General features: G+C 39.6%; 1 protein-coding gene across 5 annotated transcripts; it reads right to left on the reverse strand.

Annotated features, from left to right (window-relative positions):
• Positions 1–1,819: 1,819 nt before the first annotated feature.
• Positions 1,820–43,816, reverse strand: YPEL1 (yippee like 1). Of its 5 annotated transcripts, none has more exons than XM_039504756.1 (5): positions 43,281–43,816; positions 35,905–36,187; positions 9,327–9,370; positions 7,639–7,747; positions 1,820–6,312 (listed from the first exon to the last, which is right to left on the reverse strand). In XM_039504756.1, exons 2-5 carry the CDS (start codon positions 36,019–36,021, stop codon positions 6,223–6,225), a joined length of 360 nt encoding a protein of 119 aa, XP_039360690.1. In that variant the 5' UTR covers positions 36,022–36,187; positions 43,281–43,816; the 3' UTR covers positions 1,820–6,222. The 5 variants fall into 5 exon arrangements, with proteins under 5 accessions (XP_039360690.1, XP_039360692.1, XP_039360689.1 ...); XM_039504758.1 differs by lacking the exon at positions 43,281–43,816 and adding an exon at positions 42,479–43,216; XM_039504755.1 differs by lacking the exon at positions 43,281–43,816 and adding an exon at positions 42,354–43,216.
• Positions 43,817–59,285: the final 15,469 nt, after the last annotated feature.

Here is a 59,285-nt window from a genome sequence, read left to right on the forward strand (position 1 = left end):
TTGTTCCTGCGACACTTTTTCAATAGCCCCATGTCAGGTTTCCCACAAGAGACCTCCCCACAATTTACCACTTACCCAGGCCTCCCTGCATGTGATTCCTTCCCCTGCTTTGGGAAGGACCTCTTGTTCTGGGCTCCCGTTCCCACAGTCCTCCTCTCAGGCCTGCTGCAAGGAGATTTGCTGCAGTGTTCCACTCATTCAGGCCTTCCTGTTTGTTTTGTCCTATGCAGTTCCTAGGATTCACCCTCCAGCTCCCCTGTCTTGTTTCAGGCTTGGCAGTTTCTAACCAGGTGGGGTCAGTTTAATTATGAGGGGATAAGAAGCTGTACACTTTCTGTTGGCATCCTCAGATAATTAATTTGTTTCCTTAACAGTTTGCCAAAACCTAAACCTCAGCTGACCCCCAGACCATGCTGCAGGTCCTATTTAATCTCTTAAAACTTTCCTGTGAAGGATGTTTGATTTGATGGGAGTTCTATTAGGAGAGATAGGGGTTTGATGAGTGTCAGATTATAATCTACATCTACACATCCAAACATGGCATTCTAATCAACTATTAAAATAACCTCTGAATACTTCTCCCATAAAACCCATAAGCGATGATTGATGGGAGACTCTGAGTGATGTTTGAGGTCAAACTCCTATAAATCCCTAAGAAGCTCAGATACCGCCAGGGTATATTCTCAAAAGAGAAGCCAGGAACTATCTAGGCACTGGTATAGCCCCATTACATAGCATAGGAGTGCCTCAGATATATTAATTGAATTTATGCTGACAGCCCACCATGAGGTCTCATTTTATAGAAGAGAAACTGAGATACTGAAAGAGTGACTTATCCAAATTACAAAGGCAGCCTGTGGATAAAGCAGGAGCTGAATCCAGATCACCTGAGTTCTAAATGAATTCCTTTAATCACAAGACTATATCTTCCTCTCCAGTTGTATGGTGAAAACTTTCTCTTTGCTCCAACACATTTTCAGCTGGAACTCCTGAAAAAGTAATTATCAACCATCTCAGGCACCCCAGAAGAGATGGTGGAGGGTGTCCTAGCAGCACCTATGGAGGTCTAGGGAATGAGATTAGCAGTTAATGGCATTAATGCTGCAGAGTCCTTCATTACTAGGAGATGCAGCATACTTTCCAAGGTCCTTGTACATACATGCTAGCTTAGATATATACTTTCGGCAAAGTCTATGATGGCATAAGCCCTCAAATGGAGAAGACTGAGTTGCATTTCACAGAACTCCATCATACCCATTACTGACTCAGAGTTGAGACTTTGCGTAATGTATATATTAAAAAGTGACTCCAAATATCTCTGCACTTAATCACTCCAGAGGTGTTTTCAGCTGCTGTCTAAATTAATGTTTACTATTTTAAAACTTTTCTGATTAAAGAGGAATCACAAAAGCTCCTCCTGACCAAAGAAGAAATATAAAAGAAAGTGTCTGTGTTTATTGTGCTTTCCTGAAATTCATGCCTGCTGTGTCAGGCTGGCCAAGTTTACTAAATAAAATAAAGAGGCATCATTCAATCTGTTTAGATCCCCAAATTATCTTCCTTCAAAAAGAAGGCAATTCCTATGCAGAATCTTTTGAAAATAAGTTTGTTATGCTTTTAGGTTCTGAAAGTGGCATTAAACATTCTTCACAGTTGTGAGCAAGAGGTTTGAGACACACTGACCAGGGACATATCCTAACTTCTTATCTTTAGAAAATATATTTTTATTAAGAAAAAGCAAATATTTAGCTTGACATTATAACTCAAATATGTATTCACATAGCGTACCATGATTCCCATGACCACAAATGGCACAAAGTTAAAAAGTAATTCAACAAAACCATTGAAACTTTTATTGTGATACCTCAGATACAATATAGTGAAACAACAAATGATATACAGTATTGCTAGGACAAAACAGCAAAGCAGCCATGTCATCTTTAAAAGAAAGCATTTTAAAGTGTTTAAGAAACAATATGAGGCACAACTCAGTTGCCATTTATGACTCATGCTTTAGGCCTTAAATGATTTGTAACAGTCCTTTTCAAAATTACCTCTGAAATTCCTGTTCCTTTACAATAGATACTGCTGATTGGCTTACACGAGTGCTAAATGAAGTACAATACAATATCCTACAAGTTTAACAATAATTTGACAGCTTCCTTCCACTCTTGTCCCATTATCATACAAGTGGGATGTTAAAATTTGTCTCTCTTTGTGGCGCTGTGGTATCTCAATCTAGATACAGGTCTTGCAATCTGACTATATGATCCTCTTATCTGAACTTTTTTTTTGAGAGAGCAATATATAAAGGAAAATTTTCAAGTCCATTGGAAATGGTACCGAGCACCCTATGTTAGCACAAATGTAGTTTACATTAGGGAGCAATACGGATATATTACTATTTCCATAATCAAAGGATTAATTGCTTCTGTTTGTTACTTTGAGGTATCGTTCCCTTGAAATCAAATTAATTTCAAATCATGTCTTCCACAAGCTGCTATAAGTTTAGATGCATGAAAATTAAGCCAGTTACAGAGAGGCTGCTGATTATTTTTAAATTTGCCAAATATTTAGTTTGCAGTAGGGCATCAGGACTTTATTTGTACTCTGCTACATTAGTACTGTTACAATTCAACCTACATCACTATATAGTTTGTAGATAATGAAAAAGTTCACATATTCCAGCCCCTTTTAGCAACAGGCAGAAACTAGTCAGAAGAGGTTATGGATGGTTAAGAGGGTAATAAAATACTGTATATTAAAATGGCAACACGGTGAAAGAAAGAAATAAAATCCAAAACAGCAAAAGTGGTAAGGCTGATGTATCAGCAAGCCCTCCCAAATTCTGTCAGAGTTGACAGGAAATTTTGCAATTTAATATTTTGTAAATGCCAGTATTGCCTTTCATTGGTTAAAAGGATGTCCGTAGTTATAAACCCAGGAAAGAATATTGGCATTTGAAGCAGACTCTCAATATTGTAACACCAGTGTTACAGTCACTCTTTAGGGCCTAGACAATGAAGAATGTGTCACCAGATTCCAAAATAATGTCAAATTATGATGCTTAATTATATTAAGACAGCCATAGCTTTTATGGGTTCAAAAGAAAATCCTTTCAATACATGTATATTTTTCGCTAGCATATTCTTATGTATCCCAATGAACATTCTTTCCAAGAAGCCAGCTCGTAGTTGGTTCATTTGGTCCAAGAAAGAGCTAGCGTGAAACAAGAGTTCACAAAAGCTTTTTGTTACAGTTTATAAAAAAAAACAAACAACAAAATAAATGTTAAGACCAACAATAAAAATAACCAGTACAAGTAACAAAAGTGCTCAAGTGGGAGAGGAAGTAAACTTGCCCAGAATGAACACACAAAACCTTTAAATATAATCTTAATATATTACGCACACACACACACAAAAAAAAGTTAGAGGGAAAATGCTTTGTAGAATTCTCTTCAAGTAAGTTTTTCTTTTTAATGTACTGCTGGAAGGTTCAGTGACCAGACTGACCTCTTCACATCAACCAGCAGCCACTAATACCTGGAACCAACTTTCACCAAAACCATTAGGCATAACTCTCCACTTCTTTACCATGGGAGAACTGTTTCAAAGAATCACTGCTCAAGTCAAGCAATAAGAAAAAAAGGTTCACATACTCCCAGCTATCATAGCAAGCATAAAGAATTATTACATAGTAGTGTGGAGTAGGAATTTTGTATTAGTTACAGCTCCTTCTCTACTCCCTCTTACTCCTCCTCAAAAGACTAATAAGAATATTGCTTTATTTGGTTCTCTTAAAAGCCATAACATTATACATAACTCACATTAACTCCTTATGCCAGTAGTTGAAGTTTTAGGTGCTAAGCACTTAATGAAATCCCAACCTTTGGCATCAAAGGTAATTAAGGTTTTGGTGAAAATGTCCAGTTTGAAATACAAATAAATAATGCACTGAAAAAAGAGGTTGAGTATGTAAATAAAAATATCTTTTCTAGTTTTTTCTTTTGTTTTTTTTTTAAAAGCTCATTAATAGGAAACATCCAAATCCACTATTTAAAATATGACTACAGATTGTTCTGTCTCGTAAAAAGAAAAAAATTAGCCTTAAATTTGTACTCTCATTTTTATAGTGAAGGGTCATGGTATTTTTCTCTTCAACTCAGTGTAATTCTTCTTGAATCTGTAGCCAGACAAAGAAAATATAAATTTCCTATAGACATCTTCATGGGTGTTGCATTTAGTCTTTGAAGCCAACACAAACTCCTTGTTGATAGCTGTTTCGGTGCTTTCATTGTTGGCAATGGACATTATACTAGAGGAAAACTGAAAAATAGCCCAAACAAAACAGAATTCCAGGTTCTTTCAGACTGAACAGATGGCAGCACCAGATGACCATCTTGTGCCAGTGACATTCAGATAAAGGGGACTCCTGGGTTCAATCTAATTCTTGATTATAGAGGAGCAGTATAAGCCACCCCACAAAATCCACATTGGACCCAGTTGTACTAGAGCAGTTCTTTGGACTTAAGCCCAAGGGTTTTTACTATTTCTACTTTTTAAAATTTAAGTTCTGTAGGTTCATTATCACAGCTCCTGATGTAGAGCTTCTGTATTGCTCCTAGTCATTGGCATGCTTGTAAATGAATGATGTCTGGTAATAAAGTGCAGTAGAGTTTTGAAAACCTGTCAGAGAGTTATCTAAAATGTAACAGCAGCAGCAATGGCACACATTGCAACCTTCACAAATGTCATGTTAAAATAGTTATTAAAAGGAAACTAACTTCTATTCTATTGTAAGGCTTTCATATTGTTCATTCCATCAAGACACAAGATTAATTTTTTTTAAACCTCTCTGAAAGTGCATGCACAAAACCCAATAGTAAATTTTGTGGATACACATCCACAGAAGGCTTTCTTACTAAGTCACTCCAGTTAAGAAGCAGCTGGAAAAAAGCAAAAAACAGAAAGGATATGAGCTTTATATAAATTTTATTATGAAAATGTCTTTGGGGATGATTTATCCAGCAAACCAACAAACCCCTTTTTATTTTTTTTTTTATTTTAAAAATTATCTTGCTATTCTATTTTATGAAGAAATGAAGTCAACGTCACACTTTCCTGCCCATCCACCAACCCCCACTCTTCTTCAGATACTGTTACTAACTTCCATCTCATAAGCTCTGGCCTGTTGTCACACAAAAATAAGTATATTTTTGTTAAAGTGTAGCAAAAGCAGAATACTTCAATGAATTTTCTTTATAACAACCTCTTTGTCCAGTGCATTAGACTACACAGCTACATGGAACCTGCCATAAAACTTCACTGATGCACAAGTCCCTGTTACTGTTAAAAGGTACAGTACCAAAAACTTGTTTACTGACTAATTTTTATAAATACAAGATGCATATATTTTTGTGCCCTTTGATCTTGCAGGCTGTAATTTTATCAACTTCTCCCTTCAAGACACAAGTTTGCTGGATAAGGAATGCAATTATGTTGATTAAATATATTCTACAGTATCACTGCCTTAGTATTCTTGAAAATTAGTTGCACTAAAAATACTGAATCATTAATGTATTCTTTTTTGCAAAACTTAAGATCTACTTATATGAGTCAGTGCAACCAAAAGATTTCTAAATGAGCACTGTACCTTTAACTTACTTGCCTGCAAGATGTACATAGATTATGGTACTCCCAAATTTTAAAAAGCAATTAATGAATACTCTAATACTGCATCCCTTTCACTGCCAGAGATATCAGAAATTGCTACATATAAAAAGACACCCCCAGCCCATACATTCTTCAGGACTACTCATATCAGTCTTCTGCTAGATTTGGTGTAGGTGTTTAGGCAAGAAGCATGCACAGCAAAAGGTAGCATTAAAGGCATAGGTCAAATAAAAATGCTAACCAGTAAAATTCATTTGCAGTTAGTGAACTGTTTCTCTAGAACTTGAGAGTTTAGAAAAAGGTCATCCAAAATGTTCCAAAACAACTGTTCACACAAGAATACATATACAAAAGAGGGAACTTACACAAGGAGAAAAAGGCAAACGTGGCCTGAAAGAGCCACATAAACTACACTACTCATTTGTGAGGTTGCAAAGTTCAGTGATATTCTCAGAGCTACCTCAGCCAAAATCCTCCTTTCATTTGCATTAGTCTTTATAAAGCATGTTCCACAGAATATTGTCCAGAGTGAAAAAATGCTTTTAATTTACTCCCAGCCATTGTCTTTGATCATATGGGCAAGTTCAATGATAAATTTTCCTTCTTTGTATTTTTGACTGCTCTCAAAAGCATGTTCCTAGAAACAAGAAAATAAAAATATTTAAAATACTGAATTAGAGTTAGTTTTTCACATTATTTCATTACCAGTTTTGACATACAAATAAAAATGAATAGATAATTAACATTTGTAATATTTATTAAGGCTTTCTGGTGATATTTTATTTGTATGGATGTTTTCTCTTTCCTGATTGAAGTATCTAATTTTTAGCACATATGGTGTCCTTTACATAAAATCCACACTAAAATGTTAATATAAAATTGCACATGCCTATGCATAAAACTATAATTCAACATTTATAGTACATACATATATCTATTTACCTAGATATTACTATGACCTCATCAGTATAATTTCTTGAGCAGCTCTCAAGGTACATTAGACATTTAACGCAACTGTCATTTCTATGGAATGCCAGGATTATCATGTTGTTACTTTATTTCAGAGCCAAGATTGTGTGTGTCTGTTCTTTTACATATTGTCAACTACAGGTCTGCTAAGGCCAATCTTTCCTCAAACTAGCCCTGGGATTGCTGGATTCAGGCTGTGATTTTTGCCATTTTTTAAAATTTTGTTAAGCCACAGCTTAATTGTAGGTGATTTCCTAGCAGCAACTTAAAATTTTGGACAGGTGTTGTTTTTCATTACTTTAAAGAGTGAGTTTATCAGAATATTATAGGTTCTGAGTTCCAAACCAGTCTTGCATGCTAAGAGAAGGGATGACAGAAACCAAAGTTAGTATATGGAAATGGAACCTTCTAACATAGCTGTTCAGTTTCCTTCATTTCATGACTGGACAAAAAAAACCCAGTCCTTTTACAACCTCAGCTCTGGATGTTCATTATTACTATGAGAGGAAACACATGCAGCTGTTTTCCAGAAGATTCTGAAATTCAGCTGAATCGAGTACATCCTACAAGTGGAAATATGCAAAGGTCACCTCAAAGAAGAATTTAACATTTTCACAGTGTGAAAACTGTAGCATGTTAGCAGTCTGGATTACTTTTCAGCCACAAAATTGAGTTAATTATTGTCATTATTTGTAGCATAGTGTACAATATACTCACCATTTAACAACCTAGTTCATGCTTTGACTACATCACTGTGTTTTCTTAAAATGCCAGATAATTAAAGAAAAAAATAAAGAAATCTGAAAACTTGACATCCAAAGTTTTAATACCAAAATGTGTGTGGCACTTAAATTCCAAGGTTAATAGGATACAATGGATTAAGAGTCACTCATAACAATAACGAATGGTGCCTCAGTAGATTAAAGACAACTTCTGTGGACTGCTATATATATGAATGTTTGATCAAGAAAAAATTATTATATACATTACTTACATATTTCCATCCAAGAGTGGTTTTACAGTTTTCACAATAGATATCTGCTACAGCATGTAAACCTGTCAAAAGAACTCTCTCCTCTGCTGGACCACAACCCACATTTACCCTGTAACAAAGAACAGAAATAGTAGTATCTTAAGCTGCAAGACAGATCTTGCTTTTTTTTTTTTTTTTGGACAACATCCTACTTTTCTCCTGGAGATGAAATAATTCAAGCAAAATCTGAGACCAAGTCTCCAGGATATATATGCCACTATTTTTAGTCAAACATTTGTGAAATTAAGTTCTAGGGCTATACTTAAAGAGGCAAAAAGAAAAAAGTGTAATCATTTTGTTTTTCATTTTCTACTGTGAAATGGTGTCATTTGTAGCATGAGTTAACTATCACTCACATTATCAAGTAACATAAAACGAAGCACGATAAATGGGAAACTATTTAACAGTACTGAAAACAATATATTAATAAGTGACAGATGGCTTATAACTTAGGCCTTGCCTATGCTGGGAATCAGCTGCTTTCAAAACAGGGGTAAGCTCCACCAGTGCCAATTACAGTTTTCCTGTTCTATGGTAGGCATTTGTAACAATGCGACTACACTAATGTAGGAAAGGCTTTGGCAATATTTCTATGCTATAGACCATAGGTTAAATTACAATAATCACAGACAGTGAATATTAAAAACCAATGGAATGCCTCTTGCACATCTAGCTATGGAGTACTGCTCCAAAACAAAACTTTCCCTATCAAAAACATATACCTAAAATACTAGTCAAATAGTCATTCCAGGAAAATCAGGCAACACTTGGTTAAACCTGTTATACTACCCAGATCTGTAGTACTCTTGACTATGCTTGGCATTTCAATTCTACATGAAGTAACTACAGATAAAAAAAATAAAGAAAGATATTTGTAAAAGGTAGAGTCACATCTTTCAGTCTTCACCGTAATTACCTGGTCTATAAAAATAAAACAGACACATCTGACTTGCATTCTATTTAGGAATTGCTTTGAGCAATTCAGCTAGTTAAAAATAGAGATGCAATCCAATGACAGCATATTATAAATCTGAATTAGTTCACGATCTATAAAAGCAAGGTAACAAGCATGTATGTAGACTGCAATGTTAAGGGGCTACAGCAAACATTGGACCCTCTTGATATATGTCTGGCTTTTTGCTTCTGACAAATCTGCAATTTTCAAGGCCAATATTCAAGCATTCTGAAGGTTAACCTGAAAAAATAATGGCTTTGCTTTGGGCTATAGTGATGATGTCCACCAGAGTAAAGTTACAGTAACGTAATTTACTTGAATTTCAAGACTTACCTAGTTTTCTGGAATAAAACAGTTTAGTGTCACTTGCCTCAATTCAGTTAGAATCAGATGCAGTTGAAAGTTTTATTTCTAATTAAGAGTTAAATGTGACTAATGATAGGATTTCCTAAATAACTGTAAGGAAGACTCAGACTACAAGTTGCACAATAGTAACATTCTCCTGAGAAAGGCCAGTTATCCCAGTCACACTTATCAACAGGGATTGCCAGTATAAGGCTGTAGTCCATTAAGAAAAGAATTTGAAAGAGCAGATGAAAGTGTGACTGTTACTAATGCTGAGTATTTTGCCCATATGAGGAACATACCAAAAGATGATACTGCATAGGAAGTATGTAATTGTAGTCATACTTACACAGAATTAAAGAGGTAGGCTCTTCCCTGGCTTCCCTGAAAAGACTGTAAGAAAGAGAAAAATATAATCTTTAAAATAAAACAGTTTCAGAAGTGATGTGTTACAAATCATTTAAAATAATATATTGTTGCCTTTAAAGAAATTAAGGTTTATACAGAAATTACTTTTATTGCACATGACAACTTTTAACCACATCTGTATGTAGTATGAAAATAATGGAAGATTTTGTACCAGCAAAGAACGAGGAAACAAATAAAAAAGCTATACCATAAAGGCTTCAATTTGAACACACAATTTTTTCTCCAAACTTCACGTTTTCCATCTTACTTTTTTTTTAAATTGAAAGGATGCATAATGGCTAGAAATCCCCTTAAATGTCCATAAAAATGCATTTAACCAAGTTCTATGGAGTGGGCCAAGTTACAATTTTTGTTAGAGTCCATAGGCTGGCCTATGTTAGGGCCATATGCTACACTTGACCCAAAGGAAATGTCTCACTGATGTCAATGGGAGTTTCCCATCAAAAGTGTAGAATATGACCCTTAAACAGAGGGTAGAAAAGCCCAGCAGAAGCATGTTTCCTTCCCCAATCATTCCGGAGTAGGGACTGTCAGAGGCTGAGCTCAGACACTGATCCAGAAAAGAAACAACATAGCAGTATTCTGCCACTTAGGCCTTGTCTGCCCTAGAGAAATTTATTAAGCTAATCTCCATGTTATTCCTCAAGCATGCCTGTCACAGAGGAAATTCCTTCATAAAAACTATGTTAAGATTGAATGGTTAAGCACTCAAAAGTCTAAAATTATCAGAATTAAGGTTGCATGCACAACCCTTAACTTTGTCCCCTCGTGCATATGCATTACAATTCAGTTTTTCGTTATGCAGTTACATGCCATTTCTCAATCATCATCATGCGATTTTGCAGTTTTTTCTATAGCCTTGTAAAGTATCTTACACGATATATACACACACACACACACGCCCTTCATTGCTTCCTTTTGATATATAAAGTAGTAGACTACACTGTACATTTGTATATCTGTTTGTAGGGACAAAAACGTATGCAGCATTGTATTATTTGAGAAACAGTATAAAACCCTACAAAGACTGTAGACACACTAAGAGGCATGCAAACTTAACAGGTTTTTGGATGTAACATATATTAGATATAGCTTTATGGCCAGGTCACTTACTACTGAAATGCAGCCACACTGGTCAAAGAATGAGACAGAGTTTAACAGCTACAGCAACACTATTGCTCTGTTTAGATAAGGAACTGAAGACTATCATATCCAAATGAAAGTATAGAGGGAATTTAGAATTGAGACTGTAATTATCCAGGTTGGATGTTATTATCCCCAATGTCCTGACCAAATTCCATTTTCTTGGGAAAAGGGCCACAACGACTACTGTACTCAGGATCTTGATTTTAAATCTCATAAAAAAACAGTACTTCCAAAAGTACAGTGCACACATCCCTCTGATACTATTGTGGGGCATCTGTTCAGCACTCATTCTGTATCACCAGCACAACTTTCTGGGTACTCTGTGTTTTCTTGGGGGTCTAGCCAAAAACAACCAACTCATCTCACCACTTTCTATTTCAAATGCAGGAAATAATTCTTTGACCTTGCCTTTGCTCATATAGACCCATAGCACATCATACATACCAAATCCACCCCCACCCACTAACTTCAACAATATTCCATATACAATTCCTATCCCTATCCCTCCAAGCGGGAAAAGAGAAAAAGAAGGAAAGAACCACATGACAGATGCTATTCAGATCACTTACTGCACTTTGGGATAGTGCTCAGATACCATGGCGCTAATGCACTATAAAAACTTGAATAGAATAGATCCAACACTATGTAGTTCACAAAATTACAGCCCAAGATGGTATGGCTACAATCATCTCTCCCCCCCCCCGCCCCCGCCAAAGGAAAAAAAAATTCTCATGAAAGGTTTTACTTGAAAACTTGAGTACTTCTTATTCCTTGAAAACTGTTTTATGGCAACCCACCATTCAATGTACAATGAAAGTATTCAAAATGCTCAGATGGAAATGTGTTTCTCTACTTTTTAAAATTGCTAAATCAATTATGTTATCAGGTATTATGGGCCATCTTGAGAAATATGGATAGGGATAAATATTGTAATGGTAGATATTTCATTAGTTATTGAAGCAAGTTGGATATTTTTGTTAAATCATCCTCATTTTCCCTTACATATATTACTTCAAAAGAAAATGAATCATAATCATGCAGAAGAGGCAGTGCAATCTGTTTGTAGATTAAGGGAGGGATTTTTAAGAATACTCAGCACTGACTTAACTCTGCTCTGACTGAATCAATGGTAAAAACTTCCACTGAATTCAGTGAGAGCAGAATTACCGTAGGTCAGAGTACTTTTGAAAAATCCCACTGTAAATATTTTCTTTGAAAGACTACATTCATGTAGATATAATACATAAAAGAACTTCCCATTACACAGGATCTTTTCACAGAAATTTGCAGTACAGATTTTTTACTTTTTATAACCTGAAACCATTTGAACTATAGGCATCGACACAATGTCTCCCAGCCCCTCCCCCAACCCTAATAACTCATAGCATTTCCAGTATCATTAAGGCTTAAGACAGAGAGTTTGTCATGAAAGATCTAAATGATGTGCGGTAACTTTAAGAGACTTTTTCCATACAAATTGTTATGCACTCGATCTAAAGTTGTCACCTCTCTATACTGTGAAAGAGAAGAAGCCAATGACTAAGTCAACGTAGTATATGTATGTTACGCAGTCTGAAGGACACAAAGCATTGATACTAGTATCAGCTTTGAAATAATCATGTCTCATACACCCCGTTAAAATACAGTTAGCAAACTAGGGTGCCAGTCAAAGGAAAAGGTAAATGTGAATTACACCATTTTGGCCAGGAATGGCCAGTAATTTGGGATGCAATTGTGGCCACCTAGCAACATGAAAGGAGAAATCTGCCACTTTGGAACACTGGACAGTAGGCAGGAGGCCTGTTTATACCTGCTCCCATGGTTGCAGGGACAGATTACAGAGCACATTAGAGAGGCAAGGATGAGAAGCCATGTCAGAAAACAATCCAAACTGAAGTAGATGTAAAACTAATCATCACAAAATACTGAAAGGAAATTATATTATAAAATAGTATTTTTTAAATTTAAGGCGACTTTGGTAACAAAGATTTGCTTACAAAACAAAAATCCTCTTTTCCTTAGCAACGTTTTGCATTTATTTAGATTTATACTGTCAATCAAAAGGAGCACCAAAGCAACTCCTTTTAAAAACATACACTACATACAAGGAATAAAAAGACTCATTTTATCCCAGAACACACACAGCAAAGATAATGTTCCTCCCACTAGCCAGCATCACAAATCTCACCACTCCCCGCCACAGAGGGAGAGAGGATGGGCCTTGGAGCACACAATGAAGGTTAGCAAACTCAAGCCATTACATACCATGGAGAGGAGTGTTCCAAAAAGGTCTGGGGGCCTAACAGAGCGCTCTCCCTCTTTTATACCAATTGGACTCCAACTTACTAGGTACCTCTGCTGACCACACCTACAGCAGTATAGAAACAGAGAGAGGTGGTTTCTTTGTAATGGGGCATGATGGTCCCAGGCCACTCAGGGCTTTTTAAGTTAAAACCAATACCTTTCAACACAGAAACAAAAAGTAATTAGTGAAGATAGAAGAGTATAATGTATTCACAAAAAGGAAACAATACTTAAGAAATGGTTGCCAAATACTGTACCAGACCTATTTAAAGTGCATTCCAGTACTCCAGTCCTAAGGTGACAGAAAGCATGGATAATAGTGGCAAGATCCACATCCAAAAAAAGTAGTCATAAGCCCAACTGTAAGTAGATTTTAAAAAATAACTACCTGGCTATTGCTGCTGTTTGATCTTCTAGTAGCAGCTGCAAGTCTAACCCCAAGTCAACCCACAGCAGTCACAAAGTCTTAGTCTGAGGGGGAAGACTATTATTAAATCACACCATGCAAAATAGTATTTTTAAAATTACCATGAAAACATTTAAGAGCAAAGTACATTTTAAAAAAATTCTCATATTAAAAAGGGAAAGGATTGCATGCATTTTCCATCATTTTAAAAATTGCAGTTGTGCTTACAATTTTGTGATTTACAACTGTGTGGAAAGTTCAACAAGAAATGCACAATGGATAATAATGCTTTAAAAGGGTAGTTTTGTCTTTTAAAATTAGTTATTTTCTTTGCTTCCCCATAGTTGCCACTGTACTTTGACACACATAAGTACCACCTCAAGACATTGGAATGATATTTAACCTTATTGATGCAGCACTGATACTAAGATGCTCTACCTCTGTACTTAGCTTCACAGTGAAACTGACTAGAACAGGTTGTGTGATTTGAGTCATTTTGATCACACCTCCTCCCATTCCTGGCTGTGTCTTCAGCATTCATGCATGTTTTAATATCCCCTATCCTTCAAAAATGATCCTTGACTTCAGTAAGGACAGTCCTATCTCCCGTCAGTAAGCTTCTTGAATCATGTGTACAACTGTTGCTTCTACTTCTCTACTGGATTCCGTTTCTACTTAGCTTTCATTCTTTATGCATCATCAAAAAACTGTCCTCACCAAGGCCTCCAATGACTCACCATGGCCACATTTCAGGACCTTTTCTCTAACCTCCTTGATCTTTTCACCTTCTTTAACAGGTTGCCTCATTCCCTCATCAACTCTCTTCCTCCCTGGTTCTTTTCTTCCCTCCAACCAACCCTTCACTGTATTTCAGTGGTCCCTCTTCCTTCCATCTCCATCAATGTTTCTCAAGGCTATATCTTTGGTCCCTTTCTCTTTTCCTTGTACTCTAATAGCAGAACTTCTATTACCACCATTTTAGTCTGTTTCCAAAAATCTACCTCTTAATTTTATTATCACCTACTATATTTCTGACACAGGATGCTGTATTGCTCTGTCACAGCTTAAGCTCAATATGGTGAAAACTAAGCTCTGCATCTTTCCTCTCAAAAACTTTATTCTTCCTCCCTTCACGCTGCTCCCTGTACCTTGCACTCATTCCTGTACCAGTCATCTCACATGTCATTCTTATCTCTCTTTAAAAAACTCATTTCTTTTGTGAAGTCCACAAACATTAATCCATGATGGTAAAACATGGTAAGTGGTTTGGGTTTTTTTGGTGGGGTGTTCTAGGTAGCCCCATCTTCTAAATCTTCTAATACATTTGTACTGGATATGTCTAGGCTAGATTTCTCAAGGCAGGACCATGTCCCCCTTCCTCCTAGATATGAGGGTAAGGCACAACTGACAGCAAGAGGGTGGATGGCAGCATAGCCATACTGGCCATGCTGAGGGCAGGCATCCCCAGAAATGCTCCCCAAAGTTTAATGGGTGTTCTGGTGTTGGGACCCTATTACCACAGAGATTCTTAGACTCTTTAATTTGAAGTAGCCTCTACCCTCCATTATGCAAAAACCCTTTGTGTGGTAGTGGTAACTCAGAAGTTTTTGAGCCTCTTCATTTTTCTATAGGAGAGGACCTAGGCACAATCTCCAACTGTGGGTTTCATAAATTCTGCTAATTTATCCTATATACTCAATCATGTGTCAGTCATTTTAAGGCTAAATTTCATAAGACTTTAGCAAGAAAGGTACAACTTATCTACTTAAGTATTATTGCATCAAAGTCAAATAAATAGACTAACACTTGTATTTAAAGAATCTTCATTTATTGATAATATCTAGCACTTACATTGCATTACAGCTTCAAAACAGCATGCAAACATTATGTAATTAAGCCTCACAATACCATGTTTGGCAGGTAAGACATTATTTTATGGGTGAGGAAAGAGATTTCATTACTTACCCAAGCCACTCAGAAAGACAATGGCAAAGCTGGGATTGAAACACATCAATTACTAACTTCTAGTTCCATGGCAAATTAACTAAACTAGATCATCTTTTCCATAAACAGATTTTGCCGAAATTATTTTAAAAAATAACTAATCTAGATTTAAACTGAAGGGGTGAAACAAGCAATTTTATATAAATGTTATTCAGGAAATTTTACCTATTCAGGAACTCACTCTTAAAATTCCTTCTCTTTTCTTTCCTCCTTATAGCAGAGAAGTTCAGACAACTGAGATAAAAGTTGCCAACCTCTTCATCCTATGGTAGCTGTCTTTCTGTCATCACCCTCAACCTAACTGCAATTAGGCCTTTTTCCCAGATGATGTAGCAGCTTCCTTGAGATCAAGACATGGCAACATTATGAACTACCTATGTGGAGTGCTGTACCACAGACATAACTTGATTCTTGATGTTTGACTAGTTTTTAATAACCAAAGAATGGGAGTTCCACGGTCCCTTAAAACAGGAACCATCTTACAATTGATTTATTTCCCAAAAGTAACAGACTCAAACTACCATATATTTAAGAAATATTCTGCTACAAAACTGTAAGCCCCATCAAAGTACTTTGATATATTTTGAAAGAACAGTTCCAGAAAATGAAGTTTACTTACCTATAACTGGAGTTCATTGAAAAGGACTCTGCATATTCCCACTCATTGGATGTGTCAGCACATGCAGCTCTGACAGTGATATTTTCTCACGGCAATGCCTATGGGAGCACTCATGTGCCTCTCCCTACTCTCCCTTCTCCCTGAAAATTGTGATGGCCAGGTTATAAAAGGGGTGTGTGGCACTCCTGGTTGCTTCTGTTCCTTCCACTTTTTTCTCAGGCCTAGGATTTCATTAGGACTATGAGGAAGAAGGGAAGATGGGGTGGGGAGCATGAATGTGCAGAGTCCATCTTGACAAATTCTGATTATAGGTAAGTACCTTCTTCCTTTTGTTTACTGCCACTCATGGAATAGTTTGATAAGCAGTACCTTATGTAAAGAAGGTAGAGCTCAGAGTCCTGACTGAGTAAGGTTTGAATTATTGCTCTAGCAAACTAAGGGCTTGATTTGGACACTAGGTCTCGGGAGTAATATTTTGTAAATGTACTCATAAAGCTCCAAGTAGCAGCTCTACAGACTTCTAAAATAGGAAAATGTCTAAAGTAGGCTTGTCAAGCGAACAAAAAAAATTGTGGTTAATCATGCTATTAAACAATAGAATACCATTTATTTACATATTTTTGGATGTTTTCTACATTTTCAATTATAGTTATTTCAATAACAGAATACAAAAGTGTAGTGCTCACTTTACATTTATTTTTATTATAAATATTTGAATTGTAAAAATAGAAATAGTATTTTTCAGTTCACCTAATACAAGTACTATAGTGCAATCTCTTTATAATGAAAGTTGAACTTATAAATGTAGAATTATGTACAAAAATAACTGAATTCAAAATAAAACAATGTAAAACTTTAGAGCCTACAAATTCACTCAGTCCTACTTCTTGTTCAGCCAATTGCTCAGACAAACAAGTTTGTTTGCATTTACAGGAGATAGATAATGCTTCCCGCTTCTTGTTTACAATGTCACCTGAAAGTGAGAATAGGTGTTCGCATGGCACTGTTGTAGCTGGTGTCACAAGATATTTATGTGCCAGATGCTCTAAATATTTGTATGCTTTAACCACCATTCCAGAGGACATACATCCATGCTGATGACAGGCTTTGCTCAATAACATTCCAAAGCAGTGTGGACCAACACATGTTCATTTTTTTCCATCTGGGTCAGATGCCACCCGCATTTTCTTGTATGATGGCTCGGGTTTTGTAGTTTCCACACTGGAGTGTTGCTTGTTTAAGACTTCTGAAAGCATGCTCCACACCTCATCCCTCTCAGATTTTGGAAGGCACTTCAGATTCTAAAACCTTGGGCTGAGTGATGTAGCTATCTTTAGAAATCTCACATTGGTACCTTCTTTGCATTTTGTCAAATCTGCAGTGAAAATGTTCTTAAAACAGACATGTGCGGGGTCATCATCTCAGACTGCTGTAACATGAAATATATGGCAGAATGTGGGTAAAACAGAGAAGGAGACATACAATTCTCCCCCAAGGAGTTCAGTCACAAATTTAATTAATCATCAGCATGGAAGCATGTCTTCTGGAATGGTGGCCAAAGCATGAAAGGGCATACAAATGTTTAGCATATCTGGCACGCAAATACCTTGCAATATCGGCTACAAAAGTGCCATGCGAATGCTTGTTCTCACTTTCAGGTGACACTGTAAATAAGAAGCAGGCAGCATTATCTTCCGTAAACAAACTTGTTTGTCTAAGCAATTGGCTGAACAAGAAATAGGACTGAGTGGACATTTTTTTTTAGTTAATCGCGTGAGATAACTGTGATTAATTGACAGCCCTAGTCTAAAGACATGCCGTGGAGCTGCCATTGATATAACAGAGCATGACTTAACCCCTACAGGTTGTGGAATAAATGCTACTTTATAGCTTTCCTCTATGGACCATCTAACTTATCTAGAGAGTGTCTGTACAGTGACTGTAAGTCCCTTATAGTTGTCTGCATATGAAATAAAGAGATTAGGAGACTTGCAACATTCCTTGGTTTTGTTAGGATAGTGAGTGAGCCAAATCTCCTTTAACATTCAAAGTATGCAGCTTTGACTCACCCATAAGAGCATGAGATCTTGGGAAAAATACTGGCAGATTAATAGTTTGATTAAGATGAAGTCAGATACCATCTTGGGGAGGAATCTAGGATTAGGAAGAAGCAGTACTTTATATTTGTGAAAGACATTGAATGAAGGATTAGCCATGAAGCATGTAGTTCAGTCATTCATCTAGCCCACATGATGGCTATGATGAAAGCAGTTTTAATAGACAGGTGAAACAAAGAACACTCTGAAAGAGAGATTTCATTAGCTCCATAAAGGACTAAATTGAGATCTTATGATGGTACTGAACCCTTTATCAGAGGATACATATTGACAAGTCCTTTCATAAATTTCTTTCCGGTATCATGCACAAAGACTTGACTTATTTACCAGTGCATGGTGGGCAGCAATAGCTGCTAGGTAGATTTTCAAAGAGGATATAGACATTTCTAATAGCTTTAACTGAAGTAAGTATTCAAGAATAGACTGAACTGGTACAAATGGTGGATCTATAAATGTATCATTTGCCCACTTTACAAGTCCTACTCCATTTGAGATCGTAGCACTTTTGAGTTGACTGTTTTCTACAATAAATCAATATTTGCTGCACTTTTAATAGGCAAGATTTCTCAAGATTATGTCCAGATACCCCCACACAGTGAAGAGCTTGTCTACCACTGATTTCTTTAATGACCATTCATTCAGTTCTATTACATCCCTGCTATAAGGATCTTGGCTATGGGGCATGGGTTGAGGCTGGGATCTGAGTTGCAGGGGACTCAATGTAGTCTGAGTTCAGTCTAGAGGGTCAAGACCAGAAGCAGCAGCCCATACTGTCATGCCAGAGGATCAGGTTGGAGTCAAGGGCTCCAATCCGATGCAGCTCATTGACAAATTAGTCAGCCAAGGTAGGGTTAGTGGAACAGAGGCCAGGAGAGGTGTCAGGAGCAGAGTGGGGGCTAGAAAACCATGAACTGGGACCAGGAGCAAGGCAAGGTACCAGGAGCAGGGCAGCAGGGTCTGTTTGTAGCAGCAAGCTGGGGATCTCCCTAACTGCAGACAGCTTCCAGGTGATTTCTCTAGGCTCTAAATACAGTAGAACCTCAGAGTTACGGACACCTCGGGAATGAAAGCTGTTCATCACTCTGAACAAGTCATTATGGGATGCTCCTCAGGGCAGACTGCTCAGAGATGGACTAACAGCTGTGCCAGCAAACCTTAGCATCTTCCCCTCCTCCCTATCTGTGCCTGCCCAGCAAGTGGGGATGGGGACAGGCAGCTGGTTCTAGCCCCCTGGCTGGAAGGGTGATGAGTGAGGCATCCTGGGGCACTGTGGTGTCAGTGGGCGCACAGTGCAGGCTACAGCCCTTTAAAACTGAGCCACCCCTCCAGAGCGCAGTATACAGGCAGGAGTTCAAGCTTTGGCTCCAGCAGCTCACACTCCAGGCCAGGTTCCAGTAGCAGTTCCCGCCCCAGCACTGGCAGCTTCCTTGCAGCATCAACAGCTGGGCTGGAGAAGCTTCTTTCCAGAACTCGGACTATCCCCTTGCCAGTGCAGGAAAGTGGCACAGACCCCAGTGCTGCTCCTGCTCTGCCTGCTCAGGGGCTCACAGCTGTGCCTGTGAACTTAGCATCTTCATCTCCTACCTGTAAGTGACTGCCCCACGCATGGCAAGTGGGGGGCGGGGGGTAAGGATAGGCAGCTCAGATGTGCCTACCTTTAAGAGGCAATACGGGTAAAGTACAGTACTGGCTGGTTTGGGGTGGTTTTTTGGTCTCTGCTGCTGCCTGATTGCCATGTGTCCAGTTGACCGGTCAGTCCGTAATTCTGGTGTTCGTATCTTTGAGGTTCTACTGTAGTGTGAATGGGTTAATCAACATATTCATAAATAATCTGAAAAAAGGGGTAAAACAGTAAGGGGGCAAAATCTGCAGATGATACAAAACTACATGGCAGCAGTCAAAAAAGCAAACAGAATGTTGGGAATCATTAAGAAAGGGGTAGATAAGACAGAAAATAGCATATTGCATCTATATAAATCCATGGTACACTCACATCTTGAATACTACATGCAGATGTGGTTGCCCCATCTTAAAAGAGATATATTGGAATTGGAAAAGTTTCAGAAAAGGGCAACAAAAATGATTAGGGGTATGAAACAGCTACCATATGAGGAGAGATTAATAAGACTGGAACTTTTCAGCTTGGAAAAGAGATGACTAAGGTGGGATATGAGAGAGGACTATAAAATCATGACTGGAATGGAGAAAGTAAATAAGGAAGTGTTATTTATGCCTTCTCGTAACACAAGAACTAGGGGGTCACCAAATGAAATGAATAGGCAGCAGGTTTAAATCAAACAAAAGGATGTATTTTTTCCACACAATGCACAGTCAACCTGTGGAACTCCTTGCCAGAGTTTGTTACAGGAGTGGGTGGGTGAGATTCTGTGGCCTGCATTGTGCAGGAGGTCAGACTAGATGATCATAATGGTCCCTTCTGACCTTAAAGTCCATGAGTCTATGTTGTGAAGGCCAAGATTATAAGAGGGTTAAAAAAAGAACTAGGTAAATTAATGGAGGATAGGTCCATCAATGGCTATTAGCCAGGATGGGCAGGGATGGTGTCCCTAGCCTCGGTTTGCCAGAAGCTGGGAGTGGATGACAGGGGTTGGATCACTTGATGATTATCTGTTCTGTTCATTCCCTCTGAGGCACCTGATATTGGCCACTGTCAGAAGATAGGATACTGGGCTAGATGGACCTTTGGTCTGACCCAGTATGGCTCTTCTTATGTAATCAGGGAATGCAGTAGGGACCAGTTCATTATGGTCTCCAGGGGTAGGACATCCAGCAGTGCTTGAGCACACAAGGGGCACAGACTATTGTTCATCACTTCACCAGGGCTATCAAGTGGCAATGTGGACCCAGGCTCCAGACCTATGGATCCTCACGATTGCTCAGTTGGCCCACCAGGCTGTTGTTTCAGGCACAGCTAGGAAGGGTCAATCTCTCCCTGTTTGTCCATGTAACATATTGCCCTTACGTTGTCTATGAAGATCTGTAGTGCCCTATTTTGGATCTGAGGTAGAAAAGATTTGAGGGCACAATAGATTGCTTTCAATTCAAAGATATTTATATGCAGTATCTTTTCTTGAGAATTCCAAGGCTGGCTACAGCTGTTAATTTGCTGAAATGCGCTGCTATCCCTGGTTGGAAGCATCTGAGGCAATTTTCTAATGGAGATGGTGGGTAAAGCTACCCCTCTTAGAATGTTGCAACACTGAGTCCACCATGTCATGTCAAGAACAGAAATATCTTTTATGGGATGGTCAATCATGTATATATGCTGTCTGCATTTGGTCTGTAATTTAATGTTAAGGACTTCTCATCCTGAGCTGAGAGTAAGAAGTTATTATAAGTGATTGAAGCCAAAAGTCCCGTGAGAACTGTAAATAAAATAAATAAATCTTTTTTTCAGAGTAGGATTCTGGTGATGCACTGCTATAATGCATTGAAGCTTCAGAAATCTGTCTTCTGGCAGAAAGGCTCTGCCTACCCTAGAACTGATCCTAGAAAGTGAATCCTTTGAGTAGGCAGCAGAATTTTTTTTAATAAGCTATTAACATCTTGAGGAGGGAAAGGTATAAGCTATGTCCTTGGAAAGGCCTTCTTCTGATTAGGCTTTGATCAGCCAGTTGTTTAAATAAGCGTAAATGGATATACCCTGGCATCTTAAATGAGCTGCTACTATGGATAGAAACTTTGTAAATACCCAGGGAGTAGCAAATATGTCAAAAGGTAAGACTTTGTACTGGAATTGGTCTTGTTCAATCAGAAAATGAAGGTGCTTGTGGTGTCTGGATCTGAAGGAAATATGGAAGTATGCATCTTTCAGCTCACAAGCTGAAAACAATCTTGGGTAGTTTGCAAAAGTATAATGGATACTAGTATTAACATGCAGAATTGGAACTTTCTGATAAAGAAAATGTGCTTCTATAGATCTAATATGGGATAAAGCCCTACATTTTACTCCAAATATTTTCTGATATGTAAGAAAGAACTTTGACCTCTGAATTCCCTTGGCACCTTCTCTATTCCTCCTGCTTCCAAAAGGGAGTGAACCTCCAATCTTAAAAAGGTCTTGTGAGAGGGGAAGGAGGAGAATTAGGTGGAGTAGGGAATTGAATTGAATGACATATCCATCTTTTATTAGCACCAGAATCTATTTGTCTGATGTGCTGCAATGCCAAGCATTGACAAAGTGGGAAAGGTGGAGACGAGGGTTAGCTGAAGCTCCCCAACCTCACATAAAACTTGAGGGCTGATGTTCAATCCTGAAGACTAAGCTGAAAGTTCATTCCCTTTCATTCTGGGTTTAAAATACTTTCTCCTCTTTTGTCGCTGTGAAGGAGGTGGTTACTGTTGTTGAAACTCATGCCTTTGGGAAAAGTGAGACAAGGAAGCAGAAGGGTCTATTATGATACCCAAAGCCAGATCCTGAGGTCCTTCTTCTTGCAGGTTGGGAGACACCTAATGATCTTGCATCTTTAGTTTCCTTTAGTGTTTCATCTGTTTTATTACTAAACAAGCCATCACCATTAGAAGGGTGATGTACAAGAGGCGCACCTCTTGAAAACGGGTCTTTTAGCTATCATAACCACCATGGATCTGGGGAGTGGAACCAAAGATATGAACTGAAATATGAAATTGAACTTTTAGAAACAAACAAGAAACAGAGTAACTAACCTTAACACCAGAACTGACACCTAATAATATTAAGCTATGGCAATGGCTCTCTCTTACAGAGAAGATCTAGATCTGATGGATCTAGTCAGGTTTATGGCCATCTGCTGCTGCTGTTAGAAAGAAATGAGGTAGCTGGAGTACCAAGCCCTCTTTTATAGCCTCACACTAAGAATATTCAGGATCTGAGAGGTAAAGTGTGGGAGAGGCCAACAATACTCCAACAAGCATTGCTACAAGATGGTTCCATCATCACAGCTGCACCTCCCAGCACATCCCATGAGTGGGAATATGCAGAGGATACTCAAAAAGCAGCTTATTTTGGCATTGAAGCTGCAGATAAATTACAACTTTAGCAATTAGTGTGTTTGCTCACAGATAGTAATTTCATTATGCGTAACACCATTAATTTTATTCTCCATTGTGTTATCTTTTTTCATGTTTCTATTTCAAATATATAACAATTTTACAGACTGGGAAGCTGAGGTGGAGGGAATTTAAGTAACTTGCCCAAGGACTGGGAGAGAGAAATGACACTTCAGTGGCAGAACTCAATCTATAACTGTAAATGACTAATGGCCAGCATTAATCAGTATATAAACCTCACTCTATGGAGGATATTGTATCAGTGCACTGCAAACATATAGTCCATAATGCTTGTTCAGCACTTTCAAGATGTTAAGTACCAAACATGCTATTATAAGCAACTACAGTACCTCCTGTTCAGAATGGTCATGTTGGCATGCTTAGCTTCTGATTTATTCAGAAAAGATGGATTACAAGTGGCAGGAATAGACAGGAGCAGAGATTCATGATAAAGTGTGCCATCAATTATGAGATAGTACTCAAAATCCTGCCTAAGAAGTCAGATATTTACTTTGCAGCTGGGAAGCTGTTTTTATTTAAACATTACTGAAGGTTACACTGCAAATGTATTGCAGCTCTGCTTTCTGATAGTCCTAGACAATGACAACCAAAGTTATAGTTAGAGTACATCCAAAGAAGACTGTGGAATACCCGTTACTGTAGGTTTTTAAGAGCAGGTTAGATAAACATCTATCCTGGATGGTCCGGGTGTACTTGGTCCTGGCCCAGTGCAGGGGGGTGGACTAGCTGGCCCATGGATCACTCTAGACCTTCATTTCTATGATTCTATAGTTCCAAAGCTTTTCCATGTTTTGTAGAAAGTCAACAAGAGTCCATTTCTACACAGTAACTCCATTCAGTTCCCTCTCTCTTCCTGTTTCATAGCATTGGGGAGGGCTAAGATATGTCCATTAAAAACAAATATTCAGTCAATAGTAAGATTTTTTAAATATATTTAGTAAGCCTGTTACAGTCTATGATAACTGCTTGTTGTAGCCATGTCATACAACTGGTAAGTACTGCACTACATAGTCAGTACGTTATAAAGCAGTTCTAAATGTTTTAAAAGGGTAGGTACATACCTGCAAGTGAAGCTCTTTGAATGCAGAATTAGGTATGAGATGCACTCCTAAGTCACATGACCTCTGTTGTAGCATCAGGTTAACTATTTTTGCCCAGGAGAAAAGGAAATTGCAGTTAAGCAAACAATTCTATGTACACCCTTCAAGGCAAACCAAGTGGTTTTATCCTGATGCAAAAAGCATATCAAGCTAGTTATTGCTCCACAGACAACACACACTAGACTAGGTCATGTGACTAGAGAGTGTGGCTGCATAGAAAATGACTTTAGTGGAATGAAAGATGTCTACCACGTCCTACCAAGGACTACTGCAGGCATTATGAACAATTCTGAAGTTTGACAGAGGATGTCATTAAACATAGTGGCACTATCTGATAACAGCATACTGTTGTTAGTTATTCATAAGTACATATTCCTCATTTGTTATGCAGAGTTGTAAAGAACAGTCAGATAAGAAATGCAAAATGTTAATCTACCAGATTATTTTAGATGGTGATCAACTAAACTAGGCAGAGTCAATGTTCTGATACAACATTTCCAAAGAAAAAGCATGTGTTGCAAGAAATGAAACTTGATAATTCAGTGGGTGGTACTCTTCCCTTTCAGTCAGTACTGGACCAATAGCTGACTGATCCTGCAAGCAATACCTTCTGGATAAGCTGTAAAACAGAGGTCTTTTATCACTTTCAGATATCAAAGATTCCTTGGTACTTCACAGAAGTAGTGACAACTACTCAGAGGATTAAGAGTATTAACAGAAAAAAAGAGGGAAAAGGAAAATTTGTCATACTGGTTAATTTCTTCTCTTATAAAGATTAGTTGCTAGTTCTCCCTAGATATAACTCTTTCCTCACCCTATATGGAGGCAACTGGAGATAGCTCTGTTCTAGCTGCTTACCAGGGCAGAGTCACCAAAGGACTTCATACCAAATGGATATACTCCAAAGATTAATGATTGCTTAATAGAACAGTAGATGGAATTACACCCAAAACTAAAAAAGTCTAATGAATGTTGAATTTGCAAAACTTAATTTTAGAAGAGATCCACCCTTAAAAACTATCAGTGTACACAGGGTTGGCGGGCATTATGTCTAGAAGTAGGAAAATTGATAGGCAAGACAAAATTATCTTCTTAGGCTAAAACATGTTGGGGTCTTCAGAATTTGCTATGACAACTCTCCCATGACCCCTCAAAAAAAATCCTTGAAGAAATCAATCAAAGATTAATTTGAGGATTTAAAGTCATGCTTCTGACAAACAGAAGTCTCCCTTTCCTCACAAAAAGGTGAATCTGGGGCAGAAGATTCCAGTTTAGAATGTTGTGAATGGAGCCCTTTATGGATATTTTCAGGAGGCGCAGAGGTCTTTTCAGCCCACAAGGTGACCAATTATCTTTTAGAATATTCCTTATGCCATAAAGGAGGGGAGAGATAAACTTCTGGGTTTGGAACTTTCTAAAATGTCATAATTACTTTGTAATAGCCGACTTGGGAAAATTCTCCTCCCAGCCAAAATGCAAAGGATGAAGAAAGCAGCCTTTCTAAATAACTTAGGATAAAATTGTTTTCCTGACATCTAGTTTCTGCCAAGACTTCTTCTCATGAACCATAGTAGGGTAGAAGTACTAATTCCTTGGAAGAACTGAATTCTGTATTCATGTTGGGATAAAATCCAAGGGTCCTATTTTCCCAACAGAAGATGCAAGTAACTTCCACTGAAGTAAATTAAATGTGTACTGATTCCTGGAAATGTACATATCATTGTCTTGTTGTTGTATCTTATGCAACAATGATGTTCAACCAACTGCAAGAGCAAAGCATACCTGAGCAAAGAGAATCATAAAGGGCGGTTTGGATAGTCAGAAGATAAAGTAAAACTGAGCTGATCAGCTCAAATTGATACAATTAGGAGGATTAACAACAAAAATTAAGCTTCCAAGAAGAGTATACAAAAAAGCTTTTCAAGGCTTTTATACTTAGTCTTTCAGCAATGCTTCAGATGGGGATCTTTGCTTAACTTTGCTGATCTTAAACAGAAAAGGAAATAATTCAACCCGTAGACCTTAGCAGAAGCAGTATTGAGGGCCCATTTGAATCATGTAAAATTATCAGCTTGATAATTGATCTGACAGCAATCAGGCATGTCTTTATGGCAGAAAAACAAAAATCTCCAAATCTTAGTATACTGTGGCATTGTAGATGATTTTCTAGAAACAAAGCTATTGTCTATTATGTAATCAGAATAATCTTGCTTTTTTTCCCCACTGTCTCTCTTTCAACAACCATGCAGCCATCTTGAGAAAGAGTAGGTTCTGATGGAGTACTAGGTCTTCCATGAGTAGATTTAATCTGTCAGTCATCTTGAACAGCTTTACCACAAAAAGTCCTATTTTCCCAGAGAGCCTTATCTTTAAGCAAGTGGAAATCTATTGTTACCCTCAGTTCCTTCTTCCTGGACGAATGAAAAAGCATACAGAAGTTGACATGACCTTTTCAGTGATAACTTGTCCTTAAGAAAAACTCATCACATTTGCATTTGAATCAAACAAGTCTACCTACGGTTTCTCCTACAGAATAACTATCTGATTTAATAGTGGTCTGTTGGGACATTTCCCTTACATTATAGTCCTCCTTAACCAGTCTGCTACTATGTTGGTCTTCCCTTATGGATGAATTTTATTTCTGCCTATTTAATTAGAAAAGTTGCCACTTTCAGCAGAGAAATGCTCTAAGGCCAGATCCTCAAAGCTATTTAGGGTCTTAACTCCCATTGAATTCAACAGAAGTTAGGAGTCTAAATACCTTGAGGATCTAGGGCCAAATGCTTCCTACTGGACAATATATCCAGTGTCGTATGTGAATGGATTTAGGAAATAGGCACTTGCTATCTTCTGGACATCTCTTTTAATGAGCTTCCTCACCCTATAGGAATGCACTGGCTGAGCTAATGATCCTTGCTTCGATCTACAAAAGAACTCTTTAGAATACTCCCCTTATATATTTCCAAGAGAGCGAATAGATGACCTGTTATATAATAGCAACAGTTTATGAAAGGTCCAAGAAATTATCGATAGCCCCATGATGATCACTCCCAGAAGCCTTATGAAAGGTCAAATCAAGGCTCTAGGAGACTGACTGGTCTTGTAGATTCCTTCAGTTCCTATTCTTTCCATTGATAGGAAGGCCCTTCCTCTCCCAGAAATGTATCAATACTCCAAGCTAAAAGTATGGGTTAGGGTTAAGGAGCTTTTTTCCAAATTCACAACAAATACTGGAGATGTTTTCTATGATCTTTGCTTAGGGGACCAATAAGTGCCTGCTAAGATTATGGACTGATAGAGATGAGGGAAACAGGCTGTAGGATGACTGGAGGGGTGTTAATGGACCACTTTACCTTGAACAATCCCTTGAAATATGTGCTACTTATGCTAAACAATCTGTTCCACCTTACATTTAGGAGTGACAGTCTGAGTATGTTTCCCAGACCTGAAGAAGAGCTGTTTAAGCTTGAATGTTTGTCTTTCACCAATCAAAATTGGTCCAATAAAAGATATTACCTCACCCACCTTTTCTCTCAAATTTTCATCAGGAATTTGTACCTCTTCATGCTTCTATTGAGCCTTCCACTTTTGTTTGTGCACATGTGAAATTCCAAAGAGTATGACCCCCCCAGAATTTCTTGTTCTTGTACCCGCCATCATCAAAGATTTCAAAGTGTTTTACAAGGGTCGGAGAAGAAACTGGAGATTCCAGGAACTTCATTCTTGGAGTATTAATCATTTCAAAACATTAATGTAAGCTTTCCCATCCAATATCTGCTAGTCTGATGTAATTTAATTCACCATGCAAGTTAATCAGATAGCCCAGCTCCTATAGCTACAGATTGAAAACCAAGGACAGACCAATTAGTCTCTTGTCTTCCTACTGAGGTGGTGAGAAGAGTGCTTAAAACCTTTAGCCACTTCTGTTTTCCAGGTAGCCTGTGGTAATTTGTTTGCCACACTGGCCTACGGGAAGATCTGAGCTAGGTGTATGGTCTGATTACACCATTTGATGATGGTGAGACATGCTTACCTAAGCTTCATCTAGGTTTTCACCAAAGTTCTGCCTACTATAATATTAGCTCATGCTAAAAGCCATTTTGTGTGGACATCTGCTTTTCATAGTCACATCAATAAGAAAGTTCCTCAATAAAGCTTTCTACAAAGCATCTTTGCTCTCAGTCACCTTTTCTCAATTGTCTTCAAAATGGCATTTATGTACTGAGCTCCAAATTTATTTAAAATCACCAGACAAGGTGAGAAGGGCTGTAACTAATCTTGTGGAAGCCACTGAAGTTTCAAAACTTTAAGCTTCAGCATTAGATTTTTAAAGACCTCTCTATTGTGTCTGTCTAGTCTTTTGGAAGATCATCCCTGGAGAAGATCAGCATGTCCTTGACCAAAAAAGCAAGTCAGTCATATCTACGTTAGCTAGAATGTGATCTAACTTGTTTTTAAAGCTTAATGTTTCAAGGTCAGACTATTGGAGTGCCTGTTAGTGTTCTTTGATTAAAAGGGATTTTTTTCTTTTATATATGAGCTGGCCGTATAGTATTTGCTTTTCAGAGTTCTTTACAGAACCCTCGATGAAATCAATGCCCTTCAAAGGATTTTTTAAAATAATGGGCTTGTATCCCCCTGTTTGCTTTTTTATACTGCATAATGAAGCAGTATACTGAAAGGCACTCCCTCCACTCAGAGTTGTTTTTCTTGCTTTAAAAATAAATAAATAAATAAAAATCTTAGAAATGACGTAAGTATCAAGCCTGGTCTTGCTAAAGGATATCAGGGAGGCCTCAAAATGTTTATTGTGAGCTCTAAAGCAGTAACTTAAAAGACAAGGTATCGCACCTTTTAAACACAATTTCCTTTATTAAAAAGGCAGTCACTGAATTTTAATGGGAATTAACAAAAAACAAAGTTTAAAATACACTAAAAATATCCCTTCCCCTGTCACTTAAAGAACTTGCACTCTTAGGTCTTGTGATGTCACTATTTCTCCAGTCACCAGCCTTTAAAGATAGACAGTGCTGAATATACTGTTAAAGAAAAAAAAAGGAGAGAGAAAATATATACATATTTTAAAATAGATGAGGGCGCGGGGGAAGAGGAGAAATTTTCAGGCATTTCTTGTACACTAAAAGGACGGAAAAAGACAAGTCCTATTCTGCTCAGAGATCAGGATTATCCATTATTGTGCATGCGAACACACATTTTAAAACAAAACAAAAAAAACCAAACGCACCCAACCCAACCCTCTCCTCAAAACAGTCTATCCTGAAACTGCTCTTGGCCTAGTCAATAAAATTACTTTCCCCAGTAAAGAAGGTGGAAAAGACTGTTAGAGATTAAGATGTTTCTGACCAATTTTAAATTCTGGATTCTCTCCCCAACCCCAGAAGATGATTTCGGGGGGGAGGAGCGGAGACACAGGGAAGAGAACATACAGAGAAGGAAGATTAGAATGGAGAACCCAGCAGCAAGACTGCTCTACTAGTCATGAGCATCTAATTTTATTTGGATTTCAAAGTAGGCTGTGGCTAATTTGAGCTTTCCATAGGCTGTAGGGAAGGAGACTACTTTTAAATAAAACTACACCCAAATATGGTCTCAATCTATGTAAGTACTTCATAAGGCAAACTACTAAAGCTTTCTGGTCTCTAGATCATTACAAGAGTGCTTGCTTACCATATTATTGGTGGCTTGAGTCATCTGTGTTGGGATGTTGCCTGTCAAGGGGCCTTATCTATCTGGATTTCCACATGTCTGAGATTTGGAGTAAGGACAGCTTTGTGGTTTCTCTGAAGATAGCTCTCTGTTGGGTGTTCCTCTTTCTAATGGAAAAGGTTTGTATAACCTGTAAAGAGGGCAACTGAAACCCACATGCTGGGCATCTTAGATTTCTTTGGCTTTGCAGAGATTGTCCTTGTTTGTGTGTGTTTCCAACAGCCACAGTATAGCTAAATAACTCATTACTGGAGCAGCTGACAGAAAAATGCTTCACTGTCTGAATGCCTGTCCCTCCCCCCAAAAGTAATGTTCAGAGCTGAATAAAAATCAATATAATTTTTTGTTTCTATAGGTAGTTGCTAGTGCCTCTCAAAGATTAGCACATTCTATTGAAAGGTGGCCAAGGGGGTAGAGAAGAAAGGGGAAGATATAGAAAGTTCTACATGAATAGGCCAAAAGGCAGGAAAATATTGTCCAGAGTGGACTGGCAGAACTGTTGGCAGTAAAATGAAGGGGCAAATCATTTTAGTACTGCTCTCCTAACTGGCAACTGTTTCAGCTGACTGCTTACAGCACAAAGGAGGACACAGTCCTCCAGTGAAGGTTGGCAGATAGGCTTTAGCAAAAAGAGAGAGGGAGCATGCTTGCTGTTTTTATATTTGGAAAAGAGGAAGTTTGTCTTAAAATTAGAAAACGTTTAAAATGACTCAATTTTGGGGGTGGGGGTGGGGGAGGATAATTCAGTTTTTGGTTAACAAGTATAGCATTTCACTCAAAATAAACTGAGAAAGTTAGAGTTAAAATTATTATAAAGACAAAGCCACTTCAGAAATACATTATAGCTGTCTAGGCTAGAGGAAATGTAAACTACAAAAGAGAATTTTTCTCCACACCATAACTGAAAAGAGGCCTGGAGGGAGGGAAAGTGTTTAGGTCTTTTAGCTTTTCTCCAACAGTAGGGCTGAATTTAAAAACAAACAAAAACCCAAAACTACAACTACCACCATGGCACTCTAACACCTTAGAGTAGGGATCCCTAAGTCTTTCATAGCATGGACCACCTTCCCTCCCATTTTGTATTAATAAGCATTACTGTGGAAGCTACAATAATTGATTACCCATGAAAAAGTAATAGGAAATTAAATACAGTAACTCCTCACTTAAAGTCATCCCAGTTAACGTTGTTTCGTTGCTGATCAATTAGAGAACATGCTCATTTAAAGTTGTGCAATGCTCCCTTATAACATTGTTTGGCAGCCGCCTGCTTTGTCCACTGCTTGCAGAAAGAACACCCAGTTGCAGCTAGCTGGTGTGGGCTTAGAACCAAGGTGGACCGGCAGCCCCCCCCCCCCATCAGCTCCCTGCTCCCCTAAGTTCCCTGTGCAGCAGCCGCCCATCAGGCTATCAATTGCTGGCTGTTCAGCTGTCCCTCCCCCCACTGCCATGTGCTGCTCCTGCCCTCTGCCTTGGAGCTGCTCCCTGGAGCCTTCTGCTTACTGTGCGGGGGCCTAATATCAGGGTGTCCCCCTCCCTCCTGCTCTCCACTTACCCCATGTCCATAGAGCAGGGGGGACGTGACAGGGCTCAGGACAGAGGGAGCTTGCTGGCAACAGCTGCTGGTTCAACTTGATGATCTACTTAAAAAGGCAATGTACTTAGAGTGGGGTCAACATACTTAAAGGAGCAATGCGCATCTCTTACACACAGGGCGTCTCTGTCTGCCATGCTGTCTCCCCTCTCCATTTGTGCTGTCTTGTAGAGTGTGAGGCTACATTAACAACGTGTTAACCCTTGAGGGCTCAGCAGAGTGCTAGTTCATCATTTAGCAGTAAGGCAAATATCCCACCCTCTGATTTCACCACCTCAACCACGCTTCACAATCATCATCGTTTGTTTAAAACTTTCTATATATAGATAGAGAGAGAGAGAGAGAGAGACACTGAGACTGACTGTGTAGCTTTTATCTGGTGAAAAACATTTCCCTAGAACCTAACCCCCCATTTACATTAATTCTTATGGGGAAATTGGATTCACTTAACATTGTTTCGCTTAAAGTCGCATTTTTCAGGAACATAACTACAACGTTAAGCGAGGAGTTACTGTATAGCTGTCTTTAATCTATTTGATTTTTTAAAAAGGACAAGACATTTCTCTCTGCTGGAAACAAGAGGCACCAGCACCACAGAGCAGTTTAGAAAGTGCTGTGTTTTGATTATCAAGTCTCACTTGTCCTGTTTTCACTGAGGAAGCCTTGGAAAACTAGCAATCTGGAGTAGGATTGTGTAGCCCTGAACAGAAGCAACAAGGAGACAGAATCTCTTGCTAGGCTAGCTTCTCTCTAAAGTTAAAAATAAGTCTCAAGAGAAAAAAAAAAAAGTTCAGCGATTTATCTTCTCCCCATCACTAATTTCCTTGTTTCAATCTCTTGAATCATCATAATCCCATGAGTTCTAGTACTTAAGAAAGAACAGAAAGCCACAACCAGAAAATTTCAATAAAAAAAAACAGCAGGGGAAGGTTTACAAGGTCTCCTTTACAGTCTTTTTTAAATACATGCTAAGACAGCACAAACATCTACATGCTTCCCATGGATCACTTCAAAATATGTTCTCAGAAAAGAAATGTTGGAGCAGGCAGCATAAGGGTTAAACTATTATTCCTTCTAATCTAAACAGTCTAACATCTCTTATGTTATATCCACAACTGAGTAGTATTCATAAAATGATAGCTTACATTTAGTTTTCTATTAATGAGGAAGTGACAATTTTAATGGTTGGTCTTTAAGTCATGCACTCTTTTCTTTGGATTTCAATCAAAGAACTATTCTTCAATACAATTCATAGATTGCAGTACAGCATATTTATTTATTGCAATTCTCTACAATCAAAGTCAAATATCAGAGGGGTAGCCGTGTTAGTCTGGTTCTGTAGAAGCAGCAAAGAATCCTGTGGCACCTTATAGACTAACAGACGTTTTGCAGTCAAATATTTTAGCTTCAGATGGCAAATGTATACCAACAGTCTCTGGAATACAGAATCACCTCATTGCCTTTTATTATGTAAAGTAATTTTTTGTTTAAAATATCTTCACTGTTGCCACACTCACCAGATATATTCATGTTCCTATTATTTTAATGAATACACGATTTAAGAGAGCACTACATTGGAGAGGAGATCCAGGAAGGAGGGATGGTTTGCAAGAATGACAGAAGAAAATTCAGAGTTACAACTACCAATTATACTTGGGTATAATTCTAAATACAATGCCTAAATATATAATTCAAGTATGTTAATGGTCTGTTTTAAGATAGAATTTTAACCTTCGATGCTAACAGTACAATTACAGGTTGTTTTTTTAAAGTTAGTAGTGAACTCTTAATTTTCCCAGTGGGTGCACATGTGTTGTAGAGGCTTACAGGTTCCAAGATTCCACATTGGGAATTAATACTCTGTGTTGAAAGAACCCCCCTCCCCCAATGTAAAGCGTTCACACAACATTATATTTGTCTATGCACTCTTACAAAGTCTCTCTCTCACACATGCTGAGCTTTAAATAATTGAACATTTTTCCTTTCATTTGCCTTTATTGCCCAGGTCCCAACTACAGCAGTACAGTATGTCAGAAAGCAGCAAAGAATCAAGTACATTTTTATTTACAAGCAAAAATACACCTTGCATTTAATGCATTTCTAGATTTGACATACAACATATACCAACAGACTGTGACAACATAAAGGCAGGAAACTCAGAGTTCAGGGAATGTTGGCCATAAATGTGATTTTGCTGACTTGCTAATCTGCCAACTTTTAAAGTTTGGAAGCTTGGTTTAGAGAAACCTTCACTGGAGAATAGGAAACCAGTATTAAACAAGAGACTTTATATTATATATCCGAATCCTTCCTGGTTGGAAGACATTTCTTAGGCTAAATTTATTTGAACACACAGGACTTACATCTTTTTTCAAAAGTCTCCATATGCTCAATAACACCTCTTCAAAGTTTTAAGGTCTCAGGGTTTTAATCCTTTCTAGACAATTTAAAGTTGTAGTATGAACCTATGATCCAACTGGAGCATATATTCAAGAGATATTCTTATTATCAAGACCTCTTTCAAAATCCATATACATATCTGCCTGTCTGGGAATTATGGTAAACCTTAATACTGTCAAACTAAAGAGCTTGTTGCATCACATTTAGATTACCCTAGAAAAGTCTACTAGATGAGAAGTTAGATATCAACCACATGTGGTGGATTTCATTTTTTTCTTGAAAGTTCAGTGTTCTAGTTTTCTTTCTGAACTTTGCTGGTAAAGTTTGCCATACTCCTCCTCCATTTGTTTAGTATGAAATACAATTCCCAGTAACTCCATAGATCTGGAAAACATTCCCCTTCTCAATTATTCAAATCTAACCTTCCACTTACTTACAGTGTGTGTTGAATAATGAAGTCATGTCTCCTTCTTGAAATTTATATTGGAGTGTTGTTGAAGAAAAGGTGATTCTTACCTTAATATTTTTCTTTGTGATTAAAAAAAATTGAGTCACATTTCTGCCTGTATTTTCCTACATTTTTTAAAAAAAGTAATATTTATGATTACTAGAACTAAAGAGCTTGTATCTTTTCTGAATTTAATAAATGTATGCTTTGGACAGCACTTTGTATATAGTCAGTTTCAATGTTTTGCATCTGATCAGTCACACTTCCTGCTTTGTGCATTAGCAGGGCACATCACTCACCCCCCTTTTTTGGGGGGGGGGAGAGAACAGGAAGAATGGAAGAGGAGAAGAACAGACCTGCAAGAGGATATCTACAAGCAATACTGCAGCAAAACTGCTGGCATTTGTGTTTGGAGCCAGAAGTGTCATCTCCTCCCAGGAGATGTACATGGAGCTGAGGAGCACAAAAGGTTGAAGTGGAGGTAAAGAGGTGTGTGGCTCAAGGAACCTCCTTCACTCCCCAGGCCTCTGCACAGGACTAGGGAAGACTGAAGGTACTTAAAAGGAGTGGCTTCTTTACTTCCTGGGGCTCCTCAAGGAAGCAGCTTTACTTCAATGCTGCTAAAGATATCAGCAGGCAGGAGCAACAGAGGGTGATGATGGCGGGGGACAGAGAAGATGGGAAGAAATAAGGGACGGCCCCAAGAAGAATGTTCTCTGGCTCAACCACTCTACCTGTTGAAGAGACACTATCACCAGAGAAAGTCCCATGCTTTCCCCCCATCCCCAACACACTCCCATTAAAAAAACAACCCAAAGTTTGAAAATTGAATTGAATTTTTTCCTTAGAAAATGTTTACAGGGTGCTCCAGAAACCTAATTTGACTTAAAGCACCAATTGTAACTTTATATTTTTTCCTCAGTATTAAATTTTACTACATGATTATGAAGTCTTAGTTTCTTTCAATAACTGATATAAAAGGACAGGGCTAGATCATTTCAAAAGCTTCAGAACTTCTTTATGAAATTTAAACTTGAGCTTGAACATTCCTCAGAGTAATCAGTTTTTTAAGATCCACAAATTAACCAGATGGTATATGCTAATGAGAGAGAAGGACGGGCTTAGATAATGTAGTGATGGACTTCATGTTGATCCACTGGATTGTGTAATACCAGCTAATTTTGTGACCTCTCTCTAGTAGATGAATCTTTTGAATAAATTTAACAAGAATAAATTTCCCAATCCTGAGCTCTATACTTCCATCAGACAGTTTCCTTCCTTAGCAAACTTATCACATCTAGTCCTGGTCTGGTAAAGACCAGGCACATCTCAAAAGTAGCACCTACCTGTTATTTGTGGGGTGTTGCGAAGATGGGGCTTTACACAAAGTTTCTCGAAAACATCCATTCCTCAGTATAATGCATCTATGACCCAAGAATGGAGCTCTTGGGAAGAAACTTGGAAGTATGCATCAGATTTATACCACTTACGTATTGGAAGGACTGACCCAATGACAACAATTTTGGTTAAAAAACCCCATATGAAGTCTCTAAACAAATCACTTGCCTTGGAAATCAATTCATCATGATTGGCTAGGTGGGCTCTGCAGTGGATACAGCTGTAGGTTCGGTGACAGTTTGGCAGGTAAGCCTGGAACGTTTTTGATTTTGTCATTTTTACCATCTCTGCTGGTGGCTCCTCACTCAGCTCAGGGCTGGAACTTGAAGAATTACAACTTTGCTGAACTCGCTGACAAAAAAAACACTGGAAAATGCAAGCAAAAGCCGTTGTTGTTCTGTAGTGTGTGTGGCACTTTCCACACAGATGCCACAAGAGAAACAATCACAACCTGCAAGTAAACAGAGAAGACAACTTTTTAAAAGCTAGGAATAGCTTATAAATACATTTAACTATTCTTTTGGATTTCAGAACTTTAACCTTCATCTCTGCTTCAAAAAACTCCAAAACCCACTAACACAATGGACATCTTTGTTTAGCAGTCTCAGCAGAAAGGCAAAGTACTAAAAGGGATGGAGATTGAACTAGCTTTTCAACAACTTTAGTAGACACTAAAATAAGAAGTGGAAATAGCGTGGGAAACCTGCACTTGCTAAACTCATAGACCCATGCTAAACTCCAGAACATACAGGCATGGGGTGTTGTGTCTATTTTTTCAACTTCCAGGGCATTTCACAAGCACTGAACTTGAAGTCAAATGTGATACATACACACAATAAAATCCTGACCAAAAATTTGCACTATTTTGAGATCAGACTATTCCTCAGCTACAAAGTTAGAGCCTTTTAGACCAGTCTTCTGTCCACCAAGACTAATCAGTTCTTTCAACTATTTATTTTGGTAGAGTAAGGGAGAAAATCATCTTAATATCTAACAAATTTCAGTAGTGGAGAACAGATTCTACAACCTACACATAAATATTAAGAATTCTGTTTTCTATGTTCAAAATGCTGTACACATTCTTGATCCTCAGATCTCCTTAGAGGAAATAATGTATTACATACACTGTGACATTTTATATACATATACAAAAACAATGAAGGCTACACTTTTCTACCATCTTCTACCTTGAAAATAAAATTTGCATCTGCAAGCTACAGATCTGTTTACTAAAACATTACTTAATATATTACGTGACTCAAAGCAACTGAACAATTCAAGCATGAAGACTACTAATTCGGTGATGCTGTACAAAAGATCATCTATTATGCCACCAATCATTATGCGGCTGGTACAATGGATCAATACCAGAAGTATTGAAATAAAAGTGCCAATGTAATAGTTCACTGTACTTCTGGTCTTTTCTATTAGCTTTATGAAAAGTGAGAATAAAGAGCACATGTACGGTTTACTAGCTATATAATATGAGAGTTTAAAAAAAAAAAGTCTACTCTTTCCTGTTAATAACAAAGCAGTAGCCTAAGTATAGCTGGAAGCTAAAAATGATTTGTTCATCTGTGGTTGATGAACCAAAAAAACCCAAACAAAAAGTTTAATCAGCCCATCACTAGCTGCTATATGGAAGAAATAATCAACCACCACCTAGAACTCCAACTATTTTTGTATAGGTCTAAATGAAATTTGGTTTGACAAAACAATGAAACAAATGATATCAAGCATAAACCATATATGAGACCACCATGACAATGTGTTTTCCATTTAAAGCCACCCACCCACCCTTACATAAAACTTTGCATTTTATTTTCCAACTGCTTTAGTCAACGGTTGGAAAAAAGGCATCACCTGAAATAGTATTAACACTTCAAAATGCAGAAAGGTGATTTACTTCTCATATTGCCACAAAATGTAAGTTTACACTCCTGAATTACATGTATTTCACTGATTGCTTCAAGGAAGCAATTTATAAGTAAATTATCACAAATCAGACTGTCTTGAGAAACAACCATATGAACATATAATGCCTGCTTCAGGAAGCATAAAGACCACATGCATCAGCTCTTTTTTAATTTTTACCTCAAGCTAATAAAAGGATGGGTGCATATTTTATAAAATTAAAGGACTTCAGATAATTCTATTTGTATAGTACATAACTAACTGTAAGGAAACAGTCCTCAAAAAAAACTTAGAGGGATGTCTACATTACTTTTTTTTCAAAATGGGAACATGTTGCAAATAAGGGCATGTCCACTGTTCATAACAAGGCCTACCTGTTTTCCCCAAGAGTTTTTAAGGGTGGACAGGAGTGGAGAAAGATGAGGTTTGAAGAATGGAAAGGATCTGGCAGGTAACTCATTTCACAGTTTTTGAATGTTGGCCTAATATGCATGGATTTTAGAGTAAACATGCATCCAGAGCCCAAGATGGTACATTTGAAATAAATCTAGACAAATAAGACATGGATAAACACCAATATTGTAGACCTAACCCCAATGTAAAATGTTTTACTAAAAACCTATTAAGTTGTCAGACATTTTTATATTTCCTTTCCCCATCTTTGCCAGTGATAAGGATTTGTGTAAAAACATTCTTTATTGTAGGCCACTACTCCTGTCAGTTTCAATACATGATTAATTACAATGCACATCACTATGGCATCATTATATTCTCTTGGCATAGACATCCTGAAATATCATTGCATTTTAAGATCTAACGACAGTATTAGAAGTATATTTATAGAAAGCTACTATGGATGAGTGCAATGTATATGCAAAGAAAGAAACCACCCCTCAAAAACCCATAAGGGCTTGAAAAATCCACTTTCCTGGGAAGGGGTGAGGGGGATCAAGCCAATTTCTGCAGATTTCATTTTTAAATGTAACCTGCAAATGGAGGGCAGGGGGCTTCTGCGCTCTTATTTCTCTATGACCTCTTAAGAAGCCCTGAAAGTTGTCCATATCCCTGCCCCCTCAGATTTGGAGACTTTAGGCCTAGTCCAAAATCACTGTCTGGGCTTTTTACCAGGTCCCAGATCTCCAAGACTAAACAGGACCTGAATTTCTAAAGTAAAAAAATACATACAGAAATTGTAGGGCTTTGGATCAGGCCTCTTAGGATGATGACTGAAAAACTAGTGAAATAATGACATTACAAGAGGTAATAGATTGAAAGTTAACCAATTTAAAATATTCCTTCTACTCTAAAGTCAGATTGTTTAAAACTCTAGTTTTAGTTTCATGCTTTTTAAATCCAAGTGATGGAAACTGAGTAAGGGAAGTCTTTTGTTAGAGACTTGACATTTTTACCCCTTCAATTAAAACATGTTGCCCTCAAACATTCCCAAGACCGCCTTTGGCAAAACCATATTCTCATCTCCAAGAAGAGAGACCCCACAGGTTTTTTGCACCTGATAAAGTAGTCCTTCATATGTTGCTTTAAAAAAAAATGGAAGGCATGCTTCCAAACCTGAACTAAGTCAATGCAATTTTCTCTTCCTCAGATAACAAGCACTACTGCCCATAACTGTGTCAAGAAGGAAAAAACCAAACATGTCTAGGCTCAGTTTCTGGAGCGGCTTCCCACAGGTCTCTAAACTGCAGTGATTGTCAAGAACCATGACAATTGCATATTATTGCTACTTACACCACAGATATCTAGCCAAGACCATGATCCACAGGTTGCCCTGAAAATCTGAATTTACACAGAATTCTGAAGTAAAAAAATTAGAAGTTTTACACAGATTCCAAACTGTGCAATTCAAGACACCAGCCTCTATGTGCCCTTCCCTCCAGCAATATGGGTCTAGGGAAGGAATAGCAGGAACTTCTGATGGAAAAGCTTGCCACTTGCAGACTGGCCTCTAGAAAGCAGGAGCTGCAGCAATGCATTTTCACAGTTACTGGACAGCAGTGATGTCATCAGATCTGCACTTTCAGTCTCTTCTGACTGGCTGTTTGCCTTCTCCTCCTTCCAACTCCTCCCTCACTGTGTCTCTGTTAACAGCCCTATTTCCCCTGCCATCCTTCTTTCTCTCTCCATAACACCATACTCTCCTCCTCTTCATATCCACCCTCGAGAGTGTTGATCTATTTTCCTCATCCACTCTCCCTCACTCTAACACATAAAGTAACAAAGGCATGTAAACTATCCTGATACAGCCTGAACCCTCCCCCTTCCCCCAACAATTTATCTGGTCTTGTGGCTTTTAGGCTGTATGCCCTTCCAGACAGGAACGGTCTTCTTGAATGTTAGTACAATTCACGACACAGTGCTCCCCATATCTTGACTGGGGCCTTAATCACATATTGAATGTGTGCCCTAATAGAGAATACCATTTGCTCCTGATTTATTCTGGGTTTCCTCATTAAAAAAAATGATACACAGCTCATAACTTCAATGTTAGGTGGAATGAATTTTTTTTAAATTGGCAGATTCCTTTTATAAGATTTGTCATAAAAGCACTTTACCAACTCAAGCTATTTTAACTATTGTCAAAAAGGGGACTGAATATTAGGTTATAGGCTTACTATCTACATCCCTGAAAGCATTAACTGACTGACTTTAAGAAAGTTCTGAATTTTACTATCACTAGTTTTCAAAATATAAATCATGTTGGGAAAAGATGGAGCGTTAAATAATAACCCTCAGAGCAAAACCTTTTACTTGCTAGTTAAAATAGAAATTGTTTCTCTGATGCCAAGATGCAGGAACCACATGACTTCAGTGTATTTTTTCCCTGTTGAAATAACTCAATGCACTCTATTTCACTGCTGTCAAAAAGAAAAAAGCCACTAAATAATAATGAGAAAATATAAAATTGTATCCGTGACACATTATGAAAATTAGAAAAACACAGCCCCCAGTCCCAAAACAAGCAAATAATCCAAGAACATATTGGAAAGCAAGAGATTACAGAATAACCACAAGCATAATACAAGAAAATAAGTCTGCAAATATGTACAGTCTAACTATCTTTTAAACTACTGCATATATGACTCAGGAAGTACTAGCCTTAAAGATACTCCAAAAGTTAGTTGCTTGTTCTAGGTTACTGATAATTATACACCTCTACCCCGATATAACACGAATTCCGATATAATGCGCTAAAGCAGCGCTTGGGGGGGCGGGAGAGGGGGAATGCGCACTCTGGCGGATCAAACAAGTTCGATATAACGCAGTTTCACCTATAACGCAGTAAGATTTTTTGGCTCCTGAGGACAGCGTTATATCGGGGTAGAGGTGTATTTACAGAATTCATCAGGATCAAAGATATTCAGCATTTTACCTTCCTCCTGGTTGAATCAAAAGTAGTGATAGAATCCTGGTAGTGTCAAAAGTTACAACTCTTAGATACCATGAATAAACTATGCTTGGTGTTGATCAGCACATACAAACACCATGACAAAATCTAGGAGTCAAACAATCTCAACAGTATCCAAACATGATGGCATATATCACATTGATTAAAGATAATTCTCAGTTTAACCTTGGTGTTTACATTCTACTAACGCTGCTTATCGATCCCTCTGTTATTGGAGGCTGACAATGTTTACAATTCTTAAAACATGTTAATTTCTTGAACAAAGAAACTTAGCATCTAAATCTGAACTTACAATTCATCATGTAATTTCAGTTCTGCTGCCATCTAGCAGCATGACATCACTGAATGGGATGTCCAAATTTGGTAGCCAAGTATCAGCCAATCCTAATGAAGTGGGCAGTCCCCAACCAGGCTCCCGGATGTGTAAACAAACAGTGAGAGGAAGCATGTTAAAGCAGATGCAGTCTAAGGACAGTACTATTATCCACCAGGTAACGGACATTAGTACTGGAATTTCAGATTTAGGTAACTAAACATTTTAGTCAATCTTGTTTAACAAGGATAGCAGCTGACCTATAGCTAGCTATTCAAAGCTTTTAACATTTAATAAATATGCCATCTTCATAGCATTTCTCATTGTTATTCCTAAGCTTATTTTTGGAGAGGTTACCTTATAGAGTTGCATATAAAACCATTGACTCCTCTGTCATGCTTGATTTGAAATGTATTTAAGTTTGTCCCCTACAACAGCAACAAGACAACTACAAACTAAAATTCCCAGTCTTTAAGAAATTCATAGCTAAGTTAGATATATCTAAGTCAACCAAAAAAAATCAGTTTCTTGACAATTCAGTTGAATGACTATCTAGGCAGTTTTCCCACCACTCTTAAGATCAACTCGAGTCATACCCGGAATTGTAATGACAAAAATAAAATAAAGCAGAAAAATAGTTAACTCAAGGCTCCTATTTAAGGTGCCTCTCTCCTAATCCATTCAATACAAAAATAGGGGAAATTAATGTTTTGTCTGGCACCAACAAGCCCGACAGGGTTTTTTGTTTTTAAATACACATACACTGTTCATAAACTAAGATTCGATTACACTTTCTTTTTAAAAAAGAAATGCAGGAAAGTCAATTTAATCAGATACGGTTCCATGTTTCCAGCTCAAGCAAACACTCTGCAATATATCATATCGACAACTATTAAATCTCATTCCTGATTTTTAGTAGCCTGTGTATAGATAAATTAAAATAAACACAATTAAGCTGAAAGTTACCTCCACAGATCGATCTGGATTTCCCTACCGGAAAGTTTTAAATAGTAAGCGAGTATTCGTCTGTTCCCATTTCAAGCTCGTTTTGCAAATGAGTTTTCATCCTCAGTATCAGCGCGCAAAGTTACCTCCGTAAATGGTGCCGCTTTTCGTTTGCAACAGTATCTACGAGGAGGCTCACCGGACAATGTAACTTTTCGCCAAAGGCGCAGCAGCGAGCGAGAGGGAGAAGCAGAGACCGGTCCCTCCAGCCTGCCCGCGCCTCAGCCCCGGGCACTGTTATGCAGCAGCCGTTGGGGGAGGGGGCATATTTCGCGGCTCTGCCTGCAAGGCTGGGGGGGGGGGGGTCCTAATCCGTCAGGGCTCCGCAGCCCGGCCAAGCCACCTCCGGCCCCAGCAGCGAGCCCCACAGCCTCTGTGCGCCGCGGCCTGCCTCGGGTCGCGCCACAGGAGCTCGGAAAGGGCTCGAAGCGTCCCCACTGTTTACAAACAAAGCCCCGCGGCTGGCAGGCGCCGGCCAGCGGGGTTTGGCCGAGGTAGCCCGCTCCGGCTGGGCAGGCGCGGCGCTGGGCCAGGCTGGGCAGGCGAAGGGCTCGCGGACCAGCCCGCTGGGAAGGGGCTAGCCGCCCTCCGGCCCCGCGGCAACGCAAAGCCTCACAATCCGCCCGGTAACACGGCGGCTGCAGCCGGTCGGGCAGCGCTGGCGTCACTGCCGGGCGCTATAAATAGAGCCCGAGCCCGCCGGGCCAAGCCGGGCAAGTTGCCTCTGCTTCCCGCCTCGCCGACACCGAAAGCCGCCGCCGGGTCCTTGAGGGGCGGGGCGGAAACGCCACGGCTGGCTACCGACTGGGGCGGCGGTAGCCAAGCGGGGGAGGGTCCCTCGGGCTGGGGCAGCGGTTGCCTGGCTCGCTGCGCGGGCTGGGTACTCACCGGCGGCTCCGCTGCCCAGGCCGGACCCCCGCGGGTTCCGCGCAGCTGTGGCCCCCCCTTCCCTCCCTCCGTGGGGGGCTGGCTTGGCACGGGGAAGGAGCCGCCTCCGTCGCGGCTCGCTGGGGCGAGGGGAGGGTCTAGCGGCCGTGGCCCCTCATGCCCCGCTCAGGTGGCGGCTCTGCGGGCGCCCGGGGGGTCCTTCCCCCTCCCCAGGCTCAGGGGCGTCTTCCCCGCGGCGGCTGCAGCGCCCAGGGTCATCAGGGGAGCCGGGGGCCGGGCCCGTGTCTCCTCCCCTCGGGGCTGAGCGGTGGCCGAGGCATCCCGGCGCCCGCGCCGCTCCGCTCCTTTGTTTTGTTTTCCTCTCCCCGAACCTCGCTGCTGCAGTTAAACCGTCTCCGGAGAACGTTGGCTGCGGCCAATCAGAACGCGCGCGCGTGGGCCGGTAGGGGGAGAGCGTGAGAGCCAGCGCGCTCCCCCAGTCCAACCCCCCCCGGGAAAGCGCGAGACTCAAGCGCGCGACGCCAAATCCCCCTTCCTCCTCCTCTTTTGTTGGGGGAGAGCGCGAGACAAGGGAGCGCGTGGTCTCGTCGTTTGCGTCCTTCGTTCCCTGCGTGCGAAGAAGTGGAACGCTGTGGGTGTCCAATGGGAACAGAGGCCTCTCGCCAGAGCGAGGCTGCTGCTTGCGCGCGGTCTGGCTCGGGAGACGGGGGATTATAAATAATAGGCGGCGCGTGCCGTGTTCTCCGCCGATCGCGAGCCCTGCACGGTGACCCCGCCTCGCTACATTGTTTCCACCCCGGCTGGCGTCGCTGTGCGGCTGGCATCTGCCATCTGCGCCCTGACTCACTTCATTCATGGAGCGGCGGCGGGGTTGGAGGTGCGCGCAGAGCCACGCTGCAGCCGCAAGCGCTGCCTGCAGCGGCCGCAGGAGCCGGGCTGGGGCTCACAGAGCCTAGGGCCCCGGGCCGTTGCCACGGAGCGCGGGCTCGGCACGGGCTCAAGGAGAACGTAACAGCCCCAACCCCCCGTCTGCACAGGGAGATCGCACAAAGGGCCAGTGGTATCAGGCTCGGCTCGCCAGAGGGACGACGGCGACCAGGACCAATAACCGCAGCCCACAGCAGCGGAGCGCGCAGGAGAGCCCGACAGTGAAATCCGCGCTCTCCGGGGCACGAGGGAGAAGGGGGATCAGTGAAAGAGGGAGGACACAAGAGCTGCACAACAGGGCCCCCTGCCAAGCAGAGACTCATCCAGTGGGAGCCTCTCCACGACTCCCTACAATACTAATTGTTGTTTCCACAAACCCAAAAAAAATACTCCCCCGCCCCCCTTTAACACTTGTTAAAACCTCCAGATTCAATACAATGAGGGGTAGGTTGGGGATAAGACTAAATCGGGGCCCCTTGAGCTCCTTGGGAACAGTAGCATTCTGCCACCACTAGTGTAAAGAAAAAGGGATCTTAGCCCCCTTCATTTCTCATCTCCCTTGGTGCCTGCCATGTCCTGACCCCTAAATCATTGTTTCTGGGGGCAGCTCCACCTCACTCCAGCTAACACCTGCACGGTTTCTCACAGGCAGGATTTTTTTTAAATCTTTCCTTTTCGTGCCTGTTTTTGTTTCTGATTAGTACACACTGTTGTTCAAAGGAGACAAAGGAAAATGATCACATTTCAATAGACATCTAGAGATAAGAAAAAGGCAAGATAATCAGTAGTCCTAATTCTAAAATGGCCACAATAATTATGCTGCTAATTAAAACATTTTACATCGAGAAAAATGGGTGAGAACACAGAAGTTTAATATAGTATATGACATAGGAAAGAAAAAACAATGACTTACGGTTGATTTTTTTTCTCCAAAGCAGTCTGAGCGATTTAGATACACATCTTCCATTAATTTTAATGGAAGATTTGTCTAAAATTCCTTATACTATTTTGAAAGTTTAAACCTATCGCTGTATAATAAAGTTGCTACATCCTTTCTTTTCTTATTTCTCTGCTCTTTGAGGGTTCTTATTTCCCTCACCTGTTGTCTATGAAGAGATGAGATAAATTACGTGGAGAGAGGAGCATATAGCCGTTTAGCACTGTAGAGAAATTCTTCCTTAGGAAGTGTCTTGCAAAAGATCCAAGAAAAGTAGAATGGGTCAAGCTGATATTTTCTGGAAAATTATTTTTAGCTATAGTTCATTGCCAGTGAACAAGTGACTGTGGTTGACTATGTCAGTGACAGTTTTATTTCTGAAAAACAATCATTCATTACACAGTTAAAAATAAATATTAGGTAAATCTGTGGTGTCCAGAGTCTATTAACTTCTAGAGCAGCCGGGTCTAGCGGACAGGGCAGTGGACTGGAACTTCAGGAGACCTAGGTTCTATTTTCCTGGCTCTGCCACTGACCTGATCCCTGATCATGGACAGATCACGTTGCTTCTTTGTGCCTTAGTGTCTCCATCTGTAAAAATGGGGATGGTGATGTTCCTCTTTGTAAAGTGCTTTGACATCTAGAGCTGGAAAGTGCTCTAAAAGAGGTAGGTCTGATTTTTATCATTATTTAATTTTGCCTTTGATCTTCTTTTTCAAGAGACAAAATAAATACCAAGCCTTGTTTGCATTGGTTCTGCATTCTAAACTCCTCAGGCCAGCAGGAGTGTACTGAGACCAGAAGGAGCAAGGAGGAGTGCTTCACGAAGCTAAGACTGACCAGAATCCCTCATTCTGCCATTTATGGCTTTAACCCTGAGTCCCAACCTATGTTACATAAATACTTCACAATAGTTTTTGCCCCCTCACTTCATTTATTCCCACCAATATTGACTCATTTGTTTCTTAGGACCTCCTACTGCACATCTTTAATTCTTACTGACTTCAGTGGGAGGTAAAGGGGGCAGCAGAGTTTATTAATTAGAATAATAGAGTTCACTTTTATAGTTGCACTTGAGATGATGGGTTGTAATCAATAAATCATGTGAGAGTTGTGGTTAGTCATAGTTCTACATTTCAATATCCAGAAAACTACAATGTGCATTTTTCCTGTTGTATATTTCCATCTCCTCAGTGCTGATTTGTGTTATTCTCAGCTAGTTGTAAGTACAAGGAAAATTCCATGATAAAAAGTTAATGGAATGAGAAAAACACTAGGAAACAGCCCTTTCTAAACATTTATGGGGCCTCTACAGTAGATTTTTTTTTCCGAAACATTTCCCACTCTTGATACAGTAACTTCAGCTCCATCATTGGTAGCAATGGTGCAAGTGCTAGTGTTGACAGGGCACAGATGGCTACTTTGTATTTAAGCATTTTGATGTCTATCCTCTGCCACAGTGCCCCAAACCAAGCACCCTAATCCAGTTGTGAGAGGAGAAAGGTAAAGGGCATAAAATAGAGGTATATAAATAATGAATGGGACAAAGATGGTAATTTCAATGTGCCTCTTTAAGAACAAGAAGACAGTTGATTAATTTAAAGGCAGAAAATTTAAGAGATAAAAGGAAATACTTTTTTACACAATGCATAGTTAACCCGGAGAACTCATTGCCTCTACATACCATTAGCCAGAATCTAGCAGGATTTTAAAAAAATGGAGAATATGGAGAATAAAAATTGTAAGGTATAAATCCTCATGCTTCAGGTCTAACTGCAACAGTAGAAAGAAATTTACTCCCATGGGATGGTTATTGTAAATAGTCCACATCGTCTTTCTTGCACTTTACTCTGACATATCTGATACTGGCCACTGTCAGACAGATAGATCTAATAGATTTTCTGGTTGTCTTAGTAACCTCAGGATATTGGATGAGATGGACCACTGCTGTGATAGAGTATGGCTGATCTACGTTCATCCACTCAAACTCAACTGCTACTCTGAACTACCCAAAGCCAACTGCCATGGAAAGTTTATATTCCAACATTTGGCCAAAACATCCTGTTGAGTGAAAAAATATCCCTCCGTGTGTACTCCATACAAGCACATTACTCAGGGGTGAAAGTAACTTACAGGACTTATCGGTACTGCCAGAGTCCTGAGGGGTGTGTGGCCTCATCCGGAAGAGGCGTGGCCTCTCGACATTTAAAGGCCCTAGGGCACCGGCTATGGCTGTGAGCCCCAGGGCCTTTAAATCAACCCGGGGCTCCCAGCTGCAGAGGTGGCTGGGAGCCCCTGGGGCTCAGGGGCAAATTAAAGGGCCCAGGGCTCCGGCCACCGCGGAGCTCCAGGCCCTTTAAATCCTGGCGCCGGCCCAGCCACCGGAGCTGCGGGGGGGATTTAAAGGGCTCAGGGCTCCCCGCAGCCACGGGAGCTCCAAGCCCTTTAAATCCCGGCCACAGCCCGGGCACCGAGCTGCGGGCGAGATTTAAAGGACTCTGCAGGGAGCCCAGAGCCCTTGAAATCCCTGCCGCAGAAGCCAGTGTGGTCTTAGCACAGTGTACTGGCTCTTGCCGGTACGCCATACCAAACCATACTGGCTTACTTTCACCTCTGACATTACTCAGCAGCAACCTCTCTGCCTATTAATATTACTTAACACTTACGTTGTGCTTTACCTATTCAAAGCATGTACCAGTCTTGAGTTATTAATTCTTTAAACACTTCTCTGTGAGATAAGAATTTTGCAGATTGGGAAACCAAGGCAGAGACAGCAAGTGACTTGTCCAATATTATGCAGCAAGTAAGTACAACACTGATCAATAGTTCTAATGCTAAGTATTGAGGGTTTGTTTGTAGAGTTCCATCAGGAGGTGGAAGACACTTCCCCCAAAAAATACCAATTGCAATGAATTTCTTTTGTCTCCATCTCTACATGTAATTGTCATGATCCGAATGGGAGAACAATTAGTTCACACAGGGCTTAATCCTATGCTCATTGAAAGGAGCAGCCAAGCTCTGATTGACTTTGACTGTAGAGGATCACGGGCCATAATTTAAGGACAAGGCACAATATTTCACACATACTTGTTAGAATGATGATAATCTTGCACTTACATAGTACCTTTCATTGACAACAAGTACATAGTGTCCCCATTTTGCATCTCATTTGAAATACAACAACTGCAACATCACAACTCCTAACATCCAGCTGATGCATGTTTCCAAAACTGACTCACAGGGAAGAATAACACCTACTGAATCACCACCAACTCCTAAGCCCTTTTTATATAGCATAAAGAAGCAAAAGCAGGCACAAGCCTAATTTCTTCCCTTTGCAGCTCACCTGTAAAGTTCCTTTGTATCCCTACTCCCCACCATGCATTCAGTTTAAATCCAACTCTTTACAGGTGTTCAAAAATACTTATTAGCTTCGACCCTGCTTAATATGAGACATTTGCCATTACCACAGCTTGAGGCGGTTGGAGTTCATTAGAAGATGGGTGTGTTGCATACTGCACAAGGATTAGAAAATATCAATGGTTCTCCTCTGAATACATAAGTGGGTGGCTCTCCTTATGAGAGACAACATGATGGGGAGAATGATATGTCTGTCATCCAGTGAGGACAGCACACAGTCCTGAAGGCAGAACAATGTCTTCATTATTTTAATGCAAGCCCTGTTTCCAGTTGAAAAAAATCTAAATGAAAAGGACACCGAGGGTTCCTTTATTTTTGCTGTTTGTTTCCCTGGTAACACATAGACATGCTTCCCTGGTGGATAGCCATCCATTCCCCTTTGTTTTAAGATGTGGACAGGTCAAAGATGCACTCAGTTTTTCCCTTCAATGGTAGATTAAGGCTTATACAAATGGACCTGCATTTCTGTACTGATACATTACTTGGTTGAAAATACTGTGGATTTTCTAATGAGACATTGGCAATGGACAGGAAATAGTCTGAATAAATGGAAAACAAGGAAGAGACCAAACTAAGAAGTATTAATTTCTATACTAGTTAGAGTATAAGTGCTTTAGGGCAAGGTCTGTCTCTTACTATGTTTTTGTACCGTGCCTAGCACAATGGGACCCTGATCTTGAGTGGCGACAGTAGGTGCTACTGTCAAAAAAACAAAAACAATAAACTCCCCTGGTAATGCTCTAGTGATACCACAGCCACCTATTATCTTTGCTATTATAATATTCAGTGTTTTAATGACAAATATTGATTTCTAGAGTGTGGCAGCTCCTGCCTCTATATTTATTATGGACTCTGCATTGTGAAAGAACTTATTAAAGGTGAATTTAGAGAAGCAGGGTCTCTTATTTTTACAGGACTCTAATCAGAGCAGTAGGGTGTGGTTTACAGCCTTGGAATTCAGTGGGTGCAGGACTTGGAGAGATGCCATGCAGTCATTACACTGCAGTGCTGATAAAGCTTCAGAAAGAGCACTGGTTTGTGATTTATAGCCAAAAGCCTAAAAAGCCCTTCTATAAACAAGAATCCTAATAAAAAGAGTGTGGTGAGGAGGAGGGATGCAAAGGAACTTTAAAGGTGGCATACCAGGGGAAGAGAATTGGACTTGTACCCTCTGTTGCTTCTTTATGATATATGAAAAAGGCTCAAAAATATTGGGATTTTTAAAAGTTCTACTTTTTCTTTGTAACTTTACAAATATAAAATTGTCTACCTTATTTTGGGTAGAGAACTCTTTGGCGGACCAACGAATTGGAGGAAGAGCTTTCTTAGCCCACTGTTGAAAAAGAAGGGAGAATGTGTTTGAATTTTTAACAAAGAACTTTTCTCCAAATGTTAGTCAATAATTAGTGTTAAATAGGTATTAAAGCATCTGCCTAAAAAATCCCATGCTCACTTGCTCAGATTTATGATGCCATAATCTCACTAGCTCATATTGTTCATGGAGTACTTCAACAAAAACAGAGAATACACTAGACCCTTGAGAAGCAGCATGAGGGGAGTCAGTGCACAACAAGCTACATGCATAGTGTTTGTTTCTAAAGTGAGTGTGCAAAACAAAGAGGAACAAAACCAATCGGTTCTTCACAGTGGTAGTGGTCATGTAGGGAAGGAAGCTAACGAGTTATCAAACTGTTTATTACATCCCCAAGAGAAAATGGCTTTGTACATTCATTGTAAAGCTGTTTATTCTCCCTTGAAGCAGATAAATGATAACATGCATTGAAATGCCATCTCTCACATTTTATTCAGTTGGAAATGTGTGTACAATAATGTTAAGGGTGACTCAATAGATCAACATTTTAGCATGTTAAATAGCAATGATTTTTTAACAAGTTCTTCCTCAGTTTGGTGTATCAGGAAGAAATCTTTAAATGCACTGTATAATACTGAATGAAGAATTTACATACCCCAACAAACACAATGGTGCAATTACATATGGGGAATACGACCAGAAAAAGGGCAAGGGTTTTTAGAACATAATGCAACAATAAATGTCATTCTAATTTGTCCTGAAAATATGATGGGTTCTCACTGCTATCCTGAAATGGAGTAGTGAGATATTTGCAGATAAATCCATTTGCTGGCTATAAAACTAGCAAATGAATGTTGTAAGGTTACTTTTAAATGGGCACACATACACATCTGCCCTTACACACACTATATCTATCTATCTATATACACACACACACACACACAAATGCTGCTGAATGTGGACTGAATATTTTGCTTGTCATTGCAATGAAGTGACTATTTGGTAACTTTACTTTTATCTCTGTCTGAGGCTATGAAAGTACCAAGAACATATTTTAAACTGTACTTTCTTGATATTCAAATTGACAAATACATGCAAACATAAAATAATTTTGGCAAAGGAAAACGTCCCACCTAAAGCAAAGAAGTTCACCAGAGTTAACCAGCCCTGTACAAAGAGATGTGTTGACAGCTTAAAGGCTTGTTAGCTATAATTTCTTCCATACATCAACTAATTTGGCTCTTGGATTTGTTTTTGTAGCACTTAACAAATGTCTGGTTTAACTAGAAAAATCTAGACATTGCACTGACTGATAATGGTAACAACTTATTAGAGTTGAATGTTTGTTATATACAATGGGATATGACAGCTTCCTGCAATATCTTTGGGAGACCTTGGTGAATTAAATTTAAGTATCTTTGGGGTCCATTGTATTAAATTAATGATTTATATATTATTGTGGGCTGGCATTGTATGTAACCTCCAAGGGGGGGAAGATGTGATAGATGAGAGACCTGGGGGGTTCAAAGGACTATTCTGAACAATGTGGCAGCTAAGAATGGACTTTTGGAACTAAGGGCTTGTCTACACTACTGGGTGGATCAGCAGGCAGCGATCGATCCAGTGGGGGTCGATTTATCGTGTCTAGTAGAGATGCAATAAATCGACCACTGAGTGCTTTCCTGTCAACTCTGGTACTCCACCAGAATGAGGAGCGCAAGCGGAGTTGATGGGAGAGCGTCAGCTCTCAACTTACCGCAGTGAAGACACCGCGGTAAGTAGATCTAACTACATTGACTTCAGCTACGCTATTCACGTAGCTGAAGTTGCATATCTTAGATCGACCCTGTGTGGTTGTGTAGACGAGCCCAAAAAGTGTTAAGTGGCTTTTGTGGGAAATATCTAGGGGGTGATGAATGAAAACCTAGCCTTTTGAAGCTATACCCTGTGGAATTGGCCTTCGTCTGCTGATCACAAGGCTAAGATCAAAGACCCAAGCTGTATAAAGGAAAGACTGAACTATTCATGTTTGTTCTGGTTTTGAATATGAGATAGTTGTGAACTTGGTAAAAATCCATTTGTGGGTTTTGAAGGACTGACATCTACCAGAGCCCATGGTTGGAGGTGGTGTGACCTCTGGTAAGATTTTTAACATGCACACAGGTTCTTTTAATGTTTTTAATATGTTTTCTCTACAACGCTTTCACCTTAAGAATAAATGTGCTTGCTTATTAAGAACTAGGTGCTAATTTTTAACTATGGGATATTTATGCTATTCATAGCCTCTGGAGAGAAAGCAAAGTGCAGGTGCTTGCCTTTTAGGTGGTTTGGTTTGCTGAGGATACCACTGTGTAGGCAAGGAACTGTGCAGCCTGGAAGACCCCTGGTAAAGAAGCAGAGAGACAGTGGTTTCTGCCCAAAAGCAGTAATGGCTAAAGAGCCAGGAATCAAGAGTGGGTGTCCTTGAAGAATCACAGAGGAGGAATCCACGTGCAGTTACCCTGAACTGTGACACATACAGTAGTTGCCTTTCTGTTAAAACAAACAAACCAACCAACCTTTATATCAGCAATAATTGTCTCCCTGTGTCTTTTTCATCTAAATACATTAATGAGAGGGTACTATCAGTAGGATAGGTGACAGCTTTAGGTCCTAGAGTTCATCTGCGAGGTGTGGGCACTTGCCTCTTTTAGTATCTGATCCTTGGAAAGAATGAGATAAATGGATCCATAAAGAGCTAATTGTCCTCAAAACCAGGGACAGCTGCAGAAGCCACAAGCAGCTGGCTGGCTGAGCAGACGAAGTGGGGAAGCCCTGTAGCTGATCATTTTTCTGCCCTCCCTGTTGGTTGACATTGGCACTCCAGACATTCTTTCGAGAGACAAAGGAATAATTCAGACACTACTTACAAAAGAAAGCTATCAGCAATTGTTTTCCTAGAAGAGAAGCTATGACGGGACTCAGCTTGTGTCAAATGTATCCCATAACCTTGTATGATTAAAACCCACGTGTACTATAGGATTCACTTTCATAGAAGACAAAAAGCGAGGATAAAAATGTAAGTTATAATAAAGGTAAAGGCCTAAAGTTATAGTGCAATAAGTTTAAATGTTCTAATACACTTCAGAATGCTAGCAAATAAGACACAGGAACAAAAATAGTTGTCAAAGCAATAATTAAGAGTTGACAAGCTTTTCAATCTTAATCGGCATTTTAGATATTCCACAAGATCTAGTCTGAACATAGGACTGGGATTCAGGAACTCTGGAGTTCTAATCCTGACTATCCATAGGCAAATCACTCACATTCTCTGCCTGGGTTTTCCCTTCCATAAAATAATAAAAATATTTATCTACCAAATACAGGATTGTTGTGAAGATGAATTAGGCTTTTTTTTTTTAAAAGCACATTAAAGATGGACAGCAGCGTGTAAGTGCTAAGCATTTTAAACACATTTTCTGCAGTCTTAATTTCAGAATTCAGAATTTGGAAGTAAATATTTTGTTTGTGAAAGTGGCTTAGTACAACATTGGAATTGGAGCAAATTTGTGCTTAAAATAGAGGTCCTCTCTCATAAAAAAAAGGAGTCAGACTAACTGAAAGGTGCAGATTTGGTTAATTTGTCAGAGCTAGAGCCCAGGTCGTGCAGTTCAGGGAATTTCCCTTGCAATGGTTGTGTGCCTCATGCCTGGAGGAGTAGCTGACTTCATGCAGAACTTGAGGACGATATTCCCAGCTGCAGTGTTGCTTTGAAGCCCTGGGAGTGGCTGTGTAACTTCAGAATGAGGAAGGAGATTTTTTTCTGTAACCCCATGATGAGCTAACCCTGACACTGCAAGAATCAGGACTCCCTTCACCAGGGGCAGCTCCAGGCCCCAGCACGCCAAGCGCGTGCTTGGGGCGGCAAGCCACAGGGGGCGCTCTGTCGGCGCCGCGAGGGCGGCAGGCAGACTGCCTCCGGTGGTTTGCCTGCAGAGGATCCGCTGGTCCCGCGGCTTCAGAGGTCTGCCGAAGCCGTGGGACCAGCGGATCCTCCGCACGCAAACCGCCGGAGGCAGCCTGCCTGCTGTGCTTGGGGCAGCAAAATCCCTAGAGCTGCCCCTGCCCTTCACTGTGACAAGAATGGACAAAATCTCACCAGTTTTCCAATTATTCCCTTATAGAGTGTGATTTCACCGTACAGAATATTTGTACCTCAATGTAGTGTGCAATTAACTGAGTGACAACATGCAATTAACTAGAGCAACAACACATGCACACTAATTGGGCCTTAGCAGGACCATGATATTTAATGCACATAAGCAGATTATAGCATGCACTGTATTAAAACTAACAATGTATTTAATAATAATAAAGCCGAAACCAAGCACTTGAGTTCAAAAGGAAAAAAAATCAAGAGAAAAAACTCAATAGACACATGCACATTATATAGTCAATATTACACTTCCTCTTCTTTGTCCAGCTATAGCCAGACCCCGGCTATTGTTAGCCTGCCGTTGCTTGCTAAAAAAAGAGTTAGGCCTGTAGTTTGAGAGACAGGGAACAAAACTGGTATTCATTTTCTGTTGACATGTGTCTTGTATAAACATGCCTTAAGTATATGTGCACAAGTAGATATCTGGTATACATAGCAACAGGCTAAAGGAAGGGGAGTCAAGCTTTGTGCAATAGTTATACAGAAAGAGGGGTGTTTCTTGGTCATTTTAAAACCTAGAATGAAACACTTGTAACCTTTCCCTACATCCTGTCCTGGCCAGGAGGAAACATTGAGGTATTTTACATGAGACTCATATTGTAAGAGTTGAATATTTTCATCTCCCTGCCTTTATGTCTGAGCAAATAGACCTCCAAAGTTAAAGGATTGGAGAGACGAGAGAGTGCATTGTGAAGGAGAAGTTAATGGAGATGACAATGAAATCTTGGAGAGACTCAGTTGCCTCCCCTGGGTTAAGCATATCTTTTAAGTCAGAGAAGCCATGCAAGGTTTTTAAAGAATTGTTATGCTGTTTCTATTGACGTCATGTATGAAACATGCACAAGATAACAGCCTCTTTGGTCGCATAAACATTAAAGGTTAGATTTGGAAGGACACTAATGTTTAAGTAAATTAATTTTCCTTTAGTCTACCTACCCCACAGGCAGTATTTATTTTAAATAAAATGTGTTCACATGGTTTCTAATTGAATAATATTAGGAACAAACTGTATTGGAAAGATATAGCCACCCTCAGAGAAGCTGTTTAGCGATTCTTTTTCCTAAGAGTGTTACCAGTTATGCAGTAAGATTACATGTAAAAAGGGAATGAATACATTCCCAGCTCTGCGAAACGTGCACAAGCTGTGACTGGTCTGTTCCTAACTTCACCAATACTTTCATGCTGGCTACTGCTACTGAGAATTTGATAAGGGGAAAAGAAAAAACAACAACAGATATTTGGCTGGCCATCAAAAATGTCTCTTGCTAGATATGCCTACACCTGGTGTAGTACACCAGTCAAAAGCTCATCCACCATCTGTAGGCATCCAAAGCAGCTTTGGCTTTTTAAACCAGTTGATGAGTGACGAGCTGCCATGAATGTCCAACAGGTCATGTGGATTTCTTATCAAGAAGGTAGTTTATTTACTTCATGAAGCTAGTTTATGCATGAGTTTCCTTATCAAAGCTGTAGACAATTTCTATACCAGGAAAGAGAGATGAGAGGTATTTTTACAAAGAGATAGCTAACACAGGATAGGATTTTATAATGTATTCACTAGTGCAGACAAGGCACATTGTAGTTTTACTGTGATGGGTTCACCTTGACCAGTTACATCAAGATAAAACTATAATGTTAAAAATAATAATAGTAATGATAATAATTTTCCCCCTTGGTGTGGCATGGCCAGAGATGGTGCTAGCAAGTGGAATGTTCTGCCAGTTCCTCATTCCCTATCCTCCTTTTGGCAGGAACAGACAGAAATAAGATCTTTGTGCAATTACTCTGAGTTAAGTAGGACTTAAGCCAACTTCTAGATGGGAAAGCATAACAGGAAAACACATAAGCACTCTGTAGCAGTCTATACACTGAATGGTAGAAATGTGACTTGATACTCAGGCAGTCCACAAATGGCAGGTTTTTTAAATTACATTTTGTCATCTGACGGGTCCACAGCAACTCCTCTCTGTTCCAGTGCCCTGAGATATTTCTCTGACTTTGACACTGGCAATAATTTCTGCTGACTGTTGTCTTCTGAGACTGCTACCAGATTCTTTACTATTCTCTCCCATTTATACTGATCCACTTGATTCTAAGACTGACCAAACCTTCCTAATTATCAGCCCTTTTCTTTTCTTTCCTCCTCTTACCCTTCTGCTTCTAAATTTGAAAACTCAGCCTACTTTTAACTTGGGGAGCAGGGCAGAGCCCACAACCCAGCTAAACATGCTAGGCTATGAAAGAAGCATCTCTGGACAGTAGCTTTGTGATCTGATTATCTGAGAGGTTTTCATTTGTAGGATAGTGTGATTTATATACAGAAGTTGTAGGAAAAATGGATTTCCAAATATAAGGGGAGATTTCCTCTGTATTTCTTTGTCCTTGGTGCTTTAGCCTATACTTCGTCTCAGGTAGGTTTGGGAATGTGACCTAGTAAATAGGAAGAAACAAGTGATCAGCACAAAACCCCTATCCCTTTTGAGGATGCCAGAGAGAGAGAGAAATGCAATAGTAAAATGTTTTGTCAATGAAACACCTCTAGCAAGGTGTGTCCAGCATTATTCTGGCTCCATCTTGTGGCTGAATCTGTAATCTCTTTTCAGTACTAGGTCTGATCCTTAAATTCTTATTATAGTCACTATAGACATTAGTGATATTAAATTAAAAATCCTTGCTTTTAAAAAAATTGCATGAATTTTTATTGCTAATGAAGGGATAATGACACTGGCTAAAGACAAGCCTAGTACAAATCGCCCACACACCACTATCAATTTTACCTCAGTCACATCACACCCCTGTTATTGTTGAACAAGCTAAGATGAGCATAGTGTACGGAAACAGTCAAAGGCAGATCTGTCAATGTATCTAAACCCCTACCTGCAAAAAACCCAGTGTTCCAATTTGGGGCTTGATATCACCAATGAACTGAGCCTAAGGAATCTGCTTTAACATCAAGAAAATTGTCACACACAGTCAAAACCTGAACAGTGATCTAGGGTTGATTTTGGCAATGTTTATTTGTTTCTCTAAAAACAAAATTCTGGGAAGTTATAGAACAGGTATAAATCATGCTGAAAAGTATTAAGATTCACAGAATAAAAAAAGGAAACCCTTTCAGCTGTAGAACTCCCCCTCCCAGACATACCCTGGGAAGTACCATCACCAGCCTTCCTATTCCAAAGCTCCACCAACCAAAACATGATCTCGTCCTGGAAAGGAAGAAGTCACTGCAAATTTGCAGAAATCACAGATTCTGGATTCTATGACAGCCTGGCTCAGGCAGGCTACCTATTTCCCCATAGATATAGGTCCACATTTGGAGCATAGCACAGCCACTGTGCATTTACATTTTTGCAGTTTTTAAAACGGAAAGTAGTCATATGATTAAATATTGCTAAAGTTAAAGCAAAAAAGTCGGAATGTATAGAACACAATAATACTTTACACTTCGATACTACTTCCACCCAAGAATCTCAAAGCACTTCACAAAAAGTTGGCATTATCATCTGCCTTGTTTTACAGATGAGGAAGCTGATGCCCTGAACTTGCTCAACAACCCACTAGTCAGGGGTAGAGCCAGGAACAGAACCCAGGTCTCCTACCTGCCATTCCCCAGCTCTAATCATGTTCTCTCCTAAACAAATACAGTAGGTGGTAGAATATTTATACATCTAGAACTGCTCTCTCACTCCTATTTTCTTCACCTCCTCATTTTGTCAATGCACTTGCCTGTGGGAGATTCCGAGATTCAAAGTTAGCTCTGCATCTTTATTCACTTTCTATGAGTTCTTTAAATATTTGCCCCAACTTTCACATTGCTGTTAGATATAGCAATGTTTCTTCCCTCTGATCTCCAACTCTCTCTTCGCCCCTGCCCCAAGAATTTTAGTTCCTTTCCCCTTGTTCAAATAGTCTCCAGTCCTGAATTTAGCCTCTTTGATCCACATACATTTAGGGGTAGGGTGAGAATAGGATCATTTAGCTCTGCAGTTAAATTTTGGCTATGTGCCAAATCTCATGCTCCGCCACAAAGTAGCCCCTGATGCTATTGCACTGTGTGAATTTGCAAGGTTTGAAGAACGTGTGGGGTGCTGTACTCAGGGACTTTTAAAATTGCCAAGACCCATTTAAGATCTCAGCAACGGTGATTGGGGCAAGGAAAGGGGGCACATAGTGAAACTAATCCAAACCTAACAAAGATTTAAGTTGGGGATAATTCTTATTTCTTTCTCACTTGGCTACTCTTACTTCATACGTGCAAAGTGCACTTAGTACAATAACAAATTTTTCTCCTGAAGTTTCAATATGGCATCCTTCACTTCCTGCACTAAATTGTTGTGGTGGCATTTCAGTGATGATCCCTAGTTTGTAGAACATTTTGAAAAACCCTTTGGGAGCTATTTGCATGAAGGGTGCTATAAAAATATACATGATTTTTGTTAATTAGCTTAATTCAGCCATTTTATTGTTTAAATAAATGTAATGTTTCACCAGCAGATGGCATAGTAACTGCTACAACCTACACTAAGATGAATTCTCCTAATAGTTCTGACATCATTGAAATACACTAGAGGTTTGTTGACCACAGCTGTAGGCCACAGTATTTTTCCTTCCTTGGACAGGTTTATTCAGATTTTTGGGGGGGAGGTTAAATAAAAGGCTTCATTATATGCTTAGCTGGTCCAGTCTGGGTTCTTTTGCCCTTTGAGGACTCATAGACTTTAAGGTCAGAAGGGACCATTATGATCTAGTCTGACCTCCTGCACAATGCAGGCCACAGAATCTCCATGAATTGGTTGATGAAAAATATCACCTACAGGCAAAATTAACCAACAGCAAATGCTACATGAAGCCCCTCTCAGTCTTCATACATTTTCTTGGTTTCTTTTTATAGTGCATGTGAAATGTAGTGCTTGTAAAAGGTAGTAGACGGACAGTCCTGGAAGAATGAAAATCCTCTGAGCCACAAAGTGCCTACAGTATAAGCAGAGGCAGTGTCAGCTTCTCCACTGTATTCTTGACTCCTTGAGAGACTACATCTACAGATGGGAGTACATTATTCATATTTCACTAGTACCCAAACGCCTCACATTGGGACCAGGGCCTCATTGTGTCTAGACACTGTACATACAATAAAATATAGTCTGTCCCCAAAAGCTTACAATATACACGGACAAAAGAAAGGGGATGTGAGAGAGAAGGGGGGAGGATGCA

The sequence above is a fragment of the Mauremys reevesii genome, linkage group 18 (genome assembly GCF_016161935.1).
Source record: "Mauremys reevesii isolate NIE-2019 linkage group 18, ASM1616193v1, whole genome shotgun sequence".
In the NCBI taxonomy this organism is placed as follows: domain Eukaryota; kingdom Metazoa; phylum Chordata; order Testudines; family Geoemydidae; genus Mauremys; species Mauremys reevesii.

Coding starts and splice junctions, on each gene's coding strand:
- YPEL1 (XM_039504756.1), bottom strand. CDS start 36,021: ATGGTAAAAATGACAAAATCAAAAACGTTCCAGGCTTACCTGCCAAAC. Junction 7,748..9,326: donor GCCTACCTCTTTAATTCTGT/GTAAGTATGACT, acceptor TCTTTGTTACAG/GGTAAATGTGGGTTGTGGTC. Junction 6,313..7,638: donor CCACTCTTGGATGGAAATAT/GTAAGTAATGTA, acceptor TCTTGTTTCTAG/GAACATGCTTTTGAGAGCAG.